The sequence below is a fragment of the Typha latifolia genome, chromosome 2, assembly GCF_019914945.1.
Source record: "Typha latifolia isolate L0001 chromosome 2, TyphaL0001v2, whole genome shotgun sequence".
In the NCBI taxonomy this organism is placed as follows: Eukaryota; Viridiplantae; Streptophyta; class Magnoliopsida; order Poales; family Typhaceae; genus Typha; species Typha latifolia.
Genome location: NC_133087.1, coordinates 8,356,214 through 8,428,302, shown reverse-complemented (window position 1 = coordinate 8,428,302; position 72,089 = coordinate 8,356,214). Strand labels below are relative to the sequence as shown.

Genomic DNA, 72,089 nt, shown 5'->3' with positions numbered 1-72,089 from the left:
CTGTGGAAGAGGCGACAATGGTTAAAGTTGTGGAGGCAACAACTATGGTAGTGGGTTAGGTAAGAATAGGTGATTGTAGCTATGGCAATGGGCTATGAAAGAGGCGACAATGGTTAACGCTGTGGAGGCAACAACTATGGTAGTGGGTTAGGTAAGAATAGATGATTGCAGCTATGGAGGGAGAGGATGACGAGGGGTATTTTCATCCATCTAAAATTTTCTTATGATTTTCACATGTATGAGGGTAAAATTGTCATATATTTGTCACATGATTATCACATGATATCTTTTGGACGAAAATGGGTAATAGAACTCTACGAGTCAAGTGAGATATTTCTAATACTTCAGGGAGTCATTGTGTATCAAAAATAAATTTAATGGGTCATTTTGGAAATGAGTGATAGTTTAGGGGGTGAAAAATAAATTATCCTTATTTTTTATTATAATTGTAGACTTAAAATACTCTATATTCGTAATATAAAAAAAATAACCATGCACAGAATAATGTGGGATAATGCGGGGTTATAAGCCCGCACTCTATATAAAATAATCATGCATTAGATGATATAAAGAGCCACTATAGAGTAATGCAGGATTATAAGCCTACATCTTATTTAAAATAACTATGCACTCAAAAAAATAAAGAGAAATGAAAGAGAAAACCTAAACTATAGTTGATTTCAGATATTTGAGAGAAGAGAGTGGGGAGAGAGAGAATCTTAACTGTAGCTGCGGTGATGTGTAATTAAGTAGTATAATTTTAGGGTAAAATAGTAATTATGAATTATTATTAAATTATGTTTTAAAAGATAGGATGCGGAGGTAATAATCAACTAGTAGAAACATCACTTTTGCAAACAAATATAGGAGAATGCCCCATTGTATATATATATATATATATGAGTACACGTTTTCTCTTGAACGTGAAGTTTGATCCACAAATGGGCCGTTGCAGCTCCTCCCTCTTTCTCCCCGTAGAAGTAGATCTCACGATAATTAAACTAAGTTAAATGCGTGGAAGTGGAACCAGCAAATGCTTCTCGAATTTCAGCACACTGCCACCAAAATATTTCTACAGTGTGCCTACTCATCTCAAGCTGTCAAACCTCTATTGTACTCTATCTATCTATCTATCTATCTATCTATCTATATTTCAATATCCCTCCATGACTTCCCCTTCCTCTCATACATACTCCTCCACCATGGCTTTGAGAAGCCCTCTCACCTTCGTTGCCAATCTTGTATTATGCTCGCCGTATTACTAGTTATCACACGATTGCCATCAACAACATTTGAATTCCACTCCCCAATGCATGACGATGTTGTTGAACATAGTAGTAGTAGTAGTACTCCAAGCCCGGTCATGGGTGATGACATTGATCAGCGATCTTTCTAATGCAATGACGATGTGGGATCGTCTTTCTAATGCAATGACGATGTGGGATCGTGGTACATGTTGACTATTATTTTCTTCTTCTTCATGTTGACTATTATTTTCTTCTTCTTCTTCTTCTTCTTCTTCTTTGAATAGATGCAAACATATATGCAAACTCTATGAAATTACTAATGAAGTTTTAATTCAAACAACTTTCATCCATTGATCTCCGGCCTATTCAATCGCGTGATCGCTTTTCATAATGCTCATAACTGGAAAAGTTACAACTTGACAAGTCTAAAAACAGTTGAATATTTATCATTATTTTTCTTATCAACCGTTTTCTCGACCAAGATTCTAAATTCCGATCCTTTAAATTTGACAAATGCATGTGCTAATGCTTGCATTGTAAGTGCCGCAATCTCATCTTCACTACAAAACAAGATACATTTAAAAGAGATTCTCATCCATCATTCCTGGTCCATTAAGGACGTTATTTGAAATCTTCACTAGTGCCAGAGAATTCAAATATCTTATTTATTTCTTTCTAATGATTGAGATGAGATAATTCATTGCTATTATATTATATCTCATGAGATGCAAATTAATTGAGTGCAAATCAAATGTTTGGATAGAACTTAAAAGTGACCCTGACTCAAGTCTTCGTTTAGAGTCTGAAGAATCTACCATAATAAATTCAAGTACTTCAATGATTAAACAAAACATCACAATTAGATCGACAACTGCACGATAGTTAAAGATCAAATCTGAATTGATTTAGGAAATCCCAATCCCACTAGGTTTAGAAAACTAATTTGAAAAGCAACATTGAGTAGGAGATAAAAATCTGAATACTACTATTAGATGAAAACCAACCTCAAATTAGTGCGTGAAAATCCAACGGAGAGTATGAAACAAAAAAATGAGTAAGAGTAAGAATAGAAAATGTGAACATGACAAATACATGAACGACTATGAGTTTTCTAGCATGGAAATCCTCTCAGTGCATCAAAAGGAGAACAACCATAGAAATGCTCAAACCAGATCAATGTATATCATATCCTTCGTAGAAAACAAGAACTACTTATAACCACCTAGACGGTTCATCTTCTAAGTGTTGAAGTGTATCTATTGCTCAAAGCGCACCAAGATTAACTGCTCCATGATTAGTTTCTCAAATTCCTTTGTTGGTGGTGGATGTTGATGATGACAACTAGCTCATCCGATGCTTTAGGATCATCATCTGTTGAAGTTCAACACTTACATATATTTAGAAGCTCTTATCACAATAAATATAAATTTAACTCTGTGAGAACTCTTCTAATTGAAGAGAAGAAATTTGTTGAGTTCTCTATTGGATGGATGTCTCAACCTCTAGCCTCATTCCCTTTAATAGTGGTGAGGAAAATTTACAATTAGTGTGAGCACAAGCCACCAAAGGAATCTCTAAAACTATTTTTTGTCTTGAATTTTCTTTTGATGTCCTGCATATCTGTCTCGACACCACTTATGATGCCACTTAAATTTTCTTAAATGATGTGTTCTGGCCATTTGGACACCCTCAGTCCTTTCCAAACAAGGTTATGAAACCTAGTTTCTACTCCAATTTACTTGATTTCTTTGCATGCTCAAATCTTCTATATGCTCAAATCTCCAATTAACTATACACCTAAGTCTAATTTGTACAATTCAATTAAATGTGATTTTTTGCTTGAGTTTGCCATTATTAAAATATCACTCCTATCATTTTTCATGGGAAATTTCATGACAAAGCATATTCCTAAAGAAATATCTAGATTTACAAAATTTTCTAAAGTGAAGACACGTGATCTTACTTCATATTTTTGTAATAGATCCATCCATGCGAAGATCACAAACACAAGAAAAATCTCGTGAAACATGGTTTGTCATATGAAAATTATTTGATACACAATTTTAAAAACAATTCCAAAATTAATTTTCATAATTAAATTCAACAAATCATTATATCTGAAATCATCTTTTTCAACTAAGTCAAAGATATGCAATAAGAGATCAAGTATATTGTTCATCAAAGGGAATTAGTTAATGCTTATCACCTAGAATAATGACACAGCAATCACCCAACCTGGTTGACTAGAGATCCCAACATCTAGGACCAAAGGGACAACCAAGTTGTTGGAGTATTCTTTGAAATCAGTAAGAAATTATGTCTTATACCTTTCCTATGATGACATTGTAATAAATTTGTACCATGTGTTAGAATAAGCAACGATTTTAATAATCTTTATACCTTAGAAATCCGTGGAGTATGGTAGGATACTCTAATAATAAGTTACCTATATGAGTGTAGAGTAGGCCGCTTCTATGAGAAGACTAGGTCAGATCTTTAGAGAACTAAAAATTATCAAGTGTGTCCAAGGCCGAAATAGACACAACATACATAACCAATAGTATTGAAAAGAAGCCACGAGACTAGTATTGCCTTAATTTACACAAAAGCTTAATAGTTCAAGACACCATATTTACTGGTCAGCGAATAAATCTAATAATACTCCAATAGGAAAGGTTAAAAGTCAAAAACTACAAATTCTCATGTAGTTACCTTTTTTTGTACTCTCAATCAAGTATGTATTTCATATACATTAATAGCCAATTCATTCACATAAGGAATTGTTGAAAAAAATCATGTATTTGAACATAGATTTATTATAGGAAGAAGTCCGCGCAACGGAGAGAAAATATTCTTCCGTAGTCAAAAAATTACGAAATCAAGTGAGATCAATTCTTAATTTCCTAATCTACATTTTTTGTATTTATGTCCTTCGTAGATTCGAACTGAAACTAGGATGAAAACATGATATAGTGCGGATGATGGTAGTGGTGACGGGTGGAGTGGATGTTAGGGTTATGAATGATAATGGAGATAAGGGTGGATATTGATGTTGTTTAAGAGATAAAGACGAAGGGAAAAAGTGGTCAAGATCTCAAGGAAGATGGAGGACTCAACAGATGAGGGAGATTAGAAGTTAGAAGAGACCTTTCCAATAGTAGAAGTGATAGGTTGGTGAAGAGGGAGGAGGGTGATTAGGATAGAGAGACTAGAGAGAAGATAAAGAGGTAAGAAACTAATATTCCAATAACATAATAATTTTGGCTGCCATCCACACCTTTATAGAGGCTAGCCAATAAGCCAAAATAATAATTATTAATCCTAATTTTAATGGACTCCCATCGATTGTGTTCGAATGCACAAAAGACGTTCTCTGTCAATGTGACCCTGATGTAGACGTTCGAACACGCCTGACCGCATTCGAATATGCATTTTGCGTTCTCTATTTTTTCGACCCTATTGTCGGCGTTCGCAATGGCAATCGAACACGCCACCAACCACGTTCAAACACAACCTATAGAAAATTTATTTTAATAAAAACAAATAATTAATGCAATAAGAAAAGACGCTAACTAAGTGTATCAGCCCACCATGCTTTCCCTACCTTGTTCTCAAGGCGTAAAGTCGAGGAGAAGCTCCAAGATATCCATTTCCAACTCCCATGTCGCCACATCGAATGGCTTGCCAAGCCACTTGATTATAATCTCTATCTCTAATTTAGTACCATGATGTCGTCGGCGTCTAGCAAGTACACAAACTAGATCTATGATCTCTGTCTCCTCCAATGGCTCTAGTAGAACTGATCCAACAACCTCATGATCTCCAATCCACTCCCTCAATAATGAAACAAGGAAGACAAGATGTACTCTCGACCACTTCGACAGCTCCAAATGATATGCAACCGAATCAATACACTCTAACACCCACAACGGACCGAAGTAGCGATGTGCTAACTTCTAGTTTCGCATCGGACACAAGGTCACCTGTCAATACGGTTGCACCCTCACGAACACCTAACTGCCGATGTCGAACTTCTGCTCTCTATGGCTGCGATCATAAACTTGCTTCATGCAGTTTTGAGCAAATTTAAGATGGGCACGCAACCTCCTCAATTTGGCGTCTCTATCTATCAAAGCTAAGTCCACCTCCGTCCGATCTACAGATACAATTGGATCATAAGCGCATAATGTCGGAGCCGTGCGCCCATACACCACCTCGAACGGAGTCATGCCAATGCTGCTATGGTGGGCAGTGTTGTAAGTCCACTCTGCCCATTGTAAGAACTCAAACCATTATCTCAGCATCTCTCCAACAAAGCACCTCAAGTACTGCTCAATGTCTCAATTGACCACCTCGGTTTGGCCGTCCGTCTATGGATGGTAGATCAAACTAAAGTTCAATCGAGCCCCCTGTAATATAAAAAACTCTATCCAAAAGTCGCTCATAAATATATAATCACGATCCGAGACAATCGTGCATGGCATGCCATGCAACCGAGCAACATCTCTAATAAAAATTTCAGCCAGTGACTTGGCTAAAAATGGATGTGATAATGCAGAAAAGTACACATATTTACTCAATTTGTCAACCACCACAAAAATAATAGAATAACCACGTACCAGCAGAAGACCCTCTATGAAATCTATAAAAATGTCTTCCCAAGCACGGTCCGATATCGATAGAGGCTATAGTAATCTGGCCAATTTCAATGTGATTACCTTAGCCCTTTGACAGACTTCACAAGCACAGACAAAACTCCTCACATCTCGCCTCAATCCTAGCCACATGCAACTCTGTGATATCCTTCTATAAGTCCTCAAGACACCCTCATGACCAATCTCTAGAGTTTGCAGGCACCCGAATGCATCCACGGTCTAGTAGCAAACCGCCTCGATTCTTCAACCCTAGATGATGCTCTGGATCATCCAACACCTCCTGTAACAATTTTAAAACATTTGGGTCAAATGTACATACATAACTCAGCTCATCAAGAAAAGGAAAAGTATGAGAAGAATAGGCTGCCAGCTCGGCGATATCGGGTTAGCGTGATAGTGCATCCATCGCTCTATTTTTCATTCCTTTCTTGTTTTAAATTTCATAGTCATACCCTAGCAATTTTGTGACCCATCTTTGCTGTGCCGGAGTGTGAATACGCTATACCATAAAGTATGGAAGACTCCTTTGATTGGTTCGGATGATAAATCACCTACCAATCAAATAAGGCATCCACTTTGTCACCGCATTCAGAATTCCCAACATCTCTCTCTCGTAGGTCGATAACTGTTGAGATTTTTGTGATAAATCCTAGCTAAGAAAGGCTACGGGACGTCCTCCTTGCATTAGTATAACTCCTATGCCAACTCCCGACGAATCACATTCCACGACGAACTCTTTCGTGAAGTCCAGTAGAGCTAGAACAGGCGCCGTCGTCATTGCTATTTTTAATTTTTCAAAGGCTGTAGTGGCTTCATTCGTCCATCTAAAAGAATCTTTCCTTAGCAAAGAAGTGAGAGGAGCAGTGATCTTGCCATACTCAACGATGACGCGGCAATAATATCTAGTCAGCCCCAAGAATCCTCGCAATCCTGTGGTGGTACTAAGGATCTGCCAAGCGATCATCCATGCTACCTTCAATCCCACTGTACACCAAAATGTCGTCAAAGAATACCAAGACATACCTTCACAATAGAGGCTAAAAAATATCATTCATGAGGCCTTGAAAAGTAGCTGAAGCATTGGTGAGACCAAAGGGCATAACCCGAAACCCGTAGTGCCCGTCAGGAGTCCGAAATGCAGTCTTGTGCACATCCGTCGGGTGAACTCTAATTTGATGATACCTGGCCCTCAAGTCAAGCTTGCTGAATATGGTCGCCCTTGCAAGCTCATTCAGCAGCTCCTCTATGACTGGAATGGGATACCGGTTTTTGACGGTGATAGCGTTTAGTGCCCGATAGTCGACACAAAAATGTCATGTCCCGTCATTCCTTCGCACCAATAATACGGGCGATGAGTAAGAGCTATGACAGTTATATTAGGCCCTACTCCAATATTTCGGCTACCATCTTGGAGATAACTTCCTTTTGCACAAATGGATACCGATATGGCCTCACATTTGTCGGTGCAGCCTCGGGTATAATCTTTACGCGATGGTCCGCCATTCGCCTTAGTGCTAACTCTTTTAGTTCCTCAAACAGTCCAGCAAATTTATCTAATAAATTAGATAACTCAATGGTGGTATCTAGACTCATCATGGGCTCATCTCCTGTTGGTCCTAACTGAAGAAGATAGGCCAAATCACTTGCACAAGGTAGCCCCACCTCGGCTGCATCGTTGGAATTGGCGGAGACCGAACGCTATCAAGCCTCACATCTTTGTTTCCTTGCTTAAATTTCATCCACATGCTCCAAAAATAAAAAACGATGGGTCCCAAACTCTGCAACCACTGATTAGAGCCAACGGATATAAGTCCACAATAATGTCGTGTTCTTGCACCTGTATACCATCTTTGTTTCCTTGCTTAAATTTCATCCACATGCTCCGAAAATCAAAAGTGACAGGTCCCAAGCTCTGCAACCACTAAGTGCCAAGGACAATATACGCACCTTGCAGCGCCAATGGATACAAGTCCACAATGATGTCATGTCCTTACACCCGTATACCAACCCGGTGACACAAGCTCTCTGCTCTAATCTTCGTGTCGTCTCTAATAGCAACGTCAAACCCTGCAGTCGGTTCAGCATCCAAGCCCAACTTCCTCTCTAACCTCTCATCTAGAAAGTTATGTGTACTCCCGGAATCGATGAGGATGTGCACACAATGCTTTCTAACGAGTCCGTCCACCCGTAATATCCTCGGCGCAGAAGTACTCGAATATGTATGCATCGATATTTCAGCTTGGATATCTTCCTCCATGGCCTCCTCATGGACCTCCACTCAACACTCTCCATCACCAATAACCTCATCATCCTCCTTGAGACCATCGATGAGCATCACATCCCCGATCGATTTGAAACACTAATGATCGGGGGTGAAACATTCATCGCATCGAAAGCATAGGCCCTTCGCTCTTCGCTCCTCCACCTGGGCAGGTGTTAGAGTTTGAATAGGGGGGGGGGGGTCTTGTGCCTCCTCTAACATCAAAAGAAGGTCTCAAAGGTAGTCGATCTATACCAATGCAATATCGTTCCTTAGAGATGAAAGCTTGCCATCTGGACCTTTGCGTCCTTCGTTGTCCCTTGACAATCAAAGTATTATTCCACATGAAGCATCCAATCCATCAGATCTCTACTTTTAAATTTTGGGAAGTCCAAACGTGCAGTTCTCCCTCGGATAACATTGTTAGGTTCGCGAAAGATCCTTAGTTTAGGTATGAACCTTTGTACTTGTTGATCTCCTCTAAATCCTTGAGCACGTCCATCACCATCTCTGAAGGGATTAACATCATCCTCTAAGTGCCAATCCTCTTCATCGACGAAGCACATCGGTGCCGCACGCCTCTCGGGTTCCACTATCATCGGTCTTGGGTTGTGTATCAAAGGTGGGGGATGATGTGTAGGAATAGATAAAAGATGATCATTGATATTAACATGTCGCACCTGGACCTATGGGGTATCAGTTCAGTGTGGTCCCACCACTAGTCCTTCTTGAGGTACCAATCTTTGTCGAGGAGATGACGAAGGTGATTAATTCATGACATATTCCTTTAAAGCATTATGATCATTCTGCATGACATCAACCCTATGCAGCAATGTTTAAAACATGGCCCTAAGTTCATCCGCCAAGCCCATGTTCATACCCATGGACGTTGGTTGACTCGGTCCTGCTATGGTCGCCCCAAAGGAATTGGCCTCACGGTTAGGGTTATCGTGGATTGAGTCTTCCCTTGTCGGTGTGTTCTCCATTGATCTCCTTGTTAATGCCATCATGGAGTGGATGTTAGGGTTATAGATGATAATGGAGATAAGGGTGGATATTGATGTTGTTTAAGAGATAAAGACGAAGGGAAAAAGTGGTCAAGATCTCAAGGAAGATGGAGGACTCAACAGATGAGGGAGATTAGAAGTTAGAAGAGACCTTTCCAATAGTAGAAGTGATAGGTTGGTGAAGAGGGAGGAGGGTGATTAGGATAGAGAGACTAGAGAGAAGATAGAGAGAGATAAGAAACCAATATTCCAATAGCATAATAATTTTGGCTGCCATCCACACATTTATAAATGTTAGCCAACAAGCCAAAATAACAATTATTAACCCTATAGTGGACTCCTACTGATCACGTTCGAACGCGTCCAATCGTGTTTGAATGCACAAAAGGCGTTCTGTGTTGATGCGAAATTGATGTAGACGTTCGAATGTGCTCGACCGCGTTCGAGTGCGTATTTCACATTCTCTGATTTTGCGAACCTGATGCAGGCATTCAAACGCACCCCCAACCGCATTTGAACGCGCCCCCAACCGTGTTCGAACGCGACTTATAGAAATTTTATTTTAATAAAAATAAATAACTAATGTAATAAAAAAAGACTCTAACTAAGTATATCAATTTTATAAAAATTTAAATGGGGTCTACACACTTTAATGATAGATTAATAATAGAATTGAAAGCGTTCAAAGGATACTTTAATGTCATATATTTACTATTCAAATTTATGAAGTGAAGTAAATAGAAATTGACTTTAAATTTCAGTACCAAAATTATCTTTTACCTGATTTGATTTTTGTTCAATTACCTTCAATTATACCTGGACGAGTGCTTTAACTATTCATGGGTTGGTTTTGGAAGTTCTTTTTGAGCAGATGCTTCTATTCATGTGATCATATGCATATGTTGAAATTCAATTTTAATAGCAAAGTAGCGCTTCTTTTTGAGGACAATGAATAATTTTCCAAACCAAAATTTTGCACCCCTTCACCGTGGTTGTTCATTTTCATAAATATTCAATTCATTTATACATTTTTGAGTCTTCTATTACGTTGAGAGAGAGTATTGTATGTTCTAGTTTGATAAAGCCTAGCAGCTTCCTTTCATGTGAAAGGTAGTCAATGTATCCTATAAGACCAACGTCCACTATTCTGCACTAAACTCAACTTGTATAGAACATTATATTTTATAATCTATAAAGCTTATTTAATTAATTAATTTATATTAATTGATTGAATTTTGTGATTTTTTGAATTAGATTATTCGCCAATATATATACATAGCAATAGTTTTGTATGAGTCGTGTGAACATAACCGGATATTCTCTTTACATTTTTTGTACATAAAATTTAATTTGCAAGACATAATTGTGGCATTGACTCATTCCTGTATTCACCCTTAATATGAATTGGGGCATTACACAAATTTAGTGAACAAGGCCCTTTTAGAAGGTACAAATAACAATGCCAAGGACGTCAAGTGTTATATATATATATATATATATATATATATATATATATATATATATATATATATATATACAAACCAAAATAGCTAGAATAACCACTCTCATGTCTAGGTGTTCGAATGCTCCAACTCGATAGGATAAAGCCCCTTCAGATATTAGAACGCCCTTGGCCCCATTCGAACGCCTGATGGCGAATTTTACTTGAACTTGAGTTCTTTATCTGTTTTTCTTGCATTTGGACTCTTTAGTTATTTTACAATGTGGGTTAGACTATAAGTAGGTATTGAGGCAAACCCTTTGGATTATACATTGATTATTTTGAGAATTATTTGTCTCTATCTTTATCTCTCTTGCTCTCTTTCTCTCTCGTTTGACTAACTCTATGTTTTGGCTAATCAAGAGAGGTCATTGCTTCCTTCCTCGTTGACTTATCACTGCCCCCCCCCGTCCCTAATGATTGATCTGACTTCTCTCTCCTCGTTATCTACACCTATAAATTATCTGCCCAATCTGCCTTAGGATACCACATAACTTTTACCCATGTTATATCTATCAAATCACATCCTTTGCCCAAACCACCACCACCAACGACGTGTTCCTCTAGTTCTCATCATCAATATAGCCTACTACATGCCCAATTCTACCACAATATTTATATTATATGCCTTCCCTAGCCCAACCACCCAATAATTTCCAAAATTGACATTGAGACCAATTGAACCTCAATACATTCTTAACCGGAATGTACCAAGTGGTATTAGAGCTGAAGTACCATCTAAGTTGGTTCATACCAATTGGTATCAAAGCTGAGTGAATCTTAGACCACCTTGTAGCTCTATCAATGCTGAACACAAGATCAAGAAAGATACGAAAGGAACAACGTGCTTGGAGGGTGATATGGCCGCTGTGAATCTAGATCCAATCGAAGGGAGGTCAAAGGATACCCTAATACCCCAAGCCATACAATCCCCTCCATAAAGACAGAAACCATGATGCAGTAACTACTACTCATAACACAAAGGAACGTGAAAGCAACACAAAGACATGTAAAGGCTTTGAAATTAATCACACCTCAACTATCCAATACAGCTACACCGCAACCAATGCCTTCAACACTTTCTTCGACAATTCTAGCCCCACCACTGGCCCTAAAGAGCTCTCAAAACCTCCAAACCAGAATATGGAACCCTTGCTGCCTGGCTTAGGTTGGGCAAGAGCAACAAACATAGGCTTTCAAGAATCGGTCTGCGGCGGTCGAGAAAATCAGGACAATTTTGAGAATTTCAATGAAGATGACTATTAGCCAAAGGAGCTAGACATGGAACCACATTGAGCTGAGTTTGAAAGGAGGAGAAACCATCATAGAATGGGTGCCATGACTATCCCAGGTTAGACCTGGATAAGAATATGATACGAATGGCAACCATGGGATCCATGGCTGAGCGATGCGGCTAGATTGTCCAAAATTCAATGATGGAGATCCAATTAATTGGCTAAGAAACACTGGAGGATTAAAAAGTCTTGTTCTCAAGCTTTCATCTTGAAGGCTCAGCCCTACATTGGCACCAAGCTGTCGTCATGCACAAAAACTTGGGTCGATGGATATCTTTAGTTTTGGCATTACTAAATTATTTGTGGATGTGGGCTTATGAAGATTTCAATGCTCTTCTCATTAAGACATTTTAGAGAACTACCATGCTTGTATATCAAGAAGAGTTCGATTGAATTAGCACTCATTGCTTCTCACCATGGTCAGATGCATTATTGAAGAGCATTTTTATTTCAGGATTGTAGAGTGAAATTTATGCGGACGTTCAAACACTTTGACGACAAACTTTGGAAGAGGCTTATGAAAATATAATACTCATGGAAAAGAAATATATAAGATGCCAAAACTATATCTAAACTACTAAACCCAACCGAGATGAGAGCTACCTAGTTCAACTGAACCCGACAAAGGATAACTTTTCTACTAGACTAAAGAGGGCTGCTATTGGTTCTGGACTAAGGCCACCTTTTTAAATCTCACATGATGTAAAAAGATGGGCTAGACCTACTGCTCGGACTCTAACACCTACATAGGTAGAGGAGAGACGAGTCAAATGTCTATATTTTTTATGTAATGAATGCTTCAAACTCGAAAATTACTGTGCAAAAGTGACAGGAAGCGTGATATTGATTGATGGACATGTGAAGGATGTTGTTGCTGCTAAAGAAGAAGAGGAGAAATTAGAGGAGGCACTGGAAGACTACGTGGAAGAAGTGCAAGCCAAAATCTCTATGCATGCGCACTTAAGAATTGCCACACCAAGGACTCTTTGAGTGGATAGGTTGGTTAAGAAGCATTGCATACATATTCTCATCGATTCAGGGACTACACATAACCTTTTGGATGAGAGATTGGTGAATAAAATTGGGTTTTGAAGGTGGAAACCTACTAACATCGTCGAAGTGGCAATCGGCGATGGCACTAGGCTAAGGATAAACAATTTATGCTGTCGGGTAGAGATTCATGTCCAATGCCATAATTTAATGGTGGACTTATATCCTCTTGCTATATGAAGAACTGTTGTTATTATAGGCACCCAATGGTTGCAAAGCTTAGGATTGGTAACCTTTGTACGAAGACAAAGTCAAGCTCAGCCCAACATGCTTTGGTAGGAGCTCTAGTTGGAGTTATGGTTAGCCCTCATGACTTTCACCTTGAGGGTAAGGCAAGGGAAGTGTGGTGAGCTGATATGAACCAAAACAACCCAAAATCACCACTCTTAGGTCTAGGCCTTCAAATGCTTGGGTAGGTAGGGCCTTCAAACACTCTAGCCCAAGAGCAAAAAGCCCCCTTAGGCATGCGAATAACCTTGGCCCCGTTTGAAAGCCCGACAACAAATTTTACTCAAACTTGATTTCATTACATGTTTTTCTTATATTAGGATCTTTAATTATTTTAGGACGTGGATTAGAACTCCTTTGGATTATGCATTAATTATTTTGAAGATCATTGGTTTCTATCTTCATCTTTCACTCTCTTTCTCCCTTATTCAATTAACTCTAAGTTTTAAGCAATCTAGTTTTGATCTAGAGGTGTCATTGCTTCCTTCCTCCCCGACTGATCGCCCCCTTTGTTTCTAAGGAACATTCCAACTTCTCCCTCCTCCCTTCTTTTGTTTTACCAAGTTATCTACCCTTATAATCTTCACAATTTGACATAGAATACCATATAATTTTTACTCATTGTTATCATCTATCAAACACATCCTTTGCCCAATTCTACCACTGAATTCATATTCTATGCCTTGCCCTACCCCAACCACTCAACAACTTTTAGAATTGACATCGAGACCAATTCAACACCGATATGTTCTTAACCGAAACATATGTGTGTGTGAAAAAATGGTAACTTTTACGAGAGTGTACTATGGATCGAGAAAGCACTACTATTCTCTTGCATCCAATCTTAGAAGTGATTCATAAAGTCACGTTGTGTAAACTTGCCAACCATGACAAGAAAAACATGACTTTGTTTAATTGATGATTAAAATTATGATCTTTATATTGTGCTGCATACTAGATACTCTATTACATATATTTCTATCATATTGACGAATAATCTAGTCTAAGCTTGATAGATGTTTTACAAGAAAAATTTATTAATAACATAATTAGATGACAAATCCAATTCTTATATCCATGCATTTTGCTAGCTCATGTTTTATATTTTATATCAAAGAGATTAATTATTATATGTTTAATATATGATAAGGAAACTAGAGTCCTTAATAAACAAATATAAATTGTAGTAACAACATATTAATGTTATTATAACTAATATATAATATAAATTAGTTATTTAATAAAACCTAATAAATCATCAAATGCCACACGAATGGATTCTAATTGAATAAACAACTAATGTCATAGTACTTAAATATTTTTAAATTTTGAACCCCTTATTTAAGATCCCGTCAACTCTGCTGACAATGACAATACTTGGTTGACGGACATGAGGGATACGCGCTTTGTATCTTCTGAACTATGAGTAGTCTTATCCCTTAGATGTCTTTCCCAAATTAGGTTATATTATATGTTTTGGCGTCTAACATAATTATATGATCATATATAAAGATGATTACAATTGAGCATAATCATTTGATTAGACTGATCTTGAATATGAATATACTAATGATATATAGATTCATGAGTATGCATGTGATAGATATATGATTAAATACTACATTATATCATATTTATCTTAACTTTCTTATCACCAAAATTTCTGAGTTGCATGACCTGTTATATTACTAGATAAATACATATAATCCATTATTTAGAAGAAATGCATGAAAACTAGTTGATAGGATAATTAATAGAAAGTGTGAGGATACCCGAGTGGGCATAAGGGTTAGGATGCTCTTGGTGGATAATTGATCGCTTGATATATTGCAATCCTGTGGCTTCACGTCCGATATCATTAGTTTGTATGTGTAGTAGATATTCGGACATATGTTGTTTGTTAGGGCATATGTGACGAGTTTCCTCACGTAGTTTCTTTCAGCTAGAAGGTTGTCTAGTCTGAATGGATGTTGACACCCTTAGCGGATGGTAGGGTATGATTATGATTAAGATACACTTTGTAGATGGCAGGGTATGGTATAAGCCTTCAAGCATGATGATGAGACCGAGTATCGACTGTTGACCGTACATAGTGGTCTAGTATGATAATGTTATTAATGATTGAGATTTTGAAAGATGCATATAATTTTATTATCATCTAATATACCTGATTATCGATTGGTTATTATGCATCACATATGCTTGTATTTGATATCATAGTATGGTTATAGTCGGCATGTATCATATGTTATATATGAGAAAGTTATGATAATGATATGACTACAAGATTTATTTATATGTTATTGAGAATTGACAATATATCTATCATATATTTCTATATTATTGATGATACATTCATATAGTCATTCATGACATGATGCTTCTTTCTGATTCATATTATCCAATAAATAATTTACTTCCTGTTTGGTTTCACTAATTCGAGGTAAGGTCTATTCACTGAGTCTTTAGCTCATAACTTTATTTATTTATTTTTTCTAACCAACTTAGATATATAGTATGTGATAGCGACTTGAGTTATCTTGAGAAGATATTTTATAGTAAAGATGATGTGAATTATAGATGTAAGATGGTATAGAAGATAGTTTATATAGATATTGAATTGTATTAATGTTGTATATTTTTGTATTTCACTATATTAAACTATGTCTTGTATAATAGTAAATGTTGTATGGATTGGAAGGTATTGTAGTATTGTATCTTGATGATTTGTTGTAGCCTATGTGAGTCATATTAGATTATGTAGTAGTCTAGTATATATTATTGTAGATTTGGATATTTATATATTAATAAGTTTATTTTGTTGATAGTATAATTTATCTTTGAGATAGATTATGCAGAGTAAAGATAAAAAAAAACTACATATTCAAACTTGGATTAAACCAAGTTGTAAATAGTTGTAGCATCTATAATATGATTTACAAACTATCCGTCGATCCCCATGAGATATGTAAAGCCTTGCTTGTTGGAACCCATGATACATTACTTTTTGTGATCACTTTCTAACTTCAATGTCTCTTGAGATTGATCATTTCATCTCAATAATCCTTATGACATAGTTCTTCTAAATATAACATAGATACAATGGGTTAAAAATTGATTCAACACTTTCTGCCCAAAGTTGTTGTCCATTTTCCAAAAGTCTCTCTAATGGTAATCAAAATGGCTGCCTAGGGTTAGGCTAACCTCCTTTAAATGCCTCTTCCAAATAACATACAATATACCCTCGATAATTCTCCACAAAAGCTACAGTTTTGCGAAGATACGCACATGTATGTTCAAATGCCCTACGCCAAAAATGTCATTTTTCATACATTCATTCCCAAATTAGTTAGAATTACTCTTCTAATGCATGTACATAGAAAAGTATCAGACTTTTTCATTTGAACCTTTTTCAAAGTGGTTAGAACCACTTCTCTAAAGATATCTTTCTCTTGAAATTCTTCACAGATCATAATAAGACTTGTGCATACACTCACACATAGACATATTTTCATATTTAGAATATTTTGTAACACTTTCAATTACAAAATACCGAGTTATTTTTTCTCTCTCCCTAGAGGCTTCTCTCTACCTCTCCCTCGTCTCTCTCTCCATAGGATTTTATGAGTAGATTATGGTTACACTATACTAATTTTGATTTTGTCTTTAGATTTGATTGAGTAGATTATGGTTATAATTACTTAGGAGCCTATTTTACAATTTTGTCATTAGATTTGATTTTGTCTTTAGATTTGCACTTAAGAGCTTGTTTTACAATTTAATTATATTTGGCCTTTTGATTTAGCATATAAAATTGAGTGTATGTATACTTGGCCTAGTGGGCTGCGGCTAGGCCACAATCCAAACCAAATATTTGGATCATAGGTTGGCCCAAAGTATATTTACTTTTTATTTATGTATTATTTTTATTTTATTTTCTTGTAGTTGTCCTAATTATAATCCATGTTAATTATGGTAATCGGTATTAATGACATTAACAAATTAGTGACAAGGTTATAGTTTGATTATTACTCTTGATAACTCATTAGATCAATATCAGTATTATAGTTACTGAGACAATAAATGTAAAAGCTCAAATTGAGCTTACTCAGGCTTAGAACAGCAATACATAGTTTATGTAATTAGTTAAATCTAGGTGAGTCATTTTTGCTTATGTATCACTAGATTGGGTCAATACTCCTCACATATCAAACTCCTTGATCATGTGTACCAATACCTTCATAAATCATTAGATCCATGATTGTGCAAGAAAGATCTTGATACACATGATCAAGGAGTTTGATATTTGAGGAGTATTGGCTCAATCTAATGATACACTTCGTTAGGATCTTTTCTTATTACATTAGATGTTTATTTTTATTTAAATAAAATTCATGTAGGTCGCGTTCGAATACAGGAGGGGTCGCGTTCGAACGCCCTTGCGAATGTCTGCATCAGGTTCGCAAATACAGAGAATGCATATTGTGCGTTCGAAAATGGTCAGGCGAGTTCGAACTTTCGCGTTAGAACGCATGCATCGCGTTTGCATATACAGAGATGGAGCTTTTGAGTGCGTTCAAACGCGATCGGGCGTGTTCAAACGCGATCGGGCATGTTCGAATGCGATCGGTAGGAATCCTCTAGAATTAGGGTTATATATTATTTTAGGACTTGTTAGCTAGCCTCTATAAATATGTGGATGGCAGCCAACTTTATTGTGCTATTGGATTATTAATTTTTTGCCTCCTATCTTCTCTTTGGACTCTCTCTCCCTCCTCTCTCTTCACCATCCTTCCATCTCTACCATTGGCAAGATTTCTCCTTACTTCTAATCTCCCTCGACTGTCGAGCCACCCCTCTTCTTTGGGATCTTGACCACTTCGTTCCCTTCGTCTATATCCCTAAATCATATCCATCATCCACCTTTACCTCCATACCCATCCATAACCCTAACATCCACTCCACCCGTCACCACCACCATCACCCAAATTATTATGTGTTTTTGTCCCTTCTACAGTTCGAATCTGCGAAGGGCATAAATACGAAAGTTGTAGATTAAGAAGTTATGAATCTAAAAAAATTAGTTTCATAATTTTTTGACTACCGGAGAATATTTGACAAATATTTTCCCACATTCTTGTGGATTGAGAAGGATTGGCACTTCGATACCCCACAGGTCCAGCTGCGTCATATGAGTGTCAATGATCCCCTCTTACCTATGCATACACATCATCCCTCACCTCCGTTATAAAACCCAAGACCAGCGGTGGTGGAACCCGAGAGGCATGCAACATCGGTGCGCTTCATCGATGAGGAGGATTGGCACTTTGAGGATGAGGTTGATCCCTATGGAGATAGTGATGGACGTGCTCGAGGATTTAGAGAAGGTGATCAACATGCCCAAAGGTTTAGACCTGAACCAAGAATCTTTCGCGAACCCGACAACGCTATTCGAGGGAGAACCGCATGCTTGGACTTTCCAAAATTCTAAGGATGTGATCCAACGGATTGGGTGTTTCAAGTTGAACAATATTTTGATTGTCAAGGTACAGCGAAAGATGCAAATGTCCATATGGCAAGCTTTCACCTCTAAGGAACGGAATTGCATTGGTATAGATCAGTTATTCGTGGTGGTGGATTTACCGGATGGGCTGATTTTTGTAGGAGGATTACACGCAGATTTTGGACAGCGATATATGAAGATTTTGCTGCCATATTAAGCAAGATGGTTCAGAGGACGACCGTATTGGAGTACCAAGCTGGGTTTGAAAGAGTTAGTAGTTATTGTGAGCCACCTTGGCCCGAACAGACATTGATGAGCAAGTTTATTTTGGGGCTATGAGAGGAGATACAAGCGGATGTTCGTGCTCTATGTCCTACTACACTTGAGGAGGCCTTTGAGAAGGTCGTGAGAATAGAACAAAAGCATAGGGCGCTAAAGATGGCAATGAAAACCAATTGGGGGCAACCGAGATGAGCAGTTTGCATCTAGAACGCTGGCTGGAAATTCTGCAGTTTCAAAACAGCGGCTGCGAGTACTAGACCATGACCACCTTTGAGACCTTCTTCCGATATTAGAGGAAGCACCCCCCCCCCCATGTTCGAACTCTCACATCTGCCCAGGTGGAGAAGCGAAGAGCAAAGGGACTTTACTTTTGATGTGATGAACATTTCACCCCTAGTCATCGGTGTTCTAAACTGATCGGGAGTGTGATGCTTATCGACGGTCTTGAAGAGGATGATGAGGTTGTTGATGATGGAAAGTGTCTAGAGGAGGTCCATGAGGAGATTGTTGAGGAAGATGTGGAGGAATATATCCAAGCTAAAATATCGATGCATGCATATTTGGGTACTTCCACGCCGAGAACGTTACGGGTAGACGGACTTGTTAGAAAGTATTGTATGCACATCCTCATCGATTCAGGGAGTACACACAACTTTCTAGATGAGAGGTTAGTGAGGAGATTAGGTTTGGATGCTGAACCAACCACGGGATTTTACGTTGCTATTGGAGACGGCACGAAAATTAAAGCAGAGAGCTTGTGTCGCCGAGTCAGTATATAGGTACAAGAACATGACATCATTGTGGAGTTGTATCCGTTGACGCTGCAAGGCGCGGATATTGTCCTTAGTGCTTAGTGGTTATAGAGTTTGGGGCCCATCACATTTCATTTACGGAGCATGTGGATGATATTTAAACAGGGAAACAAAGATGTGCGGCTGATAGTGTTCGGTCTTTGTCGATTCCTTCGATGCAGCCTATGATGGGGCTGCCTTGTGCGTATGATTTGGCCTATCTTCTTCAGTTAGAACCAGCAGGAGATAAGCCTCAAACAAGTTCAGGTACTTCCATTGAATTGCCTAATTTATTAGATAACTTTTCTGGACTGTTTGAGGAACAGCAAGAGTTGCCACCGAGAAGAGCGGTGGACCATCGCATAGAGATTGTACCCGGGGCTGCACCGACAAACGTGAGGCCATATCGGTATCAACATGTGCAAAAAGAAGTTATTTCAAAGATGGTAGCTGAGATGTTGGAGCAAGGCCTCATTTAATCAAGTTATAGCTCATACTCATTCCCCATGCTGTTTGGTGCAAAAAAGGATGGGACATGGCGTTTTTGTATCAACTATCGGGCACTAAACGCTATTACCGTCAAGGATCGGTATCCCATTCTGGTTATCGAGGAGTTGCCGGACGAGCTTGTAGGGGCGACTATATTTAGATGCTTGACTTGAGGGCTGGGTATCATCAAATTAGAGTTCACCCGGTGGATGTGCGCTAAACTGCATTTCGGACTCCGGATGGGTATTACATGTTTTGGGTGATGCCTTTTGGTCTCACAAATATTCCAGCTACCTTTCAAGGCCTCATGAATGATATATTTTGACCTCTCTTGCAAAGATATGTCTTGATATTTTTTGATGACATTTTGGTGTATAGTAGGACTAAATTGGAGCATTGGTGGCATTTGGAGGATGTACTGAATTTGTTGAAGCAAAACCAATTGAAGATCAAGAAGTCGAAGTGCCTATGGGGAATACCACAAGTGGAGTATATAGGCCACATCATTTCAGCGGATGGTGTAGCGGCGGATCCTCAAAAGGTTGTATGTATGATTACTTAACCTATTCCTACTACTACAACCGAATTGAGAGGATTTTTAGGGCTGACTGGATATTATTGTCGATTCATTGCTGAATATGGCAAGATCGCTACTCCTCTCACTTCTTTGTTGAAAAAGAACTCTTTTAAATGGACGGATGAAGCCACTTTAGCTTTTGAAAAACTGAAAGCAGCAATGACGATGGCACCTGTTTTAGCACTACCAGACTTCACCAAAGAGTTCATTGTGGAATGTGATGCGTCGGGTGTTGGCATAGGAGCTGTACTAATGCAAGGAGGATGTCCCATAGTCTTTTTTAGTAAGGCTTTATCACAAAAATCTCAGCAATTATCGACTTATGAAAGAGAGATGTTAGCAATTCTGCATGCGGTAGGTGATTCATTATTTGATCGGTAGGTGATTCATTATTCTAACCGATCAAAGGAACCTTCCATACTTTATGGGACAGCGCATATACACTCCAACATAGCAGAGATGGGTTATAAAATCACTGGGATATGATTATGAAATCTAATACAAGAAGGGAACGGGAAATAGAGCGGTGGATGCACTATTGCACTAACCTGATACCTCTAAGCTTGCAGCCTATTCTACTCCTACCTTTCCCTTCCTTAACGAGTTGAGGTATGCATGTACATCTGAGCCAGATATTTTGAGATTGTTGTAGGAGGTGATGGATAATCCGAAGCGCCATCTAGAGTTGGAGAATCGAGGTGGTTTGCTGCTGGACCGCGGATGCATTCGAGTGCCCACAAATGAAGGATTGCGGCAGGAATTGTTAGAGCGCTTCCACCAAACTCTAGAGGCTGGTCATGAAGGTGTCTTGAGGACTTATAGGAGGATATCTCAGAGTTGCATGTAGCCAGGATTGAGGCGGGATGTGAGGTGTTTTGTCCGTGCTTGCGAAGTCTGTCAAAGGGCTAAGGAACCACATTGAAACCAGCCAGATTACTTCAGTCTTTACCCATACCAAACCGTGTTTGGGAAGACATTTCTATGGATTTCATAGAGGATCTTCCGTTGGTACATGTTTATTCCATTATCTTTGTGGTGGTTGACAGATTGAGCAAGTGTCTACACTTTTCAGTACTATCATATCCATTTTTAGCCAAGTCAATGGCTAAAATTTTTGTTAGAGATGTTGCTCGGTTACATAGCATGCCACGCATGATTATCTCAAATCGTGATCGTATATCTATGAGTGACTTTTGGACGAAGTTTTTTAGATTGCAAGGGACTCGATTGAACTTCAGTTTGGCCTACCATCCACAGATGGATGGCTAAACTGAGGTGGTCAATTGAAGCATCGAGCTGTATTTGAGGTGCTTTGTTGGAGAGATGCCTAGATAGAGGTTGGAGTTCTTATCGTGGGCGGAGTGGTCTTATAACACCGCCTACCATAGCAGCATTGGCATGACTCCATTTAAGGTGGTGTATGGACGCACAGCTCCAACGTTACGCACTTATGATCTAGTGGTATATGCAGACCGGACGGAGGTGGACTTAGCGTTGATGGATAGAGACGCCACATTAAGGAGGTTGCGTGCTCATCTTAAACTTGCTCAAAACCGCATGAAGCAAGTTTATGATCGTAGCCATAGAGAGCAGAAGTTCGACATCGGCAGTTGGGTGTTTGTGAGGGTACAACCGTATCGACAGGTGACCTTGCGTTCGATGCGTACCCAAAGTTAACATATCGCTACTTTGGTCTGTTTCGAGTGTTGGAGCGTATTGGTCCGGTTGCATATCATTTAGAGCTGCTGGAGGGATTGAGAGTGCATCTTGTCTTCCATGCTTTATTGCTGAGGGAGCGCATTGGAGATCATGATATCGTTGGATCAGTTCTACCGGAACCATTGGAGGAGATTGAGATCGTAGAGCCAGTTCATGTACTTGCTAGACGCCGACGATGATATGGTACCAGATTGGAGATGGATATTCTAGTTGAGTGGCTTGGCAAGCCATCTGATGAGGTGACATGGGAGTTGAAGACTGACATTTTGGAGCGTTTCCCTGACTTTACACCTTGAGGGCATGGTGGGGGAAGCGTGGTGAGCTGATACATTTAGTTAGGATCTTTTCTTATTGCATTAGATGTTTATTTTCATTAAAATCAAATTCCTGTAGGTCGTGTTCGAACGCCCTTGTGAACGCCTGCATAAAGTTTGCAAATACAGAGAATACATATTGTGCGTTTGAACGCGGTCAGGCGAGTTCGAACACTCGCGTTCGAACGCCTGCATTGCATTTGCATTTATAGAGATAGAGCTTTTGGGTTCGTTCGAACGCGATCGGTAGAAATCCTCTAGAATTAGGGTTACATATTATTTTAGGACTTGTTTGCTAGCCTCTATAAAAATATGGATGGCAGCCAACTTCATTATGTTATTGGATTATTAATTTCTTGCCTCCTATCTTCTCTTTAGATTCTGTCCCTCCTCCCTCTTCACTATCCTTCCACCTCTACCATTGGCAGGGTTTCTCCTAACTTCTAATCTCTCTCGACTGTCGAGCTACCCCTCTTCTTTGGGATCTTGACCACTTCGTTCCCTTTATCTATATCCCTAAATCACATCCACGATTCACCTTCACCTGCATACCCATCCATAACTCTAACATCCACTCCACCCGTCATCACTACCATCATCCATGTTATTCCATATTTTTGTCCCTGCTACAGTTCGAATCTATGAAGGGCGTAAACATGAAAGTTGTAGAAGTTACGAACCTAATCCAATTAGTTTCGTAATTTTTTCACTACCGGAGAATATCTGACGAATATCTTCCCATGGTTGCGTGGATTGATTCCTATAATACATTTAGATCTTAAAGGAATCGTTGCGTAGCCTATCTTTGGTACAAGAATCCATCAAAGTGGTATCAGAGCTTATCAAATTGGTATCAGAGCTTATTATCTAAATACAATTTAGGCAAGTTTAGACCCAATGTTAGCCTATTAGTAGTATAAGTGCTTGATGATGATTGTTTATGTCTTTATTGCATTTTATGACATACATGTTGGTTGTTTACTTAATTATTAGTTATTTATTTTTAACACTTTATGCATGATAGACTTCATGTATATACCTATAGCATATGAAATTTGATGAACAAATTATATAATGTGATAGGAGACATTACACCACTTGCATGTATCATTAAGTAATACATGTCTAGGTAATGTCCTTAATTCACTCAACCCAGAATAATAGGTAGAGCGCAATTACATAGTACTTATATTATTAGCCATTTAAATGTGACGTCAATTAGTCTTTGTGGCATTCTAGTAATCATACTACCTTATACAGGGACTAAACACTTAGGACTTTTTAGTTTGAGGCTAAGCTCTGAACTAAATTAGTTAGTCGTATTTCTTAGTCTTAATTTAAGTACATTATACTAGGCTAAAGTAATTTGGTGTTTGGTTCTGAACTAGCTTACTTGGCCTAGTGGGTTGAGAACCAGATCTGGACTGATTTGGATGTAAAAAAATTATAAAAATTTAGGTGGTGGTAGCATCACGAGATAGGGTTCTAATGGCTTAGGTTTCAAGTTAATCAAATGTCTAGATGAAATGATATAATTAAATAGTGAAGCAAGGTTAGAATAGGGTAAAATAATAAATATTCTACGTTGCGACGGTCGTCGGAGGGTGGCAGACGAGTTCTTGCTCCTCCATGGCCATGATCTCTCCTAAGTTAGCTTTGGATCACTTGTTCAGTATTGTCCGCGGTACGTCAACTCTGATACTAATTGTTACTAATCATATCTGAATTAATTCGGATATAAGAAAATTATAAATATTTAGGTGGTAGCTTCATGAAATAGGGTTCTAATGGCTCTAATTTCATGTCAATCGAATGTCTATATTAAAAAGATATAATTAAAAAAATGGAGTAAGATCAGAATATGGTAAAATAGTAAACATGATGGTGGTGGATGGCCACAGAGTAGGGTGACTATTGGAGGTGATAATGGATATGGGTTGGAGGTAGAATTTGAATTTTTAACTTAGATCTACTTCTACGAAAATAAACATGATCTAACAGCTATGATAAAAATGATAAATGCGAGAATAAAAAAAAACCAAACTTATTTAATTCTCAATGCTTGGATGCTTTAATGAATAAAGCCTAGCCCCTCTATATATAGAGGTCAAGTACAATGAATCATACTCAGACTTAGCCCTATAGGCTTATACGACTCGAATTAAGACTTATTTTAGAGGCTTATATTACTTAATTGAACTTGCCTTAGAGGCTTAAATGACTTAATTGAGCTTGCCTTAGTGTCTTACATAACTTAACTAGACTTATCTTAAAGGATTTACATAAGAGATAAAATGACCTAGAGATAAACATGACTTAGCTAAATTAGCATTTATGTCTTTCTCAACATTTTTCTTCATTTTCCCACAGATAGAGTCCTAATCTGGAGAAATCTTGAATACAAAACTTGTAGATTGGAACGTCTTCAATCTTCTTCAAGTGGTCTCATAATATTCAGTCAACTGATAAATATCTGCATAATATTTTTCTAAAATTGTACAAAAATTAATGAACTTTGCTAATTAAATAAACTCTAAAAAGATAACTAGACTCAATCCATTAGCACAATATCCCTGTGATGTGATTTGATCTGGTCTGGATCGCATCAAGACTCATGTCATGAGGTTGACCAGCCACAATCAAATGTGTCCATGCACGCTGTTCTCCCTCTCCCCTCTCTCTTTCTCATAATTTATATGAGAGAGATGGGCTCATCGTCAATTTCACTATATCCGAGCAAGAATCAAACTCGTTATGTCCCCATGTCCATATTTAAAACTCTAGGTTGTGCTCTCCCTTCCCTCAACAGACACCCTCCTCTCCCCTTTTCATTCCCAATCTCTCTTTATTTCTTCCTTGGCTAATGAAGTGCTGGACAAAGTCTGCAGATCACTAGAGCAAGGCAACTCTACTATTCAAACTCCAAGTTATTCCCTTATCCCTCCTTAGAGTAATATGTTTTCCATCAAGCAAATTATAGTTAATTTTGATAATATTACTTCAGCTTCAAATGAGAAATTTATCAAGTGATGACCTCACGTCGGCCTCTCACCAATTTGGGAAGGTCCACCTCATCATCTCTTGCTACGGGTACCATGTTTGGGTATCCATGGTGTGTGTGGGAGGCTACGCCATATTGTCTCCCACTATCAATTTTCTAGATTATGTCTGGCCACCGCTGCTGACCTCTGCCACTTCTACATTTATGCTTTTCCCTCTTCACAAGGAACATTTTGATAACTTTGGTTGGTGCAAGTCTTTATGGACGTCGGCCATAGAGGAGCACCTTAGACTATCATTGGTCGCCCTAGTTGACGGTCGTTATAACCTTGCACTTCCTCGAATCCCTTGACCCTTCATAAACATTTTCAGCTTCATTCTTCTAGGGTGATTTAATTTTCTCCCATTCTCCAAAGAGGTTGAAACTTCCTCTCTCATGTGTTTCTTCTCTAGAAAGAAGAAGAGAAGGAAGGTGGGGGTTGGGTCAACCTTCGTCTAACTTCTCTAGTTAGACCGAAGTCCACTCTAACCATGTTTCTATAGGTTACGGTTTGGCCCGCCCACAACCCACTCCCTCAACTAGTTGTAGACTTGGCCTAGTGGGCTACGACTAGGTCACTATCCAATCCAAAAATTCGGATCGTTGGTTGGCCCAAAAATATATTTATTTATTTATTATTTTATTTTATTTTCTAGTAGTTGTCCTAATTATTTATTAGTGTTTAATTTAGGACAATAAAAATTATAATTATTAGAAATTGTAATCCATGTTAATTTTTGTAATCAGTAATAATGGCATTAACAAAACTAGTGACAAGGTTATAGTTTGATTATTACTTTTCATAACTCATTAGATCAATATCAATATTATAATTACTGTGACACTAAATGCAAAAGCTCAAATTAAGCTTACTCAGGCTCAAAATAGCAATACATAGTTTCTATAATTAGTTAGATCTAGGTGAGTTATTTTTGCTTATGCACTAATTACATTCATAAATCATTAGATCCATTGCCGTGCAAGGAACATCTTGATACACATATCGAGGAGTATTTGCCCAATCTAGATACAATTTAGGCAAGTTTAGACCCTATGTTAGCCTATGAATAGTATAAATGCTTGATGATGATTATTTGTCTTTATTACATTTTATGACATACATATATGTTATTTACTTAATTCTTAGTTATTTATTATTTAATGATTTATTCATGATAGACTTCATGTATATAACTATAGCATATAAAATTTGATGATCATATTATATAATGTGATAGGAGACATTGCACCACTTGCATGTATCATTAAGTATGAGTTATGTCTAGACAGTGTTCTTAACTCACTCAACCCAAAATAATAGGTAGAGCGCCATCACATAATACTTATATTATTAGTCATTTAAGTGTGACGTCAATTAGTCTCTATGGCATTCCAATAATCACACTACCTTCTACAAGGACTAGACACTTAGGCCATTTTAGTATGAGGCTAAGCTCTAAATTAGATTACTTGGTCTCATTTCTTAGTCTTCATTTAAGTACATTGTACTAGACTAAAGTAATTTGGTGTTTGGTTCTAAACTAGGGTAAGAGTATATTTATTATTTATGATTTAATGTGAAAAAGTGAAAAAAAAATGTTACTTTTGTTAGAAAATAAATGATAATAAATTTGATCGACAAAAATACCCTTTTGTCATTATGGTGCTTATTACTATAATATACAAATATTATAAGTGTATTATAACTTATGATATTATAATATACATTTGCCGTGTTAAGGCTGATAAGATATAAGGTTAATAGCTTTAAATCAATAATAAAATTAGAATCAATTTGAAATAATATTAAAATTTATATATTAGTAATTATTTGGGAGTGACTACTGAACTTGATTAGAAAAACAGAGGTGAGATAAGAGTGATAAGATATAAGGTTAATAGCTTTAAATCAAGAATAAAATTAGAATTAATTTGAAATAATATTAAAATTTATATATTAGTAATTATTTGGGAGTGACTACGAACTAGATTAGAAAAATAGAAGAAGATAATTTGATGTTTGATTATTGAACTAGGTTATGGGTCTCTGAACCAATTCCAAGACCCCCCCCCCTCCTCCTGAACTCAAAACAAATAAGGTCTTAGTGATAGTAAAAGTAAGATTGTATAAGATATAGATCTAGCATTACTCAACAATATAAGGTTAATAGTCTACTTGATTGAATTTATGAAGACATTTGATATAAATTATGGTTATGCAAGAATTTACCTTAAGTTTTATTAGCTATGATTTACTTTGTGGTAGTATTTTTGAGCATATATTATAATGTTCATCATATGTCTTTATTATATTAGAGTATTTCGGACTTTACTTGTTAGACAGTATTGCTCACCACCATAATATTAACAAATGTAGAGGAAGACGATGCTAGCATATCCATGAGTAGTTGCTTTTGTTTTCTTTCTTCTAGATATTTTATTTTAAACTAGTTGGATATTAGCCCTTTATTTTTTTTTTCTTTAGTTATAGACATGTATTAATAGAGGCTAATTATGGCTTCTAGTATTTATTTATTTATTTATTTGGATTCTCTTGCATGGAGATTATTTATATTTTTGATATATATTTTGCATACTTTATAAAAATATTGATCAACATGTCATGTAATAACCTTATAAATTTCTCCATGTGAAGGGCATATGTATTTTATAATTAGTGTTTTATTGACCTTTTTGACGTATGCACAACCTCCAAAATGACCTGTATAGTTATTTGTCAGGATTTTCTGTTAAAAAATATCATGTGGCTATCACATGATCAAAGTTAGACCTTTTATGAACTATTTTACTTTTATTTTGAAGGAAAGGAAGAGAGGAAAGTTGCGGTTAAAATGATCATTTAACATTCTTGATAACACTGCTAGAGGGTGGGACAAGATACTCGATAACCTGATATTTTGTACTAGTTCTCTTAGTATCTGACCATAGAATGAAATATCTCAATAATTTTAAAAAATGAACAGAATAGGTAAAAATTTCATAGTTGCTCAAACATGTAAACAATTAATATCATGTAAGTATTATAATAATTTGATGGCTCTATTAACAACCGTTCAATTTTTTTCACATTAGTCTAGAACATGGGGAGGCAAATTGTTTAGGCAGGCATATCGATTTTAGGCGTAATCACGGAGTAAATTGTAATTTATCCCGAAAACACAATAAACCCAATTTATCAATTTTTTTAAAAAAAAATTTTAATCCCATCAGTTGTCAGTTTATGACCCCTTTGGTTAGTCTTTTTTGGTACTATGTTTGTTATCTTTCCCCCTCGTTAGATATATTGACAACGCCTAAATACACAAAACTATGTTCGTGGAAACCAAAACGTATGTCATCCCATTTCCACCTAGTCCCGAAACTAACATCTTTGCAGACATGGAATCATATGATACAGTCTTCCACAAGAAAGGGGTTGTTCTCAGAGTCCCTACATCTCTACTCCTCCATGCTGAGATCCGGAGTTCACGGCGACGACTTCACTTTCCCCTTCGTTGCCAAGGCCTGCGCCAAGTTGGGCTCCGTATGGGACGGCAGGAAACTCCACGCTCACGCCATCTTGTTGGGCTTCCAAGGAAACACATTCGTGCAGACCTCCCTACTGGACATGTACTCCAAGTGCTCTAGTTTCTCAGAGTCATGGCAGATGTTTGTTGAAATGCACCACAGAGGCCTGGTCTCCTGGAATTGCATGATCTCTGCGTACTCTAAGGATGCTCAAACCGACAAATCGATGGGGCTTTTTAATGAGATGCGTGGGTCCGGTGTGCAGCCCAGCTGTAGTACATATATAAGCCTCATCTCTGGTTGCATGGGTTCGGTCTCGGCTTTAAGACATGGTCTCTCTGTATATTCTTGCGGGATTAAAGTTGGAGTTGATTCGTATTTGCAATTTCGTAACTCGGTCCTCTCCATGTTTGTCCGCTATGGCCTAATCGTTGATGCTTGCCTTTTGTTTAATTGCATGGAAGGAAAGTCCGTTGTCACTTGGACTGCGATGGCATGCGGGTATTTGAGAATAGGAGATTACATGAAGGTGTTTGATCTCTTTAACCGCATGCGCAGAGGTGGAAACAGGCTAGACTCAATCGCATTAGTAAATGTCATCTTGGCTGGTGTGCAGTCTGGAAGTTTATGGACAGCCCGCGGTTTGCATGCTTTTGTTATCCAAAGTGGCTTTGGTCATGAAGGAGATATTGTCACATCATTAGTAAATTTGTATGCAAAATGTGCAGACATTATATCAGCTCGAAAGGTTTTTGATTCAGTTTCAGAGAAGAATGTCTTCTTGTGGACTTCATTGATAAGTGGATATGTTAACGGTGGTCATTCACGAGAAGCACTTGAACTATTTCAAAATTTGTTGAATTCAACTGTTAGACCAAATGAAGCAACCATTTCCGTCATTCTTTCAGCCTGTGCTGACATTGGATCAGTTGCAATCGGGGAAAAAGTTGAAGAGTACATAGTAGCAAACAGACTTGAATTAGATTTACGAGTTCAGACTGGATTGATTCGCATGTACTGCAAATGTGGAATCTTACAACGAGCAAGAAAAATATTTGATGGTATCCCTGCAAAAGACTTGACTGTTTGGAGTACCATGATAAGTGGATATGCATGTCACGGGGAAGGCACAGAAGCTCTTTCTTTCTTCCAGGAAATGCAGAAAGAAGCTATCAAGCCAGATGCTATTGTTTTTACTAATATCTTATCAGCATGTAGCCATTCTGGTTTGGTGGATGAAGGACTGAAATGGTTCAGGAGCATGCAGACAGATTACGGTATTGATCCAACAATTGAGCATTATATGTGCATAGTAGATCTTCTCAGTAAAGCTGGTCAAATAAATATTGCTTCAAAGTTTATTTGTCAGATGCCCATCAAATTGCAGAATCAGGTTTGGGCTCCCCTGCTTAACGCATGCACAGCTCATCATAACAGTCAATTAGGAGAATTAATATCAAAGCAACTACTGAAGCAGGAGATACTAGAAGCTGAACAATATGTCTTAATGTCTAATGTGTACACCTGCATAGGTAAATGGGAAGAGGCAACTGCTTTTAGGAGTTCTCTAAACAAGAGAAGACTGATTAAGGAGCCTGGATGGAGTAGGATCGAGCTATGAAACTAAACTTAGAGATGGGTTCTGACGATTATATTAAAATACATGACGATTTTCTTTTTCTAATGAAGTGAAAGAAGAAAGTTTGAAGAAGTATAAAGAAAGAGTATGATTGAGACAAGCAGCTGAATATAATGTTGGTTATGATTTATTCGTTAGCCATACTTTTGGAGCACTCCAATGGATACTGTCCTCCCAAATGGTAAATACTGTATACTTTGTTCCAGTAGTAAGAATGAGAAAATTTTGAAAGCTAACATTGAGTTCCTCCACCAATCTTCGCATGTCTTCTATTCTGTTAAAGTACACTTTGTTCTTTGATTCCTTTGAGCAAAGCTATTATATACTACAAATATTCAGAGTCGCATACAAAGCCTTCTTAAGCGTGAAGGTGATTAACAAAGAGAACAACGAGAAAAGATGATCACGTAGCCTTAAAAAAAAACTGGTTATGTTTTCAAATCTAGCAAAATTGGCATGCATTTAGATGCATTACAGGTGATTCAGATTATGCTAGCATTCAAAATATGCCATTACAAAGAGAACAACGAGAAATTCAAGTTATATGATCATGAGCATTGTGATCAATCAACCTTCGAAAATAATTAATTATCTTAAAATTTAAGAAAATTGACATATAGAACCCTGCATTTAGACTTATTACAGAAAATTCAGGTTATATTTGCATTGAAAAATGGTCATAAAAGTACCCAAAATGTTACTATAGTTCAATATTGGCATTTCGACAAATGTTACTTAAAAGCATGTCGAAGTTGGTCAACATTAGCATTTTTTTGTTATATTTAGCGGAATCTAACATCTACCGGCAAGAGCTATCAATAGTGACATTTAGTGACATTTTGTAATTATCAATCTAGGTTATAACACTCAAACAAAATGCTAGTAATATTTAATGATATTTTTAACAATAACCAATAAATATTTAGTGACATTTGCAGAAATACCGATAAAAATTAGTCACCTTTTTACAATACCAGTTAATAACTAGTGGCATTTTTTCTAATGATAGTAAATATTTAGTGGCATTTATCAAATGCCAATGTAGCTATTTTTTAATTTTTTAATTTATATTCCAATGCATTTACATAAATGCCGCTAATGGTAATTACTTAATTTTATTATATATTAAAATTTTTGGCACTATAATTGTTCTAAACTCAAATATTCAGTAATATAGTGCAATCAAAGACATTATTACTTTCTATTGTGTATCAACAAAATATTTATATAGCAAAGATAATCCTATAAAAACAAGTTCAGAAATAATATATTATATATCTAAATGAAAATCACTTGCCTATGGAGTATATACACATCCACAACCATCTAAAAAGAGTTAAATATATGCTATGTTTTAAAATCATGTACTTAGATCTATAATTATCCAAAAGTGATTATACCAAAATAAAGTAGTTCTAAGACATCCCAAAATTCTTAGTATTAAAAATAAAACTCCCGAAGTGTCCAATAGTTGAGGCATTGCTATTGTTTTCACCTTCATTATGGCTTAGCCTAAAAAAAATTAAATTAAATTAAATTAAATAAAACATGTATAATAAACCTACACCTAGTGTATAAAATTTTACCACGTAGAAAGATCAAACTATGGTCTTTATAGTGGCATTTCGAATTAGTAGTGGATTTAGAGGCTATCATTCTCATATCAAAATCAAGAATACTCAGCAAAGCTTATCTCATGCCACTAATTTTTAACATCAACAAAAGTAATGGTGTTATATTTTTTTATTCTAGGGGATAAACTACTAAATAACGATTAACATGTCCATCATGTAAAAGGGCACTTGTTCTTAATATTTGAAGCGTAGCCAAAAATTTTCATATATTGGCCATTGTAGATTCTTAAAACATAATCACAAAGTTTTGTACAATAGAAGCTCTTTTGATAGTATTTTTGAGTTTAGGGATGTGATACGATCTCCCCTTAGGCCAAGCCAAGGTTCGATTTTTTCAATTTTCAGATCTGGACCGGGATCGACACGGAACTTTGGAAATAGATCCTAAAAGATGCCACCATCGGATCGAGTGAGATTTTGATATGTTATAGCCCCAAAAAGAGCTTTCCAACAAATCAAGTTTCACGCGATTCAGATGTCGGGATCTCGAGATATCGTCCGATTAGTGGACAAATGTCGGGTAGTCTGTATTAGGATCTGTGGATGGAGGCACGAGATCTTAGATGATAGTGGATGGTGGTGGACCGGCGTTAATGGGGTGGCACCGGTGAATACATGGAGATGGAAGGGTTATGGGTGATGGAAGGGTCAGGGCAAAGTGATAGATAAATTGTAAGAAGGGGGAGGAGTGGGCCGCCCCTAAGGGACTAGGGTGATTGGCCGGATGAGAGAGGCTAAAAGCGGCTGCGACGTCGGGGAACGAGACAATGGGAGAGAAGAAGACGAAGGAGGCAGAGCAAAAACTCAATTCATCAGTAATAATTCCATGGTTGCCATCCACACCTTTAGAGGCTAACCAAACAATTCAAAAATGATAATTATTAACCCTAAACAGTACATTTTCGTCGGCCGTGTTCGAACGCGCCCGATTGCGTTCGAACGCACATATTTTATACTTCTCTGGATTTGCGAACGCGATGCAGGCATTTGCAAGCGCATTCAAACGCACATTTTGCACTCTCTGGATTGCGAACCTAATGCACCCGCAATCAAACGCGAATCCAGAGAAACACACTCCACCCACATTCGAACGCACTCCACCCGCATTCACTCCACCCGCATTAGAACGCGACATACAGAAAACTTATTTTTTTGTGAATTAGACACTAAAATTAGAAACAAAGACATCCCTAAAGTGTATCCATGCTCAAGACGACATCGGTGAAGTCCGAATCATATCAATCCACCACGCTTTCGCAACCTTGTCCTCAAGGTTTGAAATTGGGAAAGTGATCCATGATATCTGACTCTAGCTCCAAGTAGACTCCTCAGAGGGCTTGCCTAGCCACTCGATCAGCACTTCGATCTCTAATTTGGATCCATGGCGTCTTCTCCTGCGGCCTAAGACTCGGACCAGTTCAGTTCGACCATCTTCCTCCATTGGTTCGGGCAAGGCCGAACCCACCACATGGTTAGGCCTGATCTGGGCCTTCAATGCCGATACATGGAAAATCGGATGGATCCTGGTTCCTTCGGTAGGTCCAACCAAGTAAGCTATTTGACCAATTCTTTTAGCACTCGGTATGGACCATAGTACTTGTGACCCAACTTCTGCTTCAAAATTTGCCTCAATGTGGATTGCCAGTACAGTTGAGCTCGAATGAACACTAATTGATCCACCTCAAACTCCCACTCACGTCGGCCTCTGTCATGAGTTTGTTTCATGTGGTTTTGGGCTGTTGCTAGGTGAATATTGAGTGGTCTCAAGGTCTCATCTCGATCAGCAAGTTCCAAGTCGAGCTCGGTCCTATCCACTGCCGCGAGTCTATCGTAGGCACGCAAGATTGGGGGAGTGCGCCCATAAACTGCCTCGAAGGAATTTGACACAATCCTTTGGTTGGTCCGCCACAAAGTATCGCAAGTATTGCTCTAGTCTACGATTCACCACCTCAGTTTGGCCATCCGTATCGGGGTGATAAGCTAAACTAAGGTTGACTTGACTCCCTTGCAATCTGAAGAACTCGGACCAAAACTCGCTGATGAAGATGCGATCCTGGTCTGACACGATTGTCCTAGGCATCCCATACAAGCGCGCCACTTCTCGAACAAAAATTTCAGCAATCTTTTTCGCTGAAAACGGGTGCGTCAATGCTATGAAATGAGTATATTTGCTCAATCTATCTACCACAATGAGCACCACCGATTGTCCTCGAACCTCCGGTAGCCCCTCGATAAAGTCCATGGAGATGTCCTCCCAAATATTCTCCAGTATAGGCAGTGGTTGCAACAGCCCGCTGGGTTTGAGCGTCTCTAATTTGACTAGTTGGCAGATTTGGCATTCACGCACATATTTCTTCACGTCCGATTTCATCGTTGTCCATGCACAGTTTTGGGCCAGCCGCTTGTAGGTACGCAAGACCCCTTCATGGTTGCTATATGAGTATCATGGAAGTGTGCCATCAATAGTCTTCGTAGCTCTTCGTCCATAGGTACCTTGATCCGCCCACGCTCGAGTACTAACCCGTCGCGCTCCTCGTGCTCGGGACGGCTTGATGGGTTCTCTCTCAGCTCCTTCATGAGTCGGACCAGATCACTATCCCCTGCCTGGCTCTCCGTAGATCTGAGAACAAGGAAAAGTGGGTGCTAAGAAAGAAACGAGTTCACTTGCGTCCCCTACGCTTGGAAGTTCAATCAACGGTTGATTTCCATCCAGCAACACTCTTTGGTCATTCCTCCAAAATGTCAATGAGAGGTTTGTAAAGTCAAATGTCATGGGCCCCAAGCTTTGAAGCCATTGAGTCCCCAAAATAATGTCGGCACCTCGCAAGGCCCACGGATAAAGATCCAATATGAAACATTGGCCTTGCACCTTCAACTCCACACCTCTACAAATGAAATCTACCCGCAATGTAGTGCCATCTCCAATCGTCACATCGAACCCTTCTATGCATTCCAACTTAAGCCCAATCTTTCTAAGAAGCCTATTGTCAATAAAGTTGTGGGTGGACCTGGTATCGATCAAGATTCTCACTATGGTTATCTTGATTACACTATTCACTTGCAAAGTCTTTGGTGTGGCTGTCCCGGAATAGGCGTGGAGGGAGATCTCGGCCATCATGTCCTCCACAGGTCGCTCCTCAACTACTCCTTGCTGTCTAGCCACATCCTCAACTTCATTTGTAATCTCATCCTCAGCCTCCTCCAATCCATCGATTAGCATCACTGATCCTATCAGTTTAGCGCAGCAATGCTTGGGTACAAATTTCTCATCACAACAAAAGCATAGGCCTTTAGCTCTTCATTCCTCTACTTAAGCATGTGTGAGTGCTCGTCCCGGACCTCTAGGCTGTACTTCAATCTTAGGATGGTTTTAGGACCACTCGAGGAGGCACCATTGCAGCAACGGTTCTTGCGTGGGTGAAAGTCCCCGTAACCGTTTTCCCTTCCTCTATTGGGAGAATCTCTTCTTCATCATCTCGCCGTGCAGCTATGGCTTTGGTTGTCATCATAGGAAGCGCATGTCTGAGGAACGGTGACTTTGTTACTAGCTTGATACAATCTCCCCTTAGGCCAAGGTTCTATCCTTTCCGATTTTTAGATATGGATAGGATTTGATAGGAAACTTTGAAAATATATCTCAAAATATGCTGCCATCAGATCGACGTGAGATTTTTATATGTTGTAGCCCTAGAAAAAAGATTTCCAAAAAATCATTTTTAGGCAAATCGGATATCGAGATCTCGAGATATCATTTGATTAGTGGACGAATATTGGGTAGTCTGTCTTAGGATCCGTAGATGATGGTGGATGGTGGTGGACTGGCGTTAATGGGGTGGCACCGATGAATATGTGGAGATGGAAGGGTTATAGGTGATGGAAGGGTTAGGGCAAAGTGATAGATAGATTGGAAGAAGGAGGACTAAGGTGATTGGCCGGATGAGGGAGGCTAAAAGCGACAACGCCGGAGAATAAGAGAATGGGAGAGAAGAAGACGAAGGAGGCAGGGCAAAAACTCAATTCATCAATAATAATTCCATGGTTTCCATCCACACTTTTAGAAGCTAACCAAACAATTCAAAAATGACAATTATTAACCCTAAACAGTATATTTTCGCCGACCACGTTCGAACGCACATATTTCACACTTCTCTGGATTTGCGAACGCGATGCAGAAACTCAATTCATCAATAATAATTTCATGGTTCCCATCCACACCTTTAGAGGCTAACCAAACAATTAAAAAATGACAACTATTAACCCTAAACAGTACATTTTCGCCGACCGCATTCGAACGCGCTCGGGCGCGTTCGAATGCACATATTCTGCACTTTTCTGGATTTACGAACGCGATGCAGGTGTTCGCAGGTGCGTTCAAACGCATATTTCACATTCTTTGGATGTGCGAACCTGATGCAGGCGTTCACAAGCGCGTTCGAACGCGACCTACATAAAACTTTTTTTTTTGTGAATTAAACACTAAAATCAAAAACAAAGACATCCCTAAAGTGTATCTATGCTTAAGACGACATTGGTAAAGTCCGAATCATATCAGGATGCAACTACCTAAGTATCTTAGTCCAACTTGACAAGCCAATTGAGATTCCACATTAAAAATTCGAGGAGAAATTCAACAGAGGAAAACATTAGCGATTATAGGGATTTTGATAAAGATAAGATTGTATTATTTAAATGAAATTAAGTGGATGTACCGTCCAAATAAAATAAGTTCAAATGTAGAGGAATTTAGGAAGATAAATATAGTTTCATACTTATCAATTTCAAACATTTGTCAAATACTAAACAGCAATTGTCTAATATATCTTTAGTATTGGCATCCCAAGCGCAGCAGGTGTTTTATGCATACGATCTGTTTAATAAGGATTGTCATGTGTTTATTAGGACAAAATCTAATTAATCTTCACTTAATTGTAGTGATACTAATGAAGAGGAAGATATTGGCAATGATGAAAAAACATATATTTTTGCAAGTGGTTTAATTAGTGAGCAAATTGTAGAGGCTCTTCTCTTAATGTTGATGATGACATTTGGTGGATAAGACCAAATATATCTTGAACAACTATTGATAAACCTTTAAATATAATTCATCATACTATTGACAACTATGATGGTATGAAATTTGAGGAAGACGATGGAGCTGATGCTATATTAATTTGAGATTATTTTTATATGATATAGTTATAAAGTACTTGTAATTAAGATTATTTTATATGAAGTATTCTAGTTAATATACCATTTTTCTTTTGCTGTGTAATTTGTTCAAGCAACTATAATGTGACAGCCTTCTTTTTAATATTCTGTCAAAGATTTGAGAAATAAGATATATTAAATTTTTCCTAAAATTTTACCAAAATACTCCTATTGTTTTCAAAAACTTTATTATTTTTCAACATTGCATCTATCTATTTATTTTGCCAATTGATTGACAAGGAGAAGATTTGTGCAATTCAGCATTGAAAGAGGTATTAGTTCTTAATGCTTAATCAGAGTGAACATTGATATTGGATTTATGATGCTAAACCCATAAAAGAAATCTTCAATTATTTAAATCTAAGTGGAGTAGCTCTAGAAGATAGCTTTCTAAGAATCAAACATTTTGAGATTTCGATGGCTAGATTGGGAGACATCGTCTAATCAACGATTAGAGGTCAGGAAGCATGGGATTGATGGGCTAATGGTAAGATGGTAAAATTGGCCAGAATGTGGATAACTCTAGGTAGTGACTGAACTTAATAAGGACAGAGTGAAGAGGAAGGAGAAGGTGGTCGGTGGACAAGAAGGACAGGAGGTCTAATGGAGTAAGGTAGGGAGGGGCTGATGATCAAGGAGGCTTGCTCGGCTAAGGTTTGAAGGAAGGAGGGAGAGGAGCTAGGTCGAGATGGGAGAAAGGTGATACGAGGAACTTAACCAATTAATCAAAACATGATTCATCTAATTGCACTCCACAATTTCTATTGGAGGCTAACCGATTAACCCGAACCATATCAAGTTCATCAATAAATCAATATGACTAACATAAGCTGAAATTGAATTAAATCAAATGCTGAAAAAAATAACTTGATAGATAAATGACTCAAACCATTATCCTAATATCCATGGGGTGGTTCGATTTGATCTAGATCACATCAATTCACCACGTTTCTGCTTTGTTCTCAAAGTGATGGCTCAAGAGGGTTTGATCAGCTCAAGTTTGGGTAGATCGAGTGGAATTGACTCCGTTGGAAAATCTATCGTTTGATCCTCTCTTTTTTTAAGAACTCAAGTTGACCATCTCTGCATCCTCAAAGCAAGCTTCCTTCAATTCAAAATTGGGAGAAAGGAAAGGAAAAAACTAAAACCGAAGAAGAGACCAAGTTGACCGAGTCAGTTTGACGCGAGATCGATTTGGGCTAATCTTAGGCCAGCTGAATATGGGTTGCATCCAAGGTCTTTTGGAGCTCATCTAAGGTGGGGAAGTGGCCCACCAAGATGGGGAAGACCTTGGAAAGGGTCTGACCAAGCTCAGCCAAGTTGTGGATTTGGGTAAGATTTGAATGCAAGGAATGACCTTAAGAGTTAATATGTGCATTTGTAGCCTTAGCTAGATCAGTTGTATTAGAGGCGTGTCCAAAGCTTGGAGAAGAAATCTGAGGTCAGTACGTGACTGATCTAGGTAAGGGATAACTTGAAAAGGATTGGACCAAGTCTCAACTTTAGTCTTAAGAAAACCAAGGCCCGGTTGCAACAGGAAAGCCAACTCTGTTGGTGCTCTGCATGTATGGAGACCTCGACATACATTGTAACAACCCAACCCTAAAAAAATAATATTTTGGGCACTTGCATGGTGGGGGCGCCACGTGCCCACTGCCAATGTCGCAGCCAATGGGCTGCAGCCAGTTGGCCGCGTGATACGATCTTCTCTTTGGGGCTAAGGCTCTGATACCAGCTTGATACGATCTGGCACGGAACTTTGAAATTAGATCCCAAAATATTCTGTCATCGGATCGACGGAACTTTTGATATGTTGTAGCCTCATAAAAGAGATTTCCAAAAAATCAAGTTTCAGGCAAATCGGAGTTGGGGATCTCGAGATATCGTCCATTTAGTGGACGAAGGTCAGGTGGTCTGTTTTGGATCCGTGGATGGAGGCACGTGATCCTAAGTAATGGTGGATGGTGGTGGACTGGCGTTAATGTGGTGGCACCGGTGAAAAGTGATGGTGGAAGAGTTGTGGTTGATGGAAGGATTAGGGCAAGTGTGGGATATATTGGACGAAGGGGGAGAAGAGGGCCACCCCTAAGGGACTAGGGTGATTAGCCGGACGAGGGAGGTTAGAAGCGGCGTCGCCAGGGATTGAGAGAACGTGAGCGAAGAAGACGAAGGAGGCAAGGCAAAACTCAATCTCAATAATCAATAATAATTTTGGTTGCCCTACACATCCTTTTATAGGCTAACCAACAACTCACATTAACCCTAAAACACAATTTTCGCCGACCGCGTTTGAACTCGCCCGACCGCGTTCGAACTCGCCCGACCGCGTTCGAACACACCGAATTAGCTCTTCTGGATTTGCGAACACGATGCAGGCGTTCGAACGCATGATCGAATGTGCCTGTCGGTATTTGCGAACGCGATGCAGGCGTTCACAGTGCGTTCGAACGCACAGTACATTCTTTTCTCCACGTTCACAACCCCGTTCACAAACCGCGTTTGAACTCACTCCACCCGCGTTCGAACGCGACTTACAGAAAACTTATTTTAATGGAAATTAAACACTAAAACATGAAATAAAAACACTCCTAAAGTGAACCCATGCTCGAGACGACGTCGGTGAAGTCCAAATCGTATCACCGCGGCGGGCCCCGGTACTGCCACAACTCCTCCACCGCCTTTCCTCTCTCTCTTTAAATCTCTCTCTCTCTATCTCTCTCTCGGTCACTCGCTCACTTTACTCTCTCTCTTCTCTCTCAGTCACTCTCTCCTCCACCGCCACCTTCCCGAAGCCGCTGCCGGCGGTGAGATCCCTCATTCCCCCTCTCTTTCCTTTTCTTCCTCTCTCTCTCTCTCTCTCTCTCTCTCTCTCTCTCTCTCTCTCTCTCGCCCGAACTCGGGCTCGTCGGAGCCGAGCTGCCGGTGCCCTCCCCGCCGGCACGGGTCCACAACCTCCTCCCTCACCTTCTCTTTTTCTACTCTTCCTCTTCTCCTCCTTTCTTTCTTTCTTTCTTTCTTTCGTTCTTTCTTTCTTTTTCTCCTTCTTCCTCAGCTCCTTCTCTTTCTTTCCGCATAGTGCTGGGACAGGCAATGCTGTGCTGAACACAGCAGTGATGGCAGATTTAATTAATTAATTTATTTATTTATTTATGTAATTTAGGTATTTTTCTTCTAAATTACTGCAAATAGATTATTTAGACATTAACTATTTTAATAATATTATATATTCTTCAATATAATTTTATTAATGATAATTTTTATAATTAATGATTAATTAGGTATAAATATAGGTAATACTTATATTTATTTATTTATTTATATATCTATTAGATTAATAAATAGATTTGTAAATTAGAATTATTAGATTTATATTCTAATACCCTCATCATATATATTTTAAGTATTTCTATTATTTTTATAATTATTCTACAACAAATAAAATACTAAGCTTATTTAGTTATTTATTTATTATTTTATCGAGTAAAGACGGCATTGTCCCTAATTAATCAAGATAGTGTATAAATTATAAAATTAATTATAATTAGAGATTGTCTATACTTATTTAGCATTTTATTTTATTTTATAATTATATATTTAGAAATACTCTTCTCCTTATGTTATAACTAACATTTTATAATAATAAAATAATTATAGTATTTGAATTGTATCTATATTATAGACCTAGTTATGTAATCAAAAATAAAGAAAAGTGATTCTAAACCTAATAAACCTTTATATTCTAATTGAATTAATTCTAATTCGATAAACAGCTAACATCATACTACTTAAATATTTTCAGATCCCGAGCTTCCTTATGTGAGACCCTATGGACCTTGACGATGAGTTGATGTTTGATTGACGGACGTGAGAGATACGTGGTTTGTGTCTTCTGATCAAACAATGAGTAGTCTTATCCCCTAAACGCCTTTCTCAAATTAGGTTATATTATATATTATGTACATACATATTTTGGTCTCCAGCATGATTATATGACTTTATCTAGAGATGATTACAGTCGAACATATTTTATCATACATCTGATTATGTTGATACGGGATATGAGCACATTGGTGATATATAGAGATGATGAGAGATGATTATACTATTATAATGTTATGTCTAGATAATCTATAGCATGAGTATGCATGTAATTGATTAGCACGAGTATGCATATGTTGACTAGATGATCGGAGACTATATTGCATTATTTTTCTCTTGATTCCTATTCTACCTAAATTTCTGTTATGCATTGACTTGTTATCGTACTGGATATATGCATATGATCTGCCATTTAAAAAGAAAGCATGAAATGTGACTGATAGGATAGTTGATAGAAAACGTGAGGATAACCGAGTGGGCACGAGGGTTAGGATGCGCTTGGTGGATGATTGATCGCTCAACATAGTCGCGATCATGTTGGCCTTACGTTCGAGGTCGTTAGTCTATGTGCGCAGCAGATATTCGGACACATGCCGTTCGCTATGGCATATGTGGTGAGTTATCCTCATGAGGTTTCTATCAGCTAGAAGGGTGCCTAGTCTGGATGGATGTTGATACCCTAGCGGGTGGCGGGGTATGGTTATATTTGAGATACTCTTGCAGGTGGCGGAATATGCTCTGAGCCTCCGGGCATGATGTTGAGCCTCCGGGCATAATGTTGGAAGGGAAACATGATGCCGCATGCGAAGCTGACACTAGTGGCTCGCATGGTTCACCTATTTTGTCTGTACAACGTCACCCCCAAGACTCGACATTCCAATATTAGTCTGGATCGTGCATTCCTTCTTCATGCAATGTTAACTGGAGTTTCTGTTGATTTGGCTGCGGTGATCTATGATTCGATTCTCACAGCTGCCTAGAAAGAAGCACCTCGTGAGAGGTTACCATTTGGCATCTTTATTACAAAGTTGTGCACTCAGAGTGGGGTGCGTGTGGATGCTTTGGAACCTTCTCTTACTTCGCACAAGCCGTTGGATCGGATTACTCTTAAGCGGAGTCTAGCTCACGACCAGTCGTCTCCTCTCAAGCCGTCCTCTTCCGCCGCTGGTCGCTCCTCGCATCTCGACAGTTCTGATGATAGCTCTGACGGTGACACATCTCACTCTGAGGGGGAGTTACCACAGTACTCTGACCATTTTTTATCAGTTTAGTACTCAAGTGCAGGATCTCCATTCGGCCGTGAATGATTTATGAGCTGAGCAAGCTCGTCAGGGGACTGTCCTTGACTCTGTGTTGACGATTCTTCAGCGTCAGTTTCCTCCGAGTTCCTAGTCTTTGGCATTTGTGGCAAAAAGGGGGAGAGTGTCTAGGTGTCTAGGTGTGTAGAGGGAGCATGGTAATAGGGGGAGTTTATTAGAGTTTTTCTATCTTTCTGATCTTGCTTATAACTTTGCTTGGAGAAATTGTGAACTTTGTATGTTTAAGTACTTTTGAACTTATGCTCCATTGATAACTTGTGTTTGGATTGTTTATTCATTTCAAGTTATTTTCACTTGATCTTGGATTGGTATATGTTTATTTGCAGGGATTGATGTGCAAAATATTCGTCTTGTTGATTGCTCAATTTGAAGTCTTTGTAATATCTTGTAACCTAGGTGTTTTGTCACAAATTGCCAAAGGGGGAAATTGTTAGGTTTTTATTTGTTGGCAATTGTGTACAAAATATTCTAAGTGTATTTTTTCATGTATATGAGCTTTACACAAGTCTAGAATATCTCTGATTTGAAGAATTGCAAGATTATTGGAGAAAAGCCGTCGAGTTCACACCGCGTTCACAAACGCGTTCGAACGCGGGTACTGCGTTCACACAGACAGAGAGTCGCGTTCACAAACGCGTTCGAACGCGGGTACTGCGTTCACACAGACAGAGAGTCGCGTTCACAAACGCGTTCGAACGCGAGTACTGCGTTCACACAGACAGAGAGCCGCGTTCACAAACGCGTTTGAACGCGGGTACTGCGTTCACACAGACCGAGAGCTGCGTTCATAAACGCGTTCGAACACAACCTGAAGAATTCAAGTTGTCGCGTTTGAAAGCACTCGGGCCCGTTCGATCGCACTTGAGTTCAAGTCATGCCGTTCGAACGCACCCGAGCCGCGTTTGAAAGCACTCGGGCCCGTTCGATCGCACTTGAGTTCAAGTCATGCCGTTCGAACGCACCCGAGCCGCGTTCGAACGCACCAACGAAGTTTCATAAAATTGGACTTTCGTGAGTACGGATAAGACTTGGATTTGGCTCGATCTTGGAGATCATATATAAGGATTGTGATGCCCTATCTTGAGGGTGGTTGAAGAAGTATTATTGAAGGAGACTTCTTGAGGCTACATCGGTTCTTCAACTAACAAGATTCCACTTATATAAAAGACTTAATCTTTCGTCTTAAGGGCTATATAGACGAAAGATCAATCTCGAGGGTTACTGAGGTTGGACTTCAATCACGAGAAGCAGTGAATCGTGGGTTCTAGCGAGCAAGACTGAGAGGAACAAAGTCGTTTGGATCGACGGGTTGTTTTGTGAGTCAGTCTTGTAACTGCTATTATTCTAGTGATTGATTTTGATCCGAGTTTGGATCCGTGGTTTTTTGCCGTTTGGGTTTTTCCATGTTAAAATCTTGGTGTTCATCTCTGCTTTCGTTCTTAATATTTCTACAGACTTTACTTAAGCGAACGGGTGATATCATTGCCTAGTATTTAGATACATACTTGTGTCTAGGGTTTTTTCAGAGAGGAGGTCCAAGAAAGTGGTGGTGGTTGGGTTTGGTGGAGGAGATGTTAGAAATGATGTTTAGGATGTGATGATACTGATATAATAGTATCTATAGCGCCCCTACCCGGCACGGGCACGTGGTCGTCCACACAGCACGTGCAGCGCACGTGACAGAACGGGCGAGGCCCATCACTCATAGATATACCTATGCTCACATAATCCATCATACTATAAATTATGACATCATCAAGTTAAACATGTTAATATATCCATATCTAGATTCATAACAATATACTTGATAGCTACATAATCTGGCAGGACTCACACAGGCCACGACAAAACCATCAAGATATAACTAAAGCTACTAATACACGAGTACATTATAATTCGATCTGTATTATACAATGGAGTACAAATATCATATTTTGGTACAACTCAATATCTATATAAACTATCTTCTATATTGTCTAGCATCTATAGCTCACCTCATCTATACTCTAAAATATCTCCTTAGGATATCTCAAGTCGCTATCACGTACCACATATCTGGAGGTCTGGAGGGTTAGAAAAGAAAGAAAGAGAGTCATGAGCTAAAAGCTTAGTGAATAGACCCTATGTAACAACCCAATCTTAAAAAAAAAAAAACTTCACTACATTGCACGACAGCCTCGTGCCATGTAGTGGCAGATGGGGAGGGCGCCACGTGCCCTAAGCGTCATCAGGCCAACCTGGCCGGGCGAGCTGGCGCGGTGGGCCTTGCCACCGCCTCCCTCCCCACCGCCTCTCTCCCTTTTATTTATCTCTCTCTCTTTCGGTCTCTCTCTCACTTTTCTCTCTTTCTCTCTCTGTCAAACACTCTTCCTCTCTCTCTCTCTCTATCTACTACCATCGCCACTCCGTCGGCCTGCCGCCGCCACCTCCACCAACACCGGTGTGCCTCCCTTCTCTCTCTCTCTCTCTCTCTCTCTCTCTCGCGCACGCGCGCGCGCACACGCACTGATACCCGAGCTCGGGCTTGTCGGAGCCGAGCCGCCGGCTAGCCTATAGCGGCCGGTGCCCATTCCGCCGGCCCAGGTCCGCAACCCCCTCCAACATCTCATCCCTTCTTCTCCTCTTCTTCTTCTTCTTCTTCTTCTTCTTCTTCTTCTTTCTTCTTTCTTCTTCTTCTTCTTCCTCGGCTTCTTCTGCTTCTCTTTCTGCACAACCCAGCACTGGTAGCTGTGTATTAATTAATTAATTAATTAATTAATTATTTTATTGATATTATTTATATAGACTTTTCCTTCTTAATTAATGCAAATAGATTATTTAGACATTAATTATTTTAATAATAATATATATTCTGTAATTCGTTTATTATTAATTATAATTTGTATAATTAATGATTAATTAGGTATAAATATAGGTAATACTTATATTTATTTATTTATATCTCTATTAGATTAATATATAGATTTGTAAATTATAATTATCAAATTTGTAGAGTAAGATACATTTTAAGTAATTCTAATAGTTTATTATACATTATTATTTTGTAAAAAACAAAATATTATGCTTACATATTTATTTATTTATTATTTTATAAAGTAATGACTATATAGTCCCTAATTAATCAAGATATAATTTAATTATAATTAGGTTTTTATCTATATTTATATTTTTATTTATAATTAAAAATCTAGCTAGTTATAAAGATAAGTAGAAATTCTAAAGCCTAATAAATCATCATATATTACATTAACGGATTTTAATTAGGTGAACGGCTAACTTCATGCTACTTAAATATTTTTATATCCCGAACCCCTTATTTGAGGCCCCGTGGAGCCTATTAGGACGAGTTGTTGCTCGGTTGCCGGATGTGACAAATACGTGAGTTGTGTCTTCTGATCAGATGTGAGTAGTTTTATCTCCTAGACGCTTTTCTCAAATTAGGATATATTATATATTATGTACATGCATGTTTTGACCTCCAGCATGATTATATGACTTTATCTAGAGATAATTTCAGTCGAACATATTTTATCATGTATTTGATTAGGCTGATCTAGGATATGAATACATTGCTGATATATAGAGATGATTGGAGATGATTATACTATTATGACTTTGTGTCGGGGTGATCTCTAGCATGAGTATGCATGTGATAGACTAGTAGTGATATACATGTGTTAGTTATATGGTTGGAGACTATATTGCATTATTTTTCTCTTAACTTCCTTACCACATAAATTCCTAATATGCATGACTTGTTATAATACTAGATATATATACGTGTTCTATCATATAGAAGGAAATGCATAAATCTCATTAATAGGAAAGTTGATAGAAAAAACATGAGGGTACCCGAGTAGGTCTAGATGATGATTATGGCCGCTGATATGCGATATCTCGTGGCCTATGTTCGAGGTCAGTTGAGTCTGTGCGCACATACAATCGGACACCTGTCGTTCGCTAGGGCATGCGTATGGCGAGTTACCCTCATGTGATTTCTATTAAATGGTGAGGGTATCCAATCTAGATGGATTTTGATATATCCTTAGCGTATGAGAGGGTATGATTATGACTATGATTCCTTTAGCATATGGCAGGGTATGCTTTAAGCTTATGGGCAGGATGTTGAGATCGGGTATCGGGTGCTGACTATGAAAAAACCCCTAGACACAAGTATGTATCTAAATACTAGGCAATGATATCACTCGTTCGCTTAAGTAAAAGTCCGTAGAAATATTAAGAACGAAAGCAGAGATGAACGCCAAGATTTTAACGTGGAAAAACCCAAACGGGAAAAAACCACGGATCCAAACTCGGATCAAAACCAATCACTAGAATAATAGCAGTTACAAGATTGACTCTCAAAACAACCCGTCGATCCAAACGACTTTGTTCCTCTCAGTCTTGCTCGCTAGAACCCACGATTCACCGCTTCTCGTGATTGAAGTCCAATCTCAGTAACCCTCGAGATTGATCTTTCGTCTAGATAGCCCTTAAGACGAAAGATTAAGATTTGTAGATGAGTGGAACCTTGTTAGTTGAAGAACCGATTTAGCCTCAAGAAGTCTCCTTCAATAATGCTTCTTCAACCACTCCCCTAGAGATAGGGTTTCACAATCCTTATATATGATCTCCAAGATAGAGCCAAATCCAAATCTTATCCGTACTCACGAAAGTACAAGATAGAGTCAAATCCTAATCTTATCCGTACTCACAAAAGTACAAGATAGAGCCAAATCCAAATCTTATCCGTACTCACGATCTTCAAGATAGAGCTAAATCCAAATCTTATCCACACTCATGAAAGTACAAGATAGAGCCAAATCCTAATCTTATCCATACTCACGAAAGTACAATATTCTTAAACTTTGTTGGTGCGTTCGAATGGGCTCGAGTGCGTTCGAACGCGACAGCTTGAATTCTTCAGGTTGCGTTCGAACGCATTTATGAATGCAGCTCTCGGTCTGTGTGAACGCAGTACCCGCGTTCGAACGCGTTTGTGAGCGCGGCTCTCTGTCTGTGTGAACGCAGTATCCGCGTTCGAACGCATTTGTGAACGCGGTGTGAACTCGACGGCTTTTCTCCAATAATCTTGCAATTCTTCAAACCAGAGATATTCTAGACTTGTGTAAAGCTCATATACATGAAAAAATATACTTAGAATATTTTGTACACAATTGCCAACAAATAAAAACCTAACAATCTCCCCCTTTGGCAATTTGTGACAAAACACCTAGGTTACAAGATATTACACAGACTTCAAATGAGCAATCAACAAGACTAGAATATTTTGCACATCAATTCCTGCAAATAAACATATACCAATCCAAGATCAAGTGAAAATAACTTGAAATGAATAAACAATCCAACCACAAGTTATCAATGGAGCATAAGTTCAAAAGTACTTAAACAGACAAAGTTCACAATTTCTCCAAGCAAAGTTATAAGCAAGATTAGAAAGATAGAAAGACTCTAATAAACTCCCCCTATTGCCATGCTCCCCCTACACACGTAAACTCTAAAACTTTAAACTCGCACCACACACGACACACTAGACACTCTCCCCCTTTTTGACACAAATGCGAAAGACTAGGAACTCGGAGGGAACTGACGATGAAGAAACTATGAAGGCCCTAATTGAAACCCATCTTTCACTTGAAAACGCTAAGATATCACATTCAATCGCACAAGAAACATCAAGATATTAACTTTAACATGATCAAAACTCGAAACCACATGAAATCAATCAAGATCAAGAGACTTAATTGAATAAAAAAAATAAGAAAATTGATGAATGATCATACCTCACAAAAAGTGAAGAAAATCTTGAAGTTTCGGCCAAAAGACTTTAAAAGGGTTTGACGTGAAAATTTTGATGAAAAAGATGAAGATTTTGAGGATTTGGATTTTTTTTTAAAATTTAAACTAAAACAAATCAAAAATCTTTTTGGAGATGCACTTCTAGAAAATTCAAAATAAATTCAAGACATAGAATATGACAATCAAATGAAATAAGTCATACACAGATCAATCAAATCATCAAGAGCATATTATAATCAATTCTAATGCATCACTCAAAATTAAATTAATCTTGATTGATCATAACGATATGCATATGCAAGATGAGCATAGATAACATGAACCAATCTTTTTAAACAAACTTTTCTATATAAACAATGATGCAACACAGTAGTCAAACCGACTTAGTATTGAAATTTTGCACTTTTCGACTTATTCTCGATAACATAATAAGAATTTTCCTGTATTATTTTTTATACATAATCAATATAGGTGCAATGATGACTTTCACACATGAGTAGATAGCCCTTTTCTTATAATACAAATCAAACAAAGTGCAAGAAGAAATTCACATATATATTTTTTTAATTTGCATATAATGTACTAAGTCAAACTGAACTCGAAACAAGACGGCTTTCACACTAACTCATTGTAGCCCTTTTCATTTATCTTTTATGAACATATTTTTTATGACTAAGCATGAGGTCAAACTGTGCAAATCAAAGTTAATAGTGAGCTATTTAAAAAAATATTTATGATATCATGCTCACACAATAATACACATACGTTATGAGTGCATTAAAATTTTTATTATTATAGAAGTCGAGGGAGTGACAAAATCAAAATTGAAACAATATACTACAAGATGACAAAATTGACTATAATAACTCATAATCAAGAGAAAAATCATATTTTTATGTCAAGAGTATATTATTGAATCTAGGAGTGCATCAATTATTATTTTTTTTTTTAGCAAAAACTCTCGACAAATCTGAAACTAAAAGCAAAGAAAATTTCAGAGTAAAATAAAACCTAAAAAGAAACGAAAAAAACTCATAAAAATGAAACATGCAAACCAAAACAAAAAGAAAATCAATCCAAAGCACAAATTCCTAAAGAAGTACGAAGATACTCAAATCTCTGTAAATCCAAAGGTTTTATAAACAAATCACCTTTCTTGACCCATATGGCCTTTGCTTTCATCCCATAAATAAAAGCACTTCTAGGTTTTTGCAAAAGTTTGCAATGAGGTCGAATATGCCCTAGAATGCCGCAATGATAGCATGTCGGAACAAACCTTTTTTTACTCACATTTTGTCGAGGAGTGTGACTAGAGTTTGCCTTTGGTACCGTCGAAGATTCACCAGTTTGTATATTCAAGTTCTGTTTAGAAGGGTTCATCTAGGATTGCTTTGTAAATGCGGTTGTCGGCTTCAGGTATTCCTCCTTTTGTATACCTGCAGAAACAAATACAGTTTTGTTATTATTTGAATTACTAGTGTATCCAACACCATACCTGTCTTTTCTAGAGATCTGAGCTTTTAGAATCTCATCAAGTTTGTTCTTCCCTTTTAGAAATGTCACTTCCTTATTCAATCACTCTAGTTCAATTTCATCAGCCTTCATTTTATTTTTCGCATTGTCAAGTTGTTCAGAAAGGTCTTTGACACGTTCAAGCTCCAATTTGTACTTCTCCTCAAATTTAATTCTTTCTGGTTCAATTACCTTGAGTCGTTGATGTAGTCTAAGATAGCTTTTCTTGAGTTTAAACGACTCAGTGTACAGGTCATTATATGCCTTTTGAATTTCAGATTCATCTTCTTCGGTGGTAACATATCCCGATCATCCGTACTATCGGTATCAATAACGGAATCAATATTAAGTAGAGAAGAGGCAAAAGCTACAAAGTTTTCTTGGTCTTTTCCAGAATCATCATCAGATTCATCTGAGTCATCCCAAGTAACTTTCATAGCTTTACCCTTCTTCTTAAGGCGATTAGGGCATTCTTGTGCGATGTGTCCAAAACCAGAACATTCAAAACATTGAACTTTATTCTCAGAATTCTTATTTTTCTGTTTGATATTGTTGTTGGTACCACCTGTATTTGAACTGATAAAAGATTTTTCTGTTTGATAATCTGTTATACCTGATTATTGAATGGCCAATATGTATCATAGGTGGTTGCATTTGATATCATAGCATGATCATGATCGGTATGCATCATATGTGTTATATTTGAGAGAGAGTTATGATAGAATAACATGGAGATTTATTTATACATTGTCGAGAATTATATATTTTATCAGTTATGACATGACATGTTATCTATTTTTCATTTATGTATTATTGAGGAACATTCATATACTCATTCATGACATGATGCTCTTTCTGATTCATATTATCCAGTACTTAATTTACTCTTTGTTTGGCATCACTGATTCAAGGTAAGGTCTATTCACTGAGCTTTTAGCTCATGACTCTCATTGTTTTATTATTTCCAAAAACACAAGTGAACGAGTGGAGTAGGATACTTCCTTAGAGGTCTTGCCAGTAGGTGAAGAGTAGAGTGTGGTTAGTGTCATACGCTAGATGAGTTATCTGAATCGATGTATTAGTGGATATCCTCCAAAGTGTGTCTTTATCCTTGTCTTATATTTTCACAGGTAACTTTGTACTTGTATAATTATGTATATATACCACCGTTGTGTATATGTAGTTGTAAAAAGCTCTTGATGATGTGTTATGGCTTATGTGTGGCCCAAGTAGGGTTATCTATATGTTGTTGACAGTTAGATTTGAGTTATTCTTAGTTTAGACATTGTGGATAAAATTATGATGTTGATACAGGTTTATTTGATTGTTAGTAACTAACCATGGTCACGTATCACGCACGTGCCATGTGGGCTCGTGCCATGCACGTGTTTAGAATTTCAGTGTTACACATTACCCTGAATCAGTGATGCCAAATAGAGAGTAAATTATGTATTGGATGATATGAATCAAAAATGAGCATCATGTCATAAATGAGTATACGACGGTATCCTCAATAATATATAAAAAAAATATACATATCATGTCATAACTGATCAAAGTATATAATTCTCGATAATGTATAAATAATTCCCATGTCATACAATCATCATAACTCTCTCAAATATGACACATATAATGCATGCCGACCATGACCATGCAATGATATCAAATGGAACCACATATGATGCATAATGACCACTCAAAAATTAGGTATATTAAATGATAATGAAATCATATGCATTTTCCAACATCATAATCATCATTGACATCTCAGTATAATATCATCATACTAGACCACTGTGCACAATCAACACCTAGTACCCGATCTCAACATCATGCTCGAAGGCTCAGAGCATACTCTGCCATCCGCAAAGAGTATCTTAATCATAACCATACCCTGTCATTCACTAAGGGTATCAACATACATCTAGACTAGGCACCCTTATAGCTGATAGAAATACATGAGGATAGCTTACTACATATGCCCTAGTGAATGACATATATTTGAATGTCTACTGCGCACACTCGGATGTAAGGCTAAAGGATCGTGACTACGTCGAGCGATCAATCATTTACTAAGCGCGTACTAACCTTCGCGCCCACTCGGGTATTCTCATGCTTTCTATCAACTATCCTATCAATTAAATTTTATATTTTCTTTCTAAATGATAGATCATATGCATTTTATCCAATAGTATAACAAGTCATGCATATCATAAATTTAGGTGGAAGAGAGGTCAATAGAAAAATAATACAATGCAGTCTCGAATCATGTATCTAACATACGCATATCCCTGCTAGTCTATTACATGCACACTCATGCAAAAGATCATCTCGACATAAGGTTCTAATAATATAGTCATCTTCAATCATCTCTATATGTGATCAGCATACTTATATCCTATATAAGTCTAATCAAATGCATAATAAAATATGCTTGATTAAAATTATCTCTAGATAAGGTCATATAATCATACTGAAGGCTAAAACATGCTTATACATAATTATATAATATATCCTAATTTGAGAAAGACATCTAGGGCATAAAATTACTCACAACAACTATAATTATCAAGCATGCACTCTTTCATGTTTGACACGACAATGATCAGTCCTCGATAGAAAGGTCCACGGGGTCTTCAATAAGGGGTTTGGAATCTGAAAATATTTATGTAACATATAATTAGCCATTTATCTAATTGAAATCTGTTCTTGCAAAATATGATGATTCATTAAGTTTTAGAATTTCTACTTATCTCTATAACTATTTAGATTTATAATTATAAATAAAAATATAGATATAGATAAAAACCTATTTATAATTAAGTTATAGTTCTCACTCTATCTTAAGTAATTAGGGATTATGTAGTCTTTACTTTATAACATAATAAATAAATAAATAAGGCTAGTATTTCATTTGTTACAAAATAATATTATATAATAAATTATTAGAATTACTTAAAATGTATATCATAAGAATATTAGTATATAAATCTAATAATTATAATTTACAAATCTATCTATTAATCTAATAGAATATAAATAAATAAATAAATAAAAGTCTTACCTATATTTATGCGTAATAGTTTATAACCTAATTAATCATTAATTATACTAATTATAATTAATAATAATCATATTGAAGAATATATATGACTATTTAAATAATAAATATCTAAATAATCTATTTGCATTAATTAAGAAAGAATGATACGATTCGGAGTTCACCGATGTTGTCTCGAGCATGGGTACACTTTTGGGGTATCTTTGTTTCTTGTTTTAGTGTTTAATTCTTAAAAAAAATAAGTTTTCTATATGTCGCATTTGAACACGGGTGGAGTGCATTCGAACACGGTTGTGAATGCCTACATCAGGTTCGCACATCTAGAGAGTGCGAATTGTGTGTTCGAACGCTGCGTTCGAATGCGCCTACGAATGCCTGCATTGCATTCACAAATCTAGAGAAGTGTGAAAAATGTGCGTTTGAACACGATCGGGCGCGTTCGAACTTGGTCGGCAAAAATGTACTGTTTAGGGTTATTTTTGAATTGTTTGGTTAGCTTCTAAAGGTGTGGATGACAACCATGGAGTCATTATTGATGAATTGAGTTTTTGCCCTGCCTCCTTCGTCTTCTTCTCTCCCGTTCTCTCGTTCCCCGACGATGCCGCTTCTAACCTCCCTCGACCGGTCAATCACCCTAGTCCCTTAGAGGTGGCCCTCTCCTCCCCCTTCTTCCAATCTATCTATCACTTGCCCTAATCCTTCCATCACCCATAACCCTTTCACCACCACTTACTCATCGGTGCCACCCCATTAATGCCGGTCCTCCACCATCCACCATTATCCAGGATCTCGTGCCTCCATCCACGGATCCTACGATAGACTACTCGATGTTTGTCCACTAATCGGACGATATCTTGAGATCCTGACATCCGATTTGCTGAAACTTGATTTGTTAGAAAGAACTTTTCCGGGGCTACAACATATCAAAATCTCACGTCAATCCAACTGTGGCATCTTTCAGGATCTATTTCCAAAGTTCCATGTCAGATCTTGTCCATATCTGAAAATTGGGATAGATCGAGCCTTGGACAAAAATGGGAGATCATACCAAGCTGGTATCAGAGCCACCATTCCTCGGACATGCGCTTCCTATCAACCAGAGCCATGGCTACACGGTGAGATAATGACGAAGAGATTTTCCCAATAGAGGAAGGGGAAACGGTTGCGGGGACTTCCACCCGCAGAACCGCTCGATCAAATCGGAATACAAAAGAACCTAGTGTTTAAGCCCTGTTGGGGCCTCTTTCCGAACAAATGGCCATCAACAACTAGATGATGATGGAGATGATGCGGGAATTACGGGCGACAAGGGAAGCCATGGCGAACGGGAATGCACCATTGACCCCACGACGCGAGTCCACCCCCATGAACCCACCGCCATCGATTCAGAATTTGCAACCACAAGAGCCATTGCTGCCACCATCCTCCTCCGGTTAAACAAAGACTTGGACATGATCCGAATCGAGACAATGACATCTGTGGGCAAATTGTGTGTCTCGAATTCCCTAAGTTGAAAGGTAGCGATCAGATCGATTGGTTGTATAGGGCGGAGCAATTTATCACATACTAGGATATGGCGGAAGAATACAAGGTGACGCTTGCGAGCTTTCACCTTGAAGATGCGGCACTTTATTGGTTTCAAGCAGCCAATGCCAATGAGGCTATCGAAACTTGGGCAGATTTTTGTGCTGATATCATGCGACGATTTGGAGCATCGGGTAATGAAGACTTCGATGCTCTCCTCTCAAAGACGGGTGCAAAAGATCATGGTTGGGACATATCAAGAAGAATTTGAGAGGATAAGTAGCCGATGCCAACCCCCATGGACGGAGCAGTAACTTTGTAGCACCTTCATCTTCGAGCTATAGGGAGACATACAAGCCGATGTGAAATTTTTAAGGCCTAGAACTTTAAAGGAGGCATTCAAAGATGCAGTGCTCATGGAAGACAAACATCGAGCCATGAAGTTACATTTGAAATAGAACTGGATGAGCCAAGGAAGCCGCAATCACGCTCAACCAACCATAGCGGCAAGAAATGTTATTGACGTACCAAGGACCGCTGCTGCAATGGTGCCTCCTCGAGCACCCCTAAAGCCGTCCCAAGATGTGAAGTACGCACTTAGAGGTCCGGGACGAGCACTCACACCTGCTCAAGTGAAGGAACGAAGAGCCAAAGGCTTATGCTTTCATTGTGATAAGAAGTTTGTACCCGGACATCTCTGCAATAAACCGATAGGATCGGTGATGCTAATAAATGGGTTAGAGGATGTGGAGGATGAGTTTGTAGCTGAAGATGAAGGTGTGGCTGGACATCAAGGAGGAGTAGTTGAGGAGCAACCCATGGAGGACATGATAGCCGAAATCTCCCTCCATGCCTATTCAGGGATAGTTGCACCAAAGATTATGTGGGTGAATGGTGTAGTCAAGAAAACCACAGTGAGAATCTTGATCGGCACCGAGTCCATCCACAATTTTATTGACAAGAGGCTCCTTAGGAAGATTGGGCCAGAGTTGGAATGATACAAATCGGATCACATCAAAAGGAGATTAGGTTCAATGGGTTGAGTCTAATTATCTTATATGGTTATTTGGTTTAGTTAGAGTCTTAGTATGTTAGAATTTTATTTAATTAGCTAAATCCAACTCTGCGCAGTTTTAGAAAAATATTCGTAGAATATTCTATAAATATCCAAATAATATCAAACCAATTGGATAAGGTTGCCAACCTCCATATCTACAACTTTGATATTCATAATCTATCTATGACAAAATGAAAGCTTAATCCGAGAGATAATCGAAGAAGATAATAAATACTGGTTTACTTAGTTTGTTAGGGTTTCATATTGTTTTAGGACTCGTTGGCTAGCCTCTATAAATATGTGGATGGAAGCCAACTTAATTATGGAATTAGATTATTGATTTCTTGCCTCCTATTTCTCTAGTAGTCTACCTCCTCCCTTTTCACCATCCTTCTACTTCTAATCTCCCTCGACTGTCGAGTCACTGCTCTTCTTTGGGATCTCGACCACTTCGTTCCACCCTCATCTCCATACTCTCCCATAACCCTAACATCCACTTCACCCGTCACCACCACCATCACCCACATTATTCCATATTTTTGTCCTAGTTATAGTTTTAATCTATGAAGGGCATAAATACGAAAGTTGTAGATCCGGAAGTTACGGATGCAACCAAATTGGTTTTGTAATTTTCTGACTACTAAAGAATATCTGACACATATTTATTCTATAGTTGCGCGGATTGCTTCCTGCAATAAATTCAGATCTTAAGAAATTGATCTGTAGCCGATCTTTTCGTTCCAGATCCTATCAATTTGGTATCAGAGCCTATCATTTAGTATCAGAGCTTATCAATTGATATTAGCGCTTAATAAATTGGTATTAGAGCAGGCAAACTTCAGACCTACATTAATGGTTGAAACAAGTAAGATGACATCATCAAGGAGACCTATGGAGAGTACACTGACAAGGGAAGACTCAATCCACGATGACCCTAACCGTGAGGCTGATTTCTTTGAAGCTACCACGGCAGGACCGAGTCAACCAACGTCCGTGGGTTCGAATATGGATGAACTAAGGGGCATGTTCCAAACATTGTTGTATAGAGTTGACAACATACAAAAGGATCGCAATGAATTCAAGGAATATGTCATGAATCGATTGGGTTCGTCATCTCTTCGACGACGAACGAAGTTTCAAGATGGACCAACGATAGGACCCCATAGAACCGATATCCCACAGGTCTAGGTGCATCATATGAGTGTCAATGATCCCCTCCTACCTTTTCCTTCACATCATCCCCCATCTCCGTTACAAAATCCAAGAATGGTGGTAGTGGAACCCGAGAGGCGTGTGGCATCAGTGCGCTTCGTCGATGAGGAGGATTGACACTATGAGGATGAGGTTGATCCCTATGGAGATGGTGATGTACGTGCTCGAGGATTTAGAGAAGGTGATCAACATGCACAAAGGTTTAGACTTGAACCAAGGATCTTTCGCGAACCCGACAATGCTATTTAGGGGAGAATCGCACACTTGGACTTTTCAAAATTCCAAGGCGGTGATCCAACCGATTGGGTGTTTCATGTTGAACAATATTTTGATTGTCAAGGTACAACGGAAGATGCATATGTCCAGATGGCAAGCTTCCACCTCCAAGGAACGGCATTGCATTGGAATAGATCGATTCTTCATGGTGGTGGATTTACCGGATGAGCTGATTTTTATAGGAAGATTACACACAGATTTGGGACTGCGGCATATGAAGATTTTGCTGCCACATTAAGCAAGATGGTTCAAAGGATGACCGTATTAGAGTACCAAGCTGAGTTTGAGAGAGTTAGTAGTTGTTGTGAGCCATCTTGGCCCGAACAGACATTGATGAGTACATTTATTTCAGGGCTGCGAGAGGAGATACAAGTGGATGTTCATGCTCTATGTCCTACTACTCTTGAGGAGACCTTTGAGAAGGCCGTGCGGATGGAACAAAAGCATAGGGCTTTAAGGATGGCAGCGAAAAATAATTGGGGCAACCGAGATTGGTGGTTTGCACCTAGAATGTCAGGTGTAAATTCTGCTATTTCAAAAATAGCAGCTGCGACTACTAGACCACAACCACCTTTGAGACCTTCTTTCAATGTTAGAGGAGGCACAAGACCCCCCGTTCGAACTCTCACACCTGCCCAAGTGGAGGAGCAAAGAGCGAAGGGCCTTTGCTTTCGATGTCATGTGCGTTTCACCCCCAGTCATCGATGTTCTAAACCGATCGGGAGTGTGATGCTTATCAATGGTCTTGAGGAGGATGATGAGATTGATGATGATGAAGAGAGTCCAGAGGAGACCTATGAGGAGGCCGTTGTGGAGGGCGTTGAGGAAGATATCCAAGCTAAAATATCGATGCATGCATATTTGAGTACTTCCACGCCGAGGACGTTACGAGTAGATGGACTCGTTAGAAAGCATTGTGTGCACCTCCTCATCGATTCGGAGAGTACATACAACTTTCTAGACGAGAGGTTAGTGAGGAGATTGGGTTTGGATGCCGAGTCGACCACGGGATTTGACATTGCTATTGGAGACGGCATGAAGCTTAGGGTGGAGAGCTTGTGTCGCCAGGTCGGTATATGGGTGCAAGGACACGACATCATTGTGGACCTGTATCCGTTGGCGCTGCGAGGAGTGGACATTAACCTTGGTGCTCAGTGGTTACAGAGATTGGGACCCGTCACATTTGATTTCCAGAACATGTGGATGAAATATAAACAAGGAAACATTTGATTTCTGGAGCATGTGGTGCTCAGTGCTGCTGGTTTTGAAGAAAGACGGGAGTTGGCAATTTTGCGTCGACTATCGAGCCTTGAATGCGATCACCGACAAAGAGTAGTATCCAATACCGGTGATCGAGGAGTTGCTGGATGAACTCACAGGGTCGGCTTACTTCAGCAAACTTGACTTAAGAGTGGGGTACCATCAAATCCGCATCGACTAGGAAGATGTGCACAAAACGGCATTCTGATCTCACGATGGCCACTATGAGTTTCAAGTCATGCCGTTTGGGCTCACCAATGCACTGGCCACCTTCCAAGGGCTGATGAATGACCTTTTCCGCCTGCTTTTGCGTCAGTATGTGCTTGTCTTCTTTGACGATATTCTAGTGTATAGCAAGAATTGGAGCGAGCACTTGCAGCATGTGCATGAGGTGTTGAATATTTTGCGACAAAACTAGTTAAAAGTCAAGATGAGCAAGTGTCTTTTGGGAGAGCCACGAGTGGAGTACTTGGGACATATAATCTCAGCGAGAGGAGTGGAAGCTGATCCAAGCAAGATCAAGAATATGGTGGATTGACTGATTCCCACTAATCAGCGGGAATTGAAGGGATTCCTTGGGTTGACTAGGTGCTACTGGCAATTCGTTGCCAACTACGGCAAGATTGCTGCCCCACTAACCTCCTTACTCAGAAAAGAAGGGTTTCAATGGACGAGCAAGGCGACGGAGGCCTTCGAAGCATTGAAGACAGCCATGTCTACCACACCGGTTCTAGCACTACCAAATTTCAGCAAGCCCTTTGTGGTGGAATGCGACGCTTCGGGTGAGGGCATTGGAGCAGTTTTGATGCAAGAGGGCAGACCCGTGGCATATATGAGCAAGGCATTGTCAAACCAGTCGCGACAACTATCCACCTATGAGAGCAAAATGCTAGCAATTCTACACACTGTCACCAAATGGCGACCCTACTTGATTAGCCAACGGTTTACTATCCGCACGGACCAGCATAGCTTACCCTATTTCATGGAGCAACGTGTGCATACCCCAGAATAGCAACGATGGGTCACAAAATTCCTTGGGTATGACTACGAACTAGTCTACAAAAAGGGGATCGAGAACTAAGCGGCCGATGCCCTTTCGTGCCAATCGAACACAAGTGAGCTCGCCTCTTTTTCAGCACCAACCTTTCCTCTATTTTTAGATATGTGGGAAACCAATGCAGAGGATCAAATCATAGAGGAGCTTGAGTTAGAGTTCAAAGATCGCTTCCCTAATTTCAAACCTTGAGGACAAGGTTGCAGAAGCGTGGTGGATTGATACGATTCAGACTTCATCGATGTCATCTCAAGCATGGGTACACTTTAGGGGTGTCTTTGTTTCTTGTTTAAGTGTTTAATTCTTAAAAAAATAAGTTTTTTGTATGTCGCGTACGAACACGGGTGGAGTGCGTTCGAATGCGGTTATGAATGCCTACATCAGGTTCTCACATCTACAGAGTGTGAATTATGCATTCAACGCGCCTGTGAACGCCTGCATCACATTCGCAAATCCAAAGAAGTGCGAAAAACGTGCGTTCGAACGTGATCGGGCGCGTTCGAACGCGGTCGACAAAAATATATTGTTTAGGGTTATTTTTGAATTCATTATTGATGAATTGAGTTTTTGCCCTGCCTCTTCATCTTCTTCTCTCCTATTCTCTCATTCCCCGATGACGCCACATCCAACCTCCCTCAACCGACCAATCACCCTAGTCCCTTAGGGATGGCCCTCTCCTTCCACTTCTTCCAATCTATCTATCACTTTCCCTAATCCTTCCATCACCCATAACCCTTTCACCACCACTTACTCATCAGTGCCACCCCATTAACGCCGGTCCTCAACCATCCACCATCATCTAGATCTCATGCCTCCATCCACAAATCCTAAGATAGACTACCCGATGTTCATCCACTAATTGGACGATATCTCGAGATCCCGACATCTGATTCACCTTAAACTTGATTTGTTGGAAAGTTCTTTTCTAGGGTTACACATCAAAATCGCATGTTGATCCAATGGTGGTATCTTTTAGGATTTTATTCCAAAGTTCCATGTCGATCCCTGTCGAAATCTAAAAATCGGGATAGATCAAACCTTGGACAAAAAGGGGAGATCGTACCAAGCTGGTATCAGAGCAGAGATCGTATCAAATAAATACATAAATAAATAAAATAACTAAAATAAAATAAAACAAACACTACCACCAGTGCGCTCGGCTCAGCACTACTTGCTACAGTGTTGGGTCGTGCATAGCACTATTGCAAAAAGAGAAGGAGAAGAAGTTGAGGAAGAAGAAGAAGAGGAAGAAAGAAAGAAGAAAGATGAAGAGAAGAGAAGAAGAGAAGAAAGAGATGAGGGTAGGGAGGAGAGTCGGACCGACTAGGAGGGGCATGGCCACTGCAAGCCAGCCAGCTACTCAGTTTCGACGAACTCGAGAGAGAAAGAGGGAATGAGGGGAGAGAGAGAGGGAAGGAGAGAGAGAAGGAGAGAGAAAGAGAGAGAGAGAGAGGCTCACCTTAGTGGTGGCTGGCTGGTGGCGACACGAGGGAAAGAGAGAGAAAGAGAGTTTGAGAGAGAGAGAGGAGAGAAGGAAAAGAGAAAGAGAGAGAGAGTTGGTAGATGGGGGCTTAGCTGCAGATGCGGCTGCGGCGGGGCCCACCGCGCTAGCTGGCTTGGCCAGGTTGGCCGGGTCGGTAGTTGGGGTGCATGGCGCCCTCAGCTGTGCACTTGCTACATGGTACAAAGCCGGCCACGTCGTGCCATGCACTAATTAATTAATTTTTTTAAAGATGGGTTATTATAGTATCTAAGGCGAGTTCTAGATTGGTGATGGAGGTTGGCCTTTAATGGAGTCCAAAACACAATAAGGATGAAGGTCTAGGTTGAGTGAGTAGTGGTGGAAAAGGATGGAAGGTCTAGGGATGGAGATGGAAGCAATGGTGGAGATGAGTTGCTGGCTAGTGGCAGAAGCTAGGGCATATATTTTGAGGGTGATTACCAAAGATCTACTAGTTATAGTTGTAGTTGTAGAAGAGAGCTTTCTAATGAATCTAATATATCAAGATTTAGATGGCTAGATAGGGAGATATCATCATATCAGCAATTGGAGGTCAAGGAGCACGGGATTGATGGGCTGACGGGAAGATGGTAAAATTGGCTAAATCATAGATAATTTCAAGTAATGGCTGAACATGATAAGGAGAGAGGAAAGAGGAAGGAGAAGGTGATTGGTGCCCAAAGAGGAGGGAGGTCCAACGAAAGAAGGGATGGTGGAGTTAGCGGCCAATAGTGGATTGCAGCTAGGGCTAAATGAGGAAGGGGAGAAGCCTAGGTTGAGAGGTAAATGGTGAGAGGAGCTTGATTAATTAGTTCAAAATATGATTAATCTATGTTGCATATTGGATCCTAACTGATTAATCTGAAATGTAATTAATAACCAAACCACATTAAGTCCATCAATAAATCGGCTCAACTAACATAAGTTGATATTAACTTAAACTAAGTGATGAATTAAACATCTAACTAGATAAATGACTCAAGCCATAAACCTAATCTCCACGAGGTGGTTTGGTTAGACTCGAATGACATCATTCCATCATGTTTCTACTCACTTTGTCCTCAAAGTGATGAGTGGATGAATTGCTCCTTCAACTTGCTTGACTTAGTTTTGGCGGATCCGTTGGAATTGATGTCGCTAGTTTAGCTCAAGTCCTTTGATTGCCCTTGAACATGAGCTTAATCACCCTTGATCTCTTTCGGCTAGCTCCCCCAGGTGGAGCTGCCGGTGAGCAAGGCAAATCCAACATGTCCCCCTCAGCCCAAGGTGGTTTAGGCAGCCCCAACATCTGTAATAAACTTTCGTGACACCTAAATTTGGGCAGCGCAACCATCAAGTGTAATTTGGTGTTGGTACTTCACCGAATTTCATTCCACCCCACACGCTGCTCTTTAAACTTGAATTACAGTCACGTATCGTTAAAGTCAAATGTGACGGTACCTAAGCCATAAAATCATTTGGTACCTAATATGACGTTCGCTACCCATAGAGCCAATAGGTGAAGATACAATTTCAATGCATGTTCGTGGACCTTTGTTGTTACCCAACAGCACACGCAATTTGCTCGAAGGATGATGCCATTAATAAGAGTATAAAAGTAAATTTAAAGACCTCATATATTAGTCTATTTCCCATCTTAAAATAATTATTTTATCGATTTAATTGCATATTCTTACTAAGGTCATTATTTTGGGTTGCTATGAAAATTAGCATAATTCAAACCAAATAATATAAAGTTGAACATGGGAACATAGAGTGACTAGACCGAGGAGCACTTAAATCCAACTCACAGAAGATCCAAGCTTGCCAAATCAAATAATGAAACAAATAATGAAACAAATAATGAAATCTCACAATTTGGGTTCAAAATTCAAAATTCAAATCCATCATAAGGACATTGAGCTCTCGATGATCAAGTCTATTTATCTTTTAATTTATTTATACTTATGTCCCTTAAGAAAAGTCTAGTTAAGTCGTATAAGCCCATAAAGCAAGTCCAATTAACTCAAGTAAGCCCTTAAGACAAGTCTAGTTATGTCAAATAAGTATTCAGGAAAGTCTAATTAAATTATGCAAGTTTTTAAGATAAATCCTAGTTTGACTCATTGACCTAACCTCTATATATAGAAGGGTTGGGCTACTTTGTTTAATCAGCCAAAAATTGAGAAATTATTGAGTTTAGCCAATTTATTATTATCGCATTTACCATTTTATCCATAGCTGTTAGAGTGTCTCCATCTTTGTAGTAGTAGATCATAACCGTAGAATCTTTTTGAGCTTTCAAACCCTAGCCACCATCTTCTCTAGTAGCCACTCTACTATACGGCCATCTAGCACCACTCTTGGCCATTTGTCACCCTTCGATGATCGCTGCAACGTCAGATATTTTCAATTTTATCCCATTTTGACCTTTCTCCACTACTTTACTTAATATCATTTCATCCCGACCTCTAATTCACGTGAAACCAAAACCACTAAAACCCTAATCACAAGGCTGCCATCATAAATTTTTTTACATCTAGATTGGTTTGTAACACTAGTATTTTCATGAACCAGATATGGAACGATATAAGAAAATTATAAAAATTTATACATGGTGTTCCTAGAATTAGGGTTCTAATTTTTTTTAGTTTTATGTGAATTGGAGGTCGAGGTGAAAAGATATAAATAAAATAGTGAAGAAAGGTCATAACGAGGCAAATTGATAATGTCCAATGTTGCGCTGATCGTTAGAGAGTGGTGGACGGCCAAGTTGGCACCATGGGGCCTTCCTCAATTGGTGTGCTAGTATTAGCTGGCAATAGTAGTGCTTGATGGTAGCCACTCCTCTCCTCTTCGACAGTCCTTAGCTGAGTGTCAGGAAAGAGGAGGTGGGGTGGTGGGCACTATAAGGTGTGGTAGCCCAGTGCAGCTTGGAGCTTTTGTTACGTTGAGCCCAACTTGACTGTGACTTGTGGCCCAACCAAAGGCTTAGGCTGCATGTGTTGGGTTGGGCTACTGTTAGCCTAGCCCATGTTGGGAGGGCTAGGTGTAGTCCAGCACATGAGTTAGCAATGGGTTGCGTTCCAACCTATGTTTCCTAGTGGGTTAGGCTGCGGCTCAGCATAGCTAACTTGTTTAGCTCTTTTTAGGGTTGCTTTGGGCTCAATTTGGTTAGTTGATTTGTGGTTTTTGGATTAGTGGCTCCCTCTTTATTTAATTTATGTTAATCTTTTATCCAACTATCCATGTCAATGGGAACCTTAATTAATTAATTTAAGAGGATTGCTTGCTAGTTATAATAATTATTGTAAATTAATTTTAATTGATTATACTATGGCCTAAGAGTGCCATTCCTAATTGCTCCTAAAACTCTAAGTGGAGTTTAGCATGGACAATTATAAATTTTGTTAAATCAATTTTTAACAAATGGGTCGATAGTCTGTGTGTATCTGTATTAATTGCTCCTATTAGAAAATTAATATAGATCAATGTACGAAAATGGTATTAAGTATGTTATTCATTAAAGGAAGTAGATTAATTAAATGTTACCTATTTGATTTACTTTAAATTAATAATAATTAGTGGAATGATAATTCAAGGTAAGTTATTTAAAAATTATTTTTAATAACGTGTTTGGCCTTGGTACATCTATGCCAGCTCTACTTGATTAATAAATATAATAATTGTTAGATGGACATACTCAAGTCAATAGTGAACGTTAGTAGAATTATTTAATTAATAAATGATAGGAATGATGTGCTTATATTTTTGTTACTATCATTATCGAGGTGGACTCTGTACCATACAAAGATGATCTCATAGCACAGTTGCAGCTAGTTATATGGAAACTTCTATAGAGAATGCAATGTCTTACATTATGACATTATCGCGTTTATATCATTTATGTGTGCATACTGATAAGCTCTGATACCACATTGTTAAGCTCTGATACAACTTGATAAGCTCTCATACCACTTTGTTAAGCTCTGATACCAAATTGATAAGATCTGGAACCAAATATAGGCTATGCAACGATTCCTTCAAGATCTGGATGTATTATAAGAATCAGTCCGCGCAACCGTGGGGAAATATTCGTCAAATATTCTTCGGTAGTCATAAAATTACGAAACCTTGTATTAGATCCACAACTTTCTGATCTACAACTTTTATATTTACTCCCTTCGTAGATTCGAACTGTAGCATGGACAAAAATACGGAATAATGTGGGTGATAGTGGTGGTGACGGGTGAAGTGGATGTTAGGGTTATGGATGGATATGGAGATGAAGGTGGATTGTGGATGTGATTTAGGGATATAGACGAAGGGAACGAAGTGGTCGAGATCCCAAAGAAGAGGGGTGGCTCGATAGTCGAGGGAGATTAGAAGTTAGGAGAAACCTTGCCAATGGTAGAGGTGGAAGGATGGTGAAGAGGGAGGAGGGAGAGAGTCTAAAGAGAAGATACGAGGCAAGAAATTAATATTCCAATAGCATAATGAAGTTGGCTGCCATCCACATATTTATAGAGGCTAGCCAACAAGTCCTAAAACAATATAAAACCCTAATTCTAGAGGATTCCAGTCGATCACGTTTGAACGCGCCCGATCGCGTTCGAACACACCAAAAGACGTTCTCTGTATGTGCAAACGCGATGTAGGCGTTCGAACGTGGGCGTTCGAACTCGTCCGACCGTGTTCGAACGCACAATATGTGTTCTCTATATTTGTGAACCTGATGCAGCAGTTCGCAAGGGTATTCGAACGCGATCTCTCCTACATTCGAATGCGACCTACAGGAATTTTATTTTAATAAAAATAAACTCCCAATGCAATAAGAAAAGATCCTAATTAAGTATATCACATACATTTATTTACTATTATTAATGCAAATAATACATGTTAACTTACTTACTATTAGGCATAATTACACATATTATGATTCATGTGCATATCCTTGGGTATGATTATTTATGATAGCACGTAATACATTATAATGAGAGGTGTTTAATTATGTTTGTTTGTGCGATATAATATCATACCACTTGCACACGTGCATGACTATAAAGGGAGTGAATTCTATATCTAGATAGTACCTAACACCTCCTTAGCTAGGGTTAGGGATGAGGGATATTATTATACTTATATATTAAGGCTCATGCTTGAGGTCTCAATCTGTTGGTCATAAACGATCAAGTAGTTGTTACACCAAGTGATGGGCGATTTATTATTAGTCGACGAGAGTTATTATGGTATTTAAGTTTGAGAGAGAAGGATAGGATGATGTAGACCTAATAGTACCCGATGACGTAGGATTAGGGCGTTCATGATCGATGGCTCATGATTTTTTGCATGGTGATGAGATAAGGTAGAGCCGAGTGCTCTGAGGGTAGTATCAAGTGCGATATTAACTCATGTTTTAGGCTTATGACTGAGGTTCTTAATCTACAATTGTGGACAATCGGTCATGTTATGTTATGGATTGTGTGTCCATTCCTGACCAAGCTCAGATGTAGGGAAGCGTCTGCGCAATCCAGAGGAGAATAATCTCAAAATATTCTCCCGTAGTAAAAAAAAATTACGAAACTAGTGGTGATCGTAGATTCTGAGTGCATCAAGGGTGAAAATACATAATTTTGTGGTGAAGGTGGAGATGACGGGTGATGGTGATGATGGTGGTAAAGGTGGTGATAACGGTGATAGATTTTGTGGCACATGGTGTTGAAGGGATAATGATGAGGGGGGAGAAGTTGGTCGAGATCCCAAGGAGGGAGGACTCTATAGTCGAGAGGGATTAGAGGTAACCGGTGACGAGATGACACACAACTACGGCTTGAATGAGGAGGGAGAAGAGTTAGGGTAGAGAAGGAAGGGAAGAAAATTTAATATTCATTCATGATCCCCATTTAGGGTGCCATCCACATCTTAAGATGCTAACCCAACAAGCCAAACTAACAAGTAATAACCCTAGAAATATTATATTCTCATCGACTGCGTTCGAACGCGCAATTTGCGTTCACTATCAATGCAAATGTATACAAGCGTTAAAACGGGGTCAAGCGCGTTCGAGCGCACAATTCACATTCTCTTTCGATGTGAACACCTGCAGGCGTTCGCAAGGGGCGTTTGAATGCGACCTCCCCGCTTTCGAATGCGACATCCAAAATCCTTATTTTTCTAAAGAAAACAACTAAAAAAAACAAGAAATAGATCACATAGGTTTGTATCCATACACGGGATGACTCAGTGTGGTATGAATCACATCATTCCACCATGGTTCCACTCACTTTGTCCCCCAAGTGCAAATTCACAATAACGATCCATCAATGTTGCCTCGGATTCCCATGTGGCTTGCTCTTGTGTCTAAACGACCCATCTCATCAACACCTCTATGGCTATTCGTCTTTCGCGTTTGACCCTCCTTCGTGCTAGGACCTTCTCTAGAGTGAGCTCAACTACCTCCTAGTCAGGTTCGGGTAGTTCTGCCACAACTTGCTCAACTGGTCCAACTCGAGCTGTCAAGCTAGATACATGGAAGACTAAGTGAACTCAAGACGAGTCGAGTAAGTTTAGCTTATATGCAACCGCTCCCACCTTCCCTAGAATCTAAAATGGACCAAAGAAGCGATGTGATAGCTTTGGTTCTGAATAGTTTATACCGAGATTTAATGATACGATTGGAGTCAAATATAGACCCAATCACCATCTTCATAGCTTCTTTCTTGCTGTTTGCGATCATACACTTGCTTCATTCAGTTTTGTGCCACTGCTTGGTGAAGCTTGAGCTGCTTGAGTACTTCATCCCATTCCACTAGCACCTCATCTATGTTAGTAAGGTCAGGTGCGTTTAGTGGTCATAAAATCACAATATTGGGGGCACACGCCATAGACAACCTTGAAGGGGGTTATCCCAATAGCGGTGTGGTGAGCCGTATTGTATGAGTACTCCGCTCAAGGTAGGTAAGCTAGCCATCTCTTCAGTTGCTCCCCGGCGAAGCATTGCAAATATTGCCCAAGGCAGCGATTACCAACTACGGATTGCCTATTGGTTTGTGGATGATACGCTGAGCTCATTTTCAGTTCAGTGCCTTGCTGCTTGAAGTACTCTTGCCAAAAGTGACTCATAAAAATTGTATCACAGTCTGAAACTATTGACCTCAACATTCCACACAACCGGGCTATTTTCTTCACAAAATTTTTTGCTACTTCTTTGCGGTGTACGAGTGCACTAGAGCTGAAAAGTGCGCACTCTTCGTCAATCGATCGACCACCACCATTATCACTGTATGTCCTCTAGCCTGGGAAAGTCCTTCAATGAAATCCATTGCCACGTTTTCCTAAATTTGCTCCGGAATAGGTAAGGGTTGCAGTAGCCCCGTTAGTTTCATCGAGTCCGTCTTGGCGCGTTGATAGATTTCACACACTCGAACATAGGACATCACTTCTTTTCTCACTCCTGCCCATACACAATTTTGTGTTAACCTTTTATAGAATCTGAAGGCTCCCTCATGCCCCGCCACAGAAGTGTCGTGGAAGTGGTGAATCAAAGTCACTCGCAGTTCGGGTTTAGCCGGTACTCGTACTCGCGCTCGGTTTAGTAGTAGACAGTCCTTCACTTCTAACCCAGGATAGCAAGCTAGTTCTTTCGCTACCTTCTTCATGAATTCCATCATCTATGGGTCTTCCACACATGCAACTCTAATCTCTGAAATAAAAGGAAAGATCAAGATAGAAATCATGGCTAGGTCGACCGGTTCGGGTTGTCATGATAGTGCATCGACGACCCGATTCTTAGTTCCCTTCTTGTACACCAATTCATAGTCATAGCCCAACAACTTTGTCACCCACCACTGTTGTGCCAGAGTGTGAATCCATCGTCCAAGGAAGTAAGGAAGACTTTGCTAGTCAATACGAACCATGAATCGCCACCTGATAAGATGTGGTATCCATTCGGGACGACATGGATAATAGTTAGCATCTCTCACTCATATGTAGACATCATCTAGTTCTTCATCGACAATGCCTTGCTCATGTACAGCACTGGCTTCCCTTCTTGCATGAGGACAACCCTAATTCCAGTCTCTCACGCGTCGCATTCCACCACAAAATATTAGGTGAAATCGGGTAACGCCGAAACTGGCACTGTAGTCATTGCCTTTTTCAATTCTTCAAATGCCTTTGTTGCTGCATTGGTCCACTAAAACTCCCCCTTCTTCAGTAGTAATGTCAAGGGGCTGGCAATCTTGCCATAGTTGGCAACAAATTGATAGTAATAGCTCGTCAATCCCAAGAAGCCTGCAATTCTTTCGGTGTCTTTGGGATCTGCCATTGCACCGTATTCTATACTTTGGAGGGATTGACTTCCACTCCCGTCACTGATATGATGCGGCTGAGGTACTCCACTCTTAACTGGCCCCATAAATATTTGGACTCATTCACCTTCAGCACATTGGCTTTCAAAATCTGCAATACTTCGCGAAGGAGAACAAGATGCTCCTTCCATGAATGTGATACACTTAGTTAGGATCTTTTTTTATTGCATTAGGAGTTTATTAAAATTCCTGTAGGTCGCGTTCAAACATAGGAGGGATCATGTTCAAACGCCCTTGCGAATGCCTACATCAGGTTCCCAAATACAAAGAACACATATTGTGCGTTTGAACACGGTCGGGCGAAAAACTCCCGCATTCGAACGTGTGCATCGCGTTCGCACATACAGAGAACATCTTTTGGTGCGTTCAAACGCAATCGAGCACATTCGAACGCGATCGACGGGAATCCTCTAGAATTAGGGTTTCATATTGTTTTAGGACTTGTTGGCCAGGTTGTATAAATATGTAGATGGCAGTCAACTTCATTATAAAATTGGATTATTAATTTCTTGCCTCCTACCTTCTCTCTAGACTTCTCCCTCCTCCCTCTTCACCATCCTTCCACCTCAAACGTTGGCAAGATTTCTCATAACTTCTAATCTCCCTCGACTATCGAGCCACCCCTCTTCTTTGGAATCTCGACCACTTTGTTCCCTTCGTCTATATCCCTTAATCACATCCACCATCCATCTTTATCTCCATACCCATCCATAACCCTAATATCCACTCCACCCATCACCACCACCATCACCCACGTTATTCGGTGTTTTCATCCCTGCTATAGTTTGAACTACGAAGAGCGTAAATACAAAAATTGTAGATCAGAAAGATATGGATCTAACACAATTGGTTTTGTAATTTTATGACTATAGGAGAATATCTGAAGAATATTTTCCCACGGTTGCGCGGACTAATTTCTATAATACATTCAAATCTTGAAGGAATAGTTGCATAGCTTATCTTTGGGAAGCGATCCATGATATCTGACTCTAGCTCCCATGTAGACTCGTCGTAGGTTTGCCCAAGCAACTCAATCAACACTTCAGTCTCTAATCTGGACCCATGGCATCTTCTCCTACGGCCTAAGACTTGGACCGGTTCTGTGGAGCCATCTTCCTCCATTAGTTCGGGTAAGGCCGAACCCACCACATAGTTAGGCCTGATTTGGGCCTTTAATGCCGATACATGGAAGATCGGATGTATCTTGGTTCCTTCAGGTAGGTCCAACCGGTAAGCTACTGGACCGATTCGTTGTAGCACTCGGTACAGACCATAGTACTTGTAACCCAACTTTTGGTTCAAAATTGGCCTCAATGTGGATTGCCGATACGGTTGAGCTCGAACGAATACCAATTGATCCACCTCAAATTCTCGCTCACGTCGACCTTTGTCATGAGTTTGCTTCATGCGGTTTTGAGCTGTGGCTAGGTGAGTCTTGAGTCGTCTCAATGTTTCATCTCGATCAGCAAGCTCCAAGTCAAGCTCGGTCCTATCCACCGCTGCGAGTCTATCGTAGGCACGCAAGACAAGGGGAGTGCGCCTATAAACTGCCTCAAAGAGGGTCATGCCGATGCTAGAGTGATGAGCGGTATTGTATGACCACTCATGCCATGGAAGGAATTTGATGCAATCCTTTGGTCGATTTGCCATAAAGCATCACAAGTATTGCTCTAGTCCGCGATTCACCACCTCGGTTTGGCCATCCGTCTCGGGGTGATAAGCTGAACTAAGGTAGATTTAATTCCTTTGCAATCTGAAGAACTCGGACCAAAACTTGCTGATGAAGATGTGATCCCGGTCTGACACGATCGTCCTAGGCATCCCATGCCTATCTGATCTCTCTCAAAAGGTGAGAGAACCCACTCTGATACCAATTAAAAAACCCCTAGACACAAGTATGTATCTAAATACTAGGCAATGATATCACTCGTTCGCTTAAGTAAAAGTCCGAAGAATTATTAAGAACGAAAGCAGAGATGAAAAAACCACCAGATCCAAACTCGGATCAAAACCAATCACTAGAATAGTAGCAGTTACAAGACTGACTCACAAAACAACTCGTCGATCCAAACGACTTTGTTCCTCTCAGTCTTGCTCGCTAGAACCCACGATTCACTGCTTCTCGTGATTGAAATCCAACCTCAATAACCCTCGAGATTGATCTTTCGTCTAGATAGCCCTTAAGACGAAAGATTAATTTTTGTAGATGAGTGAAACCTTGTTAGTTGAAGAACCGATATAGCCTCAAGAAGTCTTCTTCAATAATGCTTCTTCAACCACCCTAGAGATAGGGCAT

General features: G+C 39.1%; 1 protein-coding gene across 1 annotated transcript; it reads left to right on the top strand.

Annotated features, from left to right (window-relative positions):
- The first annotated feature begins 29,272 nt into the window (after positions 1 to 29,272).
- LOC140782385 (pentatricopeptide repeat-containing protein DOT4, chloroplastic-like) lies at positions 29,273 to 31,255 on the top strand. The gene has a single exon (XM_073128916.1). It carries the CDS (start codon positions 29,311 to 29,313, stop codon positions 31,105 to 31,107), a length of 1,797 nt encoding a protein of 598 aa, XP_072985017.1. The 5' UTR covers positions 29,273 to 29,310; the 3' UTR covers positions 31,108 to 31,255.
- Positions 31,256 to 72,089: the final 40,834 nt, after the last annotated feature.

Bases quoted from the DNA above. Each gene is read 5' to 3' on its own strand.
- LOC140782385 (XM_073128916.1), top strand. From the start codon at position 29,311: ATGTCATCCCATTTCCACCTAGTCCCGAAACTAACATCTTTGCAGACA.